This window comes from Pimephales promelas, chromosome 19 (genome assembly GCF_988280905.1).
Source record: "Pimephales promelas chromosome 19, fPimPro1.hap1.1, whole genome shotgun sequence".
Taxonomy (NCBI): Eukaryota; Metazoa; Chordata; class Actinopteri; order Cypriniformes; family Leuciscidae; genus Pimephales; species Pimephales promelas.
The window spans coordinates 15,241,725-15,313,813 of NC_142787.1; the positions used below are offsets into that span (position 1 = coordinate 15,241,725).

Below are 72,089 nucleotides of genomic sequence, written 5' to 3' on the forward strand. Positions count from 1 at the left end.
CTCGGTTGAAAACCAATAGGTCGTGATGGTATGTTTTAAGTGTAAGTTTCACGTTTGAGGGGTTTAAACCGTGACATCTACAAGTTTTCAAAAGTGGACCAACGTGTTTATTTCACGTCTTGTCATTATACCGGGTTGAAGAAATATTGTTTAGACCACTTTGTTTGATATAATCACAACAATTTAACGCAAGTATGGGAATTGAACTCATATCTTCTTGATTAAAGCCCAACGCTTTATCAACTGAACCACTGAATCGGTTGAGTTCAAGGGTGTGTATTGGACGGGGTTTTATTGCGGGTTTGGTTTTATTTGTTTGAAAAATAAATATAGAAATATAATTTGACACAAGAGGGCAGTATAGCCCTATTTATGGTTTTGAGTTTAAACTAAACCGTATCATCCACACGTTTTCCAAAGTGGACCAACGTGATTATTTCACGTCTTGTGGTGATATGGGTTGGGCACTGAAGTTACAGGAGTTTCTTCCCGTTGCTAAGCAATGCAGTAGGCTACATCAAAGTACCACGGTATTACCATCTCTAATACATCATTATACCACACCACTACCATCCCACTTTACTGTATGTGTGTAAGGGGCTGACAAAATATTATGTAAGAAAGTTAAATGTTCTGTTAAATAATTCATGAAGACAAATATACAAAATGTAAAGAGTGAAAGAGAACGTTAAGGGACTATGTTTAATAATTAATTAGGACCATGAAGTTAGATTATTAATAATAAAAAAGGAAAATCTAAAAACAGAAAGAGTCTATTTTACTTTGAAAGTTTGAAGATAATTAACTTGTGGATAACATATACAAATGCGATGAAAAAATAAATTTATACAAAGGAAAATAACTATTCATGCATTAATAAAACATTCTCTCTCCTGTTCTACGATATATATATATATATATATATATATATATATATATATATATATATATATACAAGAACATCATTATTAGCAGATTACTTTTTACTTGTGCAATTATGCAATGCAGTACAATATTGAAATCATTTTAAAGTGAGAAAAATTTTATTTTATTTTTTATTACTGATCATATTCAAAAGTACATACACTTACTACATGTTTACTTTACAACTCAACAGATATTAACAACAACAACAACAACAACAACAACAACACACACACACACACACACACACACACACACACACACACACACACACACACATATATATATATATATATATATATTGTGCTACATATTATTTACAATAAATTAAATTTGAAAAAAATAAATAAATAAAAATGCCTCGAGTCTATTTTTTCCTATTTCCCTCCCTTTTATATGCCACACACAATCAATTTTACATTATAATAATAATAATAATAAAATCATAGACATACGTTGTACACAATGTAAAGGAAAGGTGGAGAGAAGAGTGATATATGTGTGTGTTTGCCTCTTTACAGTCTGGTGTTTGCCTGTTTGGTCTTCGTCATGTGACGGTCATGTGACGGTCATGTGACTCCAGCTCACTTCCGACTCTGCGTGGAAGAGAGGAAAAGTTGTACGTCAGGAGTCAAAAAGTTTTTTTTCTTGCGATTCATTCAGTGAAAAATAGCAGCGCGATATTGTTTAAACACAGCTGCCTTTATCGGAGGATACGTAAGTTTGTGCTGCTGTAGTGAGCGCTGTAAGTCGGAGTAAATGCTCGGGATGTCCGCCAACAGTGTGTCGTATAACGATCAGGGCTCGGTGGAGTCCGGCGTGGACGCGGCGCAGGAGAACAGCAACATCAGCAGCGGCAGTGGAGGGGCCGCGTTCAGCCTCTTCAGCGCTGACTGCAAGAAGTAAGAGTTCACACAACACACACACACAGACACACACACAGACACACACACATCCAGATGTGCACGAAGCAGTCTACGTCATGGTCGTTCACACTAACGTTACTGAAACTGATGTTTTTATGCTGCGTAAATTACTAGTAAGTAAACATACTAGTAAACGTTGATTTAACTCTTTACTTACTGTGGTTTTCAGTTTCCTCAGATAAACATTATTATTTGATAAGATCAACTGCCTCTGGAATATTTGCATGGAGCTAGTCTCTCAGAGTTATCACCACTGTTTGACAGATCTGTAATTTGCCTTCTCGGTTCACTGTAGGCTGTTGTGTGGTCAGTCACAAACGATTTTACATCTGAAAATATATAATAGTCTCAATAAAAATAGCATAAATAGTCAGCATAACCTAGTCTTGTGTTTTGTCTTGCAAATGTATACAGTTGGTTGTTGCAGTCCTCCTCCAGCAGGGGGCAGTATAACTGTAATATTAGAGTACTATTGGTCCTCTGGTGAGGATAGGCTATCACATCAAGTTAGTGAAACTAGGCCTGGGTCATAACATTATTGTTTTTACTTTTTACTAAGGTGTTTCATAAGGTGCCATGAATCTCACTGGATTGATTTACATACTGTATTGTTTTTGCTATTTGTCCAGATTATCTCAGTGTTTGTCTTCTCCAGCCTCTTTGTGAAGGCCATAGACAGGGCTGATGACGTACACCCTTATGTTTTCTTCCCATGGGATCTTAACTCCATTTAGCTCTGTTCCAAGTAATTATGGCACCGAATGACAAATTTCCCTCCTTAGACAGGAAGTCTGATACTGTTTCCTGCATTAATGAGCCTGTATGATGGGAGTCGGATGTATGAGAATTGGGTAATTTATTATGCCGCAAATAGACTTCACTGCTGGTTAGTTTTTATTTATTCACTCTAACTTCATTGTATGGATTTCTTTCTGTTCTTAAGAAGGTCATTGTTTGTGTGTGGTATTGTTTGCTTTCTAAAATCTGCTTCTTGAATTCAAGAGCATGGTTTTCTGCCATAGCTGATGTTTAAGATGATTTGTGTGTGTGTGTGTTATTGGTATGTTGAGGGTAATAACGGAAGGATTCTTAATGTTATTTAGGCCTAACTGAATTGGCTCTCTCACATGACTGCAAGCAGGAGACTGAAGTCATGAGGACAGAGAGAGAAGCCTTGAGAATGAGACACAGGGACAACACACTGAGAACACGCACTTAAAGGCACAGTACACCAAAAATTTTATAAATAGTGTCAATTTACTCACCTTTTTATGTTGTGGCAATTAACAAACCTCTATGACCGACTTCTCTGTTACAAAACATTAGATAGGCCTATATTAGATTTAAATTGTGATAGTGGTGCACTATATATTAGCCACCGATATGGTCAATTTTTTACACATCGGTATCCGATGTCAAAATAAAGTGCCTAAGTTATGACGTCACTTTGTTGGCCCAAACATGGAAGTGAGTTAGCACTTTTTAGCACTTCATGTTCCCTCGCCCTAAAGTCAATGGGTTTTTTGAATGGGTTTTGCTGAATCGCCTGAAATAAGGTCTGTGGTGAAAAAAGCCTCTAAAAATTTTCACGTTTTGATCTGTGACATAAAACACACCAGTTATAACCTGCTTGTGTTTTTTTTAACTTTATATAGGCTTCAAAATGTATAAATTTTGTATTAACTTGTAAGATTATCTTAATAATCTTGACAAACAAATATTATCTTGATAGACAAAACGTGTAAGGGTCACGACTCACAACTCTTTGTTAAACACAGATCTTAATTTTTTTGCGATTTTCCAAAAGTCTATGGGGAAAATGCATTGCTTTTTTATCGAGCGAACCCATGCGCCACTAGCTTCCGAGTTGTCCTACAAAGTGACGTCATCACTTCGGCACTCTATAGGGCCAATGTGAACCCTGAACAGGCCGATAATCATTCCTGTGTATTTGCAATAAACAACAAATAAATTGTAATGGAACAAAGAAAAATAAAAATAGCAACCAGAATAGGCCAATTTGTTTTTTAGAATCATCAGCCATGAAAAATCATGATCGGTGGTGCTTCGGAGAGGTTTTCCATGCTAAGCTTATCACATAACTGCCCCGGTGCCGCCCTTCCACTCATGTCACTTTTTTAAAATCCCCATACAGCGCGAAACATGAGTCCCGCAAACACGGCGCCAAGGAGCTTGTATGTAATCGGAGGACAAATGGCTCCTTTTTAGTTTCAAAATGGTTTGGGTGCAAGGTGATCGCCTTGGAAATAAAGGCGTTAGTCTAGCGTTAGAAACTCATTTGAAACATTGCCGTGGCTCATTTAACGTTAGTGCTAACAATAATAAAGAAAGATGATGATCATCATCTCCTTATCTGTTACGACTGAAATGTAGATGTAATGTATATTTACAAATTTAACTCACACACACTATTTTCTTTGCACGCTTCATCCTGTCATCTGCCCTGGCTCTAACCTCTAGTGTTTTAGCCTGAAGCCTTTACTTTTCGCAAATCTTGTGAGCGCGCGAACCCAAACGCTGTGACCTTGCGCCAATTGTTTTTTTTTTTTTTGCCGACAACTTTGATCGGTTAACGTTGATGCGGTCAACCATCGGTCCAACGGTCATCGTTTAACATTCCTAATACTGTTTAATCCAACAGATTCAATGCAGTGTTTTCAACCAGTTGAATAAGGTCTTCAAGGCCTAAAACACATTTGCCTGGCCATATGCATAAAGTATTCTTCCCGTTCCTGCCTCCAGTTCACTATTTGGGTTTGACTTTTGTTTCAGACTTGTTATATTTTGTTGCCTTGGTTAGCAGAGGAAGTTTGTTTCACGTTATCAGAATAAGCAGACCTGCCGTGAATGAAGAACACAGGCAAAGAACACGGTTCTGCAGAGGTGATGAAAGTCTTGGGTTGAAGATAAGAGCCTCTATGCTTCCTCTGAAGGGAGGCGACCGCTGCCGCAAAGAAATACCACAGCTGGACTTCCTTTGCGTTTTACCTACTTCTCAGTTTGGCTACTATTCACAACTGGCACTCAAAGGGACCCAACTTGCAAGCTCTGGATCTAGTTGAGCATCTTTGGTTGAGCATTCCTGATAGTTTCAGACATCAGGAGCACCTTCCAGCCTTGTTGTTTTGAGCTCGCTGGACTTTTTTCCCCTTCCCCTCTTCCTAGTTTGGCTAGCCACGTCTGGCACTCAAAAGGATGCAACTTGCAAGCTTTGAATCGGCTGAGATTGAGCTTCTCTCAACCTAACTGAGACCTGAGGCTTTATCATGCTCTAATGGAAAACCAAAAGCAAGAAGCATCTTTGCAAGAAGCAACTGAATATATATCAGGAGAACTGGGATTGGAATTCAGGCTTCAGTCTATGATAAGAGTGAATCATTGTAACCTTGCTGGTCTCTCAGCGCTCATGGATTTAATTAATGTGTGATGGTCACACTGGATGGTTGTGCGACTGCTGCACGTGACCATTAACCAGATGATTGAGTCAGACTGGAGGATAGTGCTATCTTGTCCCTCTCTGGTCCTCTTGACGGCATTGGTGGAGAGAAAGGACCCAGTAAACATCGTCTTTCATCCCCTGTCAAACTTTCTCTTGGCTTTTGTTTCTGAGATCTGGTCTTCTGGGTCTATTTGAAGAAATGGTTGATCTTGTAATCCTGTTTGGATGGTTTCTTCATGGATTTACAAGGATGAGAGAGGTCTGAGAAACCTCTGGTGATGGACCGATGAATGGCTTTTTTTATCATTTTGACCTTCTCTACCGCTGTGGTTTGTGGTTTGTTATTCTGTACATGTGTAAGATGAACGGAGGATTGGGCAGCTTGCGCTTGGAGGCCGCTGGAGCGTTGCGGACTGCTCTCGTCTCTGCCGAAAACCTTCAACTCTCACTAAAAGCAGACCTCAACTCGGAGGAACAGGCTCTGACTAACAACCACAGCAGTGGTAATGGGGAGAAACCAAGCAGAGGGTATGAGAAATGCTCAAGAAAACATGTTTTCTGGAAATAAAAGTCAGGATTTTCATGCCCAGCAAGATTATATTACTTTGAAACAAGGAATTTGTTTCTGAGGTGGAAAAAATAGTCACAGATCTAGTGGTTTTCAGTGCTTTCCTCCTTCGCTTCTTTATCTGTTTATTAGATTGTCAACTCATTCGTTCGTTCGTTCATTCATTCATTCATTCATTCAAACACTCACATGACGGTATGAACCTCTTTATAGCCTAATCCAGTTCTTTTTGCTTTTAAGTCATTTTATGATATGATTGCAAATGTCTTTAATTGTCTAAAGAATTTTCCTCTCACATGGTATCTATGTAAATGACAGAGTTGTGCAGACAGAGGAATGACTAGCATTCGTACAGGCTGATTTAATATGTCTGACTGTCATCCGTCTGCTTGAGAAGATGATGGTTAATGTCATGGCATGCAGGTTAATCATTTTCAAATCATATGGCCCTGTGCTAGTATATATTATTGTATAGTTAGTATATACTGTATTTAATGTGTGTATGTATGTATATATATATATATATATATATATATATATATATGTATGTATACTGTATATACTAACTATATGTACACTCACCTAAAGTATTATTAGGAACACCTGTTCAATTTCAAATTAATGCAATTATCTAATCAACCAATCACATGGCAGTTGAATGCATTTAGGGGTGTGGTCCTGGTCAAAACAACCTCCTGAACTCCAAACTGAATGTCAGAATGGGAAAGAAAGGTGATTTAAGTAATTTTGAGCGTAGCATGGTTGTTGGTCCAGACCGGCTGGTCTGAGTATTTCACAATCTGCTCAGTTACTGGGATTTTCACATGCAACCATTTCTAGGGTTTACCAAGAATGGAGTGAAAAAGGAAAAAAAAACATCCAGTATGCGACAGTCCTGTGGGCGAAAATGACTTTTGGTCATTTTGCTAGAGGTCAGAGGAGAATGGCCCGACTGATTCAAGCTGATAGAAGAGCAACATTGACTGAAATAACCACTCGTTACAACCGATGTATGCAGCAAAGCATTTGTGAAGCCACAACACGCACAACCTTGAGGCGGATTGGCTACACCAGCAGAAGACCCCACCGGGTACCACTCATCTCCACTACAAATAGGAAAAAGAGGCTGCAAGAGCTCACCAAAATTGGACAGTTAAAGACTGGAAAAATGTTGCCTGATCTGATGAGTCTCGATTTCTGTTGAGACATTCAGATGGTAGAGTCAGAATTTGGCGTAAACAGAATGAGAACATGGATCCATCATGCCTTGTTACCACTGTGCAGGCTGGTGGTGGTGGTGTAATGGTGTGGGGGATGTTTTCTTGGCACACTTTAGGCCCCTTAGTGCCAATTGTGCATCGTTTAAATGCCACGGCCTACCTGAGTATTGTTTCTGACCATGTCCATCCCTTTATGGCCACCATGTACCCATCCTCTGATGGCTACTTCCAGCAGGATAATGCACCATGTCACAAAGCTCGAATTAAGGGTGCTCAGATTGATCGGTCGCGGATCATAATCGGCAGATAATTGCTTTGGGATGTGTGAACTGAAAATGAATGGGGTTCAATGCTGGAACTATCAGTGGTTGGAACTAATAGGCGGGTCCATGACGCGTTACTTCCGCATTCCTGAGTTACAATGGCGGTCTATGGGACTGTCATAACTCTCTGAATACATGGCTCTGACTAGCTCTAAACAAGTCAATCTAACCATGTGACCAGCAGTGGTGGCTTTCTTAATCTAAAAAATTATTTGAAATAATTTATCATTATTTTTACTTATTGTAAAAAATTTTTTTTTTATCAAAATGTTGTGCTTAAGTAGTACGCTTTTGGTAGAGAAATGAATCTAATAATCTCTATCCCCACTCTCTCTTTCTCTGTCTCTCTCTTCCTCTCTAAATGCCCACAAAATCTAACTAAGCATCCCAGAAAAAAAGCAAAGTTATAGATATACAGTATACAGATATGGAAGTTGTTAGTTTTTTGTATTTTTTGTTGCTGTGCACTTTACTACCTGTGGTCCTTAGAAAAACTGATGGCTGACTGATTTAAAAAAATTACTGTATTTTGGCTACATCCGTTTTTGGTGCAGCTTTTAGTTTAATTTAATGTAGTCTAAAAGACTCAGATGTTCTGTCTTTTATATTAATTTTTACAGGAAAGTTGTATTTGTCAAGCCCTAAGCTGATCCCAATAACCAAACACAAGCTGCTAAGTTAATATGCTGGACATGTTGCTTGACAATAAATATACAGGTGTCAATTCATGATACATTTGGTCTTCTCTTAAATGTAATACTTAATGTACATTGTTGTTAAATATAGTTTAATAAATAATGCTACATGATAAATAGAAGGCTTCAAATAGACCCTGTAATCGGTTATCGGTATCGGGTGAGACAGTAATCAGAGATCGGCCCCAAAAATCCTGATCGGAGCACCCCTAGCTCGAATATTTTCAAATTGGTTTCTTGAACATGACAATGAGTTCACTGTACTAAAATGAGCTTTGTGCCTTGGATGTGTGCATCCCACAAATCTCCATCAACTGCAAGATGCTATTCCTATCAATATGGACCAACATCTCTAAAGAATGCTTTCAGCACCTTGTTGAATCAATGCCACGTAGAGTTAAGGCAGTTCTGAAGGCGAAAGGGGGTCAAACACAGTATTAGTATGGTGTTCCTAATAATCCTTTAGGTGAGTGTATATATAATTGAGGATTTTGTTTTGTATTTAGAAATAGTTTTTCAGTAGTTCTACTGTTTTGAAACAAAAACAATGCCATTGTAAATTATTTATAATAGATATTATAGTGGTAATACAGATTTTTTTTACTAAATAAAAAGAACTGAATGTTAATTAAGAATAAATTCATTCAGTTGAAATGAATTGACAGCTCTACTCTCATTCCATCAGTACAACTATATCATTGTAATGTCGAATGTCAGTGACTCAAATGGTTCATCATAGGTGTTTACATGTGAGTTACTGTAACACTGAATCATCTGTTTCTCTGCAGAAATGATGATCTGAAGGAGATGCTGGAAAACAACAAAGAGTCTCTGAAACTGGAGGCTATGAAGAGGATAGTCGGGGTACGTCCTTGTGGGAGACCGAGGGCTTGTATTAAGATCATATAAAAAATGACCAGTGTGAAGCTTCATTCTTCATTTTCATCTCTCTTATCAGTTGATTGCCAAGGGTAAGAATGCATCTGAACTTTTTCCAGCTGTGGTGAAGAACGTCGCAAGTAAAAACATTGAGGTAAGAAAAGATATAAAACGCTTGCATACATATCCTCACACAACAGGCATGTGTTGAATCATTTTTCCTTGTGTGCTCTGGTTTGATTTGAGAGTGAAAATCGTTCAACAGTTGTGAGGACCTCTGTGGTCAGGGGGCTATTTTTGATCAGGCATCTGACAGGGAAGCCCTTGTTGATGAAGAATGGATGTTTAGATGGAAAGAAGACTGTTTGGACAGGAGATGAGATGTGGTTGGGAAAAACGTCCAGGCTGAAGAGGACGGATTGTGTTTTGAGGGGCCGGTGTGTAATTGGTGGTCTAGGGGCCCAGTCACGTTCTCTCTGTCTCCCTCTCGTCTGACGCTCCACACTGGGCAGCTGTGTGCCGAATGCTGCCGCCCTCTGGAGCTCAGAGACACGGGGTCTCTGCCATTGATCCACACACACACACACACGACCCTTCAATAAGCTCCACCCCGCTTTAGTTAAATTTGCTAACTGAGACAAGCTGAACAAAATATACTATAGGAGTAAAAATTTAATTAATTCCAGTAAAATGTTCATTATTGATATATTTTTGGGGGGTTTAATTATGTAATGGCATAACATATTTCTCTAAAGAAATTGTTCAATTACACCATAATGTTTTAAACTTTTTGATGCCATAACCGCAAAAAAAAAAAATGAGGATACACTTACATGGGGCTCCCCTTCCTAAACATGATACTGGCAATATTTTCTTAAAGTATAAAGGTCTATAAAGGTGAACGATGATAATAATACTATAAATATGTTTAAAATATAATTGGGAAAATATTGCTATATATTGCTTGCTGTGAGGTTGAGGTCTCTTTATGTATTATCTGTTAATTAGAATGATTACTTAATACTATCTTTATTTAATTTTGAATTTGAATGATACGTCTTTATTTTTTTTTTTAGTTTTTACTTACTTTATTATTATTTGTATTTATTGTTTTATTGTATTGCTAATTTTATTTAGCTTTATCACTGTTACTTTATTACTTTTAATTAAATTTATTATTTTTTTAATTTACTTTATTACTTATTTTAATTGCCTTTTTCTTTTTTCTCTGAGCATCTCCGGTGGATCCCCTGGCACATTCCTCCATTTGAAAACCCCCGCTTTAATTCACAGTTTTCTTAGTATTTATTAAAGATTTGGTAAACACATTAGAATAGCTTTTTTTCTTTGCGCTCCTTGTGTCCCTATTTCAAACGACCTATGAACAACAATCTTGCGTGAAAAAACAAGCCCTCTGTTCCTCATGTAATTCTGTTTCATAAATGCCAGCGGTTCATTTAGCCACTGTCTAATTAACATGCGCACGGATGCTCCAATCCCTGATCAGCAGGCCGCTGTATGTAAATGTGATTAACCAGAGGGGCAGATGGGTAATGTCTCTCTTTATGAAGTGAGTGATGTTTTTCCATTTGGCTGGTAATCGCTGTGGTGATGATGATGGAATGCGTTGCCGTGACTCCCTGATCGCTAATGACCTCTCGTCACCTCGAGAGCTGGACGCAATTAAACGGAGGGCCGACCTTTGACCCTTCACCTTTGAGCACAAGCAGATCAGACTGTTTCATGATAGACTCCTAGTTGAGATGAAAAATGAGTTTGGGATTGGATGATGCTTGATTATCTGACTGCTTCTTAAAGTTTTGTGTTTCTTTCCTGAAGTGTTTTAGTAGGAATCTATAAAACAAACAAAAGCAAGCGAACCCACAAAAACTGGGTTGTTTTTATATTTTGTATTTGATTTGTTTTTAATATTTTGTGCATGTATGCTTTAGCTGAAGAAGCTGGTGTACGTGTACCTCGTCCGGTATGCAGAGGAACAGCAGGATCTCGCCCTCCTGTCAATCAGCACCTTCCAGCGGGCCCTCAAGGTAAGCCCCGCCCCTTTCATCTTCAGTGGTTTAGCATTTGAAAATGCATTATATGTTAGTATAGTCATTTTACAGTTCTTTTAAATCAAATTGGAAAACTTTATAATAAGGTTTTATTAGTTACACTAGCCTTTTCATGAACTAACATTAACATAGATCAATACATACAGCAACAAACTGATGAACTGCTCATGGTTAGTTCCTATTAGTTAATACATTAATGTTAACAAATTAAAAGTATTGTAAGATCATCTTTTTTATTTTGGTGAAATATTTCAATAGCAATATTTAGTGTTTTAGTCATTTTTATATTTTTTTAGTAATAAACATGACAATAGTTATGATTATTATTATTATTATTATTATTTTATAGCCATATTGATGTACAATAACAAAATGTTTGATTGTTTTACCCCTATGTGGTGTAGCTGTAGTCTCCTCCCATTATGTTCCGCCCATTTTTGCATAGAATGGAAATTTTGCCTGTATTTTAGATCAGCACTTATTTAATACATTTTCATCATTTGTGTGTGTGTGTGTGTGTGTGTGTGTGTAGGATCCAAATCAGCTTATCAGAGCGAGCGCTCTCAGGGTCCTGTCTAGTATCAGAGTTCCCATCATCGTCCCCATCATGATGCTGGCCATCAAAGAATCATCCACCGATCTTTCACCTTACGTCCGGAAAACCGCCGCTCACGCCATTCAGAAACTCTACAGGTAATCTACAGATGTCCTCACTGAATGCTAATGAATGAGGGTGTTTTACAGAGGTCTCTGCTTTTTTGTTTCCAGTCTGGACCCTGATCAGAAGGATCATCTCATCGAAGTGATTGAGAAACTCCTGAAAGACAAAAGCACGGTAAAATATCTCGACACACACACAAACACAACCAGTTTTTCTATTCTTGAGCTATGACTATAATCTTCATAGTTAATAATAGCTCATTAATTTTACATATAATTGAGATTTAATAGAATTAAATGGTCAGTTTATTTTATGAATAGTTTTTCTTCTTCAGCATATATTGCACTAGGTTAAACGTTATTTATTATTTATTTAAAATTAATTCATTACTTATTGAATAATGACTAAAAATGGCTAACTTAAAAATTCAAAATATTTCTATTTTTGTTCCTCCTTTGAGGAGTTTTATTAAGCCTTTACTTAACATGCTACCCTCCCGAAAAAGAGAGGAATAAATATGTAGTAGTGTGGGATGACTATATGGGGTTATGATTTAATTCTCACAGTGATGAACATCATTAATCACAGTGTATATTGTAATTGTGTTGAATAATGAAGCAGATCTGTTTTAGCTGAAGTCTATCCATTCTCATTTAAGTCGGCGTGAAACGGAAGTTGCGATTGTTCTCTATTGTGACGTATGTTTGAGTTAAGCGGCACAATGTATATCGTAAGTGGTGTTAAACGAATGGGATGAATTGAATGAAACTAATAAAACCCAATGCATTGATTTTTACATTAACTTTCATATACAGCTCTTAACCAGCAGATGGTGCAACAACACCACATTCTTCCTTTCTCACCTCCCTATCTCTATTCTTCTCTCTATCTGAAACGCTACAATATCCCCACTAGGGCCTTAGACAAAGTCTCAGCGACGCATTATCATAAAGCACGTCCAGGTCTGAATTACGTCTGCTCGTGATGTGGGGTTTCAGCTCACGTTGTCATGTTTTTTTATCCTCTTAGGCTTTTAGTGCAGAGCTGTATTTCACCTGTAGAGCTTCCCCGAATATGCACTGGTAAAAGTTTATTGTGACTTACAGTAATGGACATCTCTATGAGCTTCCACTGTGTTAGTGTGTACAGGAAGCTCACTGCGATTTGTGTTCCTGCTCAAGAAATATGAGTACGCATGTGTGTCTTCAGTGTGACCGGCAAGCATGGCATCAATCACAGCGACGGCGTTCCAGCATCTCTCTCTATCTCTCCTCGCTCGCTGATGACCCAGCATTCCCTGTTTCCTCTCCCGTCAGTACGCCCCGGCCTTAATTAGAATTCATGACAAAATGGATCCAGGGAAACGTCCTGTACCCTTCATAATTTTACAGGAAATTTATTGTTATTAGAGGAACCATTTGCTTAGTGTGATTTTTCCATTAAGGTCTTGTCAAGCAGCAGAGATAGCAGAGGTTCGTTGATGAGGTGTGTGTAAGTAAGGGCTTTGTTGATGGTGTGTGTGTGTAAGAGCTTTGTTGATGGTGGATGGAGTTTACCTTGGAGATCTTGTTGGGTAATATGGGAACAGAAAGATGGGGAGAAGATGGCTAAAGATGAACAGTAAATAGAAACATAGACCAAAAACAACTGTTCAGTAGAAGAATTTAAAGTGTAAATTTTACCCATCAGTTTTAAAGAGTTAGTTCACCCAAAAATGAAAATTCTGTCAGTATTTATTTACTCACCCTCATGTTGTTCCAACCCCGTAAGACCTTCGTTCATCTTCAGAACACGAATTAAGATATTTTTGATGAAATATGAGAGCTGGATCTCTCCTCCATACTAGTCCATAGGCTTCTTGAGCAATTGAAACTTGCCGGCCTCAAAGTTATTAAAGACATCGTTAAAATAGTCCAAGTGACTTCAGTGGCTCAATCTTAACTTTATCAAACGACGAGAACACTATTTGTGCGCAAAAAAACAACAAAAATAACGACTTTATTTCAACTATTCATTTACTTCTCTCTCGCCTGGAGTCAGGTTACTAGTGTAATAGCGTAAGCTTCTGTTATTGTACGTCACACGCATCACACACATGACCAGCGTCGGCCAATAGTGAGCTACGTGTGACGTAGCTTTACGCAATCACACTACGTTAACTGACTAGAGGCTCATAGAGAAGGAAGTGAATAGTTGAAATAAAGTCGTTATTTTTGTTTGTTTTTTGCGCACAAAAAGTATTCTCGTCGCTCGACAAAGTTAAGATTGAGCCACTGTAGTCTCTTGGCTTATTTTAACGATGTCTTTAATAACTTTTCGAGGCCGGCAAGTTTCAATCCCTCAAGAAGCCTATGGACTAGTATGCAGGAGAGATCCAGCTCTCAGAATTCATCAAAAATATCTTAATCTGTGTTCCAAAGATGAACGAAGGTCTTACGGGGTTGGAACAATATAAGGGTGAGTAAATACTGACAGAATTTTAATTTTTGGGTGAACTAACCCTTTAAGTACAAAATATTTTTTTTTCCAATTTAGCTGACTTGAAGTATATCAGTTTAGTATACCAAAAGTGCAATTGCAGGGTCTTTATATTAAGTACATACTGTGTGTAAATGTAATTTGTAGTATAGAAATTACAAATACATTTGAGTATATTTATTTATTTACTCTTAACTAGGGTTATAAATAATGGATGTTGCAAAACAGTAATTCATGGCTGCTGTGAAATATTTACAGTTACCGATATGATAATCATTTTTGTTTTCCAGTTCATTTTTTGTAAAGGGTTTAAGGGATCCGTTACCTGTAATTTCTTTCTCTCAGAGCTAGAATTGATGTTGCATTATGATGAATGAAGCACCTGACCTGCTCAAACTCTCCCTCTCTCTCTCTCTTGCTCTCTCTGTATCTCTATCTTTGTGTTGTTTTCACACACTCTCTCTCATATACTGTAGTTCATTAGTCTAAAGTGAGAGTGGTGTGTTATATTAGCTTGGTGGGAAGCAGAACAGGTTGTCATCTTCCAAGCATCTGTTTGTTTTGAGACCACACTGAGGTTTGTAATTACGACGCATATATAACCTAATCAGCTTAATTTGCAATTATAAACCTCCAGCACAACTTTAGGGTTGCTGCAGGAGAAACGGGTGAGTGATAATTGCACAGAAGCTGTGGAGGTGTGTGTTGGTTTTTTTTTTTTTTTATAAATTATTTTTCAATTAACTCTTTCATCGCTGTGTGCTTTTTTCTGAGTTGTAGCTAATTTGTAGATAGTACCTCCCAAATATCTGTATTTTTCATTCTATGGCAATTTTCATAAAAGTTGAACATTAATATTAATGGTATGGAATTATTTGATTGACACCACTTGAATGTGTAACAACCATTCCAAATCAAGAATTCTAAACTTAAATTTACCATTTCTAACAGTTTTAAACCCTGCTTTTTTTCATGTGTTTTTTGTAGCTGGTTGCCGGCAGCGTGGTGATGGCTTTTGAGGAGGTATGTCCAGACCGGATCGATTTGATCCATAAGAACTATCGGAAGCTGTGCAACATGCTGGTGGATGTGGAGGAGTGGGGTCAGGTCGTCATCATACACATGCTGACACGCTACGCCAGGACGCAGTTTGTAAGCCCGTGGAGAGAGGTGAGCTTGTGTGCTTTCATTTAATCAATAAGCACAAATTGTATTTAATTTATATATTTTTAAAGTTCAGCTATCAAGAAAAGCGGTTTCAGTTGGACACGAAATTGCTGATCTGAATTTCATTTTCTTTTATCTTTTTCAATGCTAGCATTGAGGGTTTCAGGTATGAAGGAGTGTTGGAGAGAGGACTATATATGCTATTATTCTAAATTATGCTATGTCGCCTCTTTATTCAGTTTTGGCTTATAGTTGGTTCGATTCATTAGATATTTGTATTAATTTGTTTACTAATCTGTGTGTGATTGTAGGATGCAGTGTTTGATGAGAACAGCGAGAAAACCTTTTACGATTCTGAGGAAGAGAGGAGAGTGGAAGAGCCCAAAACGTACGTCATGGATCCGGACCACAGACTCCTGCTTAGAAACACTAAGCCACTGTTGCAGAGCAGAAACACTGCAGTGAGTACACACACACACACACACACACACACACACATTGGGTTTCCATGTATACTATGGCGACTTTTTATGGTTATGGTTGGGGAATTTTTATACTGTACAAACTGTATATTCTATCCCCTAAATGTATTGATTAAACCCTAAACCGTATGATTTATACGCTGTTTTCCTCATGGGGACCAAAACATTTCCATTTTGTCCCCACAATGTAGGGTAGTCCCTGAACCACACACACACACACACACACACACACAACCTCTTACATAAAATGATGACGACATTTAATTTGTTAGACAAGATGTTGCTTTGCACTTTTAAATGTTACATTATAATATGAATCATTGTATTTTTTTAATATAGTGTATTATTATTATAGATAATACTATTTAGGCTATATCTACTTTTTCACATCTCAAGATGAAAGTATGAAAGTTGTCTAAATTGATCTTTTGAAGCTTTTTTATAGGTGAATAAACATCTAGTCAAATATTACTGATGCAATTCTTGTAGTTTGCTCCATTTTTAGCTGATAGTAACTTCTTTTTTGCTTTATTAATTCATAATTTATCTGTAATATTACTCAAATACTCTCTCATTTCTCATCTTTCTCCCTCTCTTGTGCTCTTTCAACTTTGAGCAATAGTGAAGGGCTTCACACCTGTGTGTGTGTGTGTGTGTGTGTGTGTTTGTGTTTGGACCAAGGCTGTGTCAGACACCGCTCAATCACGTTACACACACTCAGCCTTAGAAATGTGCTCAGAAAATGTTATTCCTTCCTACATCACACACACACACACACACACAGAGTGACTCAAGTGCTCCATCAACCTGGAAGCTCAAGGTCTTGTGTGTGTATGTGTGTTTTCTGACGTTTGTGTGTGTGATATGTTTTGATTAAAACTTGTCCTGCTTTGTTCTACACTCAGTGTGCACTCTGTCTTTATCAGCTCTCTCTCTTTCTCTCTGCTGGTTTAGTGGTTGATGTGTTGAAGTCTGCTGTCCTGTTCGTATATTGGGGTCAAAGTAATTTGGGGAAGACAAAATCATTACATACATTGAAGTCTTCCTAATCTATCACCATCTATCTCTTTTTCTATCTCTCTCAAACCCTCCTCTTCCACTTTCTCTGACTTCACATTTCTCTGGGACTCTCCCCACCACGTCTCCCATTAATTTGTCTCTCTTTCTTACCTGTCTATCTCTTACTCTCACTCCCTTTTTAAAAAAACGTACCATGGAAAAAGCGTGCTAATATCGTGTTTTTGGATGCTACAATGCTTGGTCCTTCATTAATATAATCATCTCTTTTTTCAGGTTGTGATGGCAGTATCTCAGCTCTACTGGCATTTGGCCCCTAAACATGAAATTAGCATCGTCACCAAGTCCCTGGTGAGACTCTTGAGGAGCCACAGGTAACACACACTGAGAGAAACGGGGTGGAAATATCTTTATTATCAAATCTGTCAATCTAATTCCTGTTTTTGGTTTCCCTCTCGGCTCTTCTAGGGAAGTTCAGTATGTTGTGTTGCAGAACATTGCCACGATGTCCATTCAGAGAAAGGTACAGACTCAGAGAAGCATTCATCCAACAATGCTAATGATTTACAAGCAATTAGGCATAAATGTGTTGGTCTATGTTAAGTGCTTAATCTGAGGGAAACAGTAAACACTGAGGTAAAATGAGAGGTAGGCCTCAATTCTGAAGGAAATCATGAGGTAAAATATAAATTAAATCATAAGGTAAGATCTGAGGTAAAATGAGAGGTAGGGCTCAATTCTGAGGGGAATCTTGAGGTAAATTATCTTAAGTAAAATAAGAGGCCTCAATTCTGAAGGAAATCTAGAGGAAAATTATAAAGTAAAACATATAACGGAAGATCTGAGGTAAAATCAGAGGTAGGCCTTAATTCTGAGGGAAATCATGAGGTAAATTATCTTAAGTAAAATAAAGGCCTCAATTCTGAAGGAAATCTAGAGATAAAATATGAGTTAAATAATAAAAAAAATTTTTTTTTTTAAATAATAATATAATACACTGCTCTAAAAAATAAAGGGAACACTAAAATAACACATCATAGATCTGAATGAATGAAATAATCTTATTCCAAATACTTTTTTCTTTAGTTAAATGTGCTGACAACAAAAATCACACAAAAATTATCAATGAAAATCAAATTTATCAACCCATAGAGGTCTGGATTTGGAGTTTGATTGACTTGGAGTTACATTGTGTTGTTTAAGTGTTCCCTTTATTTTTTTGAGCAGTGTATAATATAATCTTTTTTGTAATTTTTTTTAAAATCTTTATTTGTTTGTTTTATACTACTCTGAGCAATGTTTGAACTTTGTACTTTCAGCACTTCTTGTGTTATCTTGTTATTGCCTCTTCACAATGACTTGTTTGATATAGTCCTCAGATGTAAGTCGCTTTGGATAAATGCATCTGCTAAATGACTAAATGTAAAATGTAAATGTAATGTAATTGTAAATCATGAGGTAAATGATCTTATGTAAAATCAGAGGCCTCAATTCTGAAGGAAATCTAGAGATAAAATATGAATTAAATCTTAAGATATGATATGAGTTAAAATGAGAAGTAGGCCTCGATTCTGAAGGAAATCTAGAGGTAAATCGTAAGGTAAGATCTGAGGTATAATGAAAACAAAAATCTGATGTTACAGTAGGTGTAAATTCGGAGGTGTAAACTAAGATGTATGCAGGTAAACAGTGAAGGTGAAATGCCAAACACTAATATAGAATCTGAGGTAAATGCTGAGGTAAAAAGCCTTAAGGGAATCACCGAGGTTACTAAAAAAAAAAGCAAGGTACACACTATAATCTGATTTGAAGAGGTAAAACCTAAGGATTTTTTTTTTTTTCAGGGGATGTTTGAACCCTTCATGAAGAGCTTCTATGTGAGGTCTACAGATGCCACTCACATCAAAACACTCAAGGTAAAACAGACTTGCCTTCATTTCATGATTGTTTTGTGTTACATCGCAGTGTCGTGCCGATGTTTTGTGGGTTGTCTGATGTTTATCTCATCTTTTCAAATTCTTCAGCTGGAGATTTTAACTAGCATGGCTAATGAAGCAAATATCTCCACCATACTGAGAGAATTCCAGGTAAAGTTTCATAGATTAAATTGATTTGTTTTCTCTTATTTTCTCTGTGTTTGCGAATTAAGCTTTACTCTTACCTGAAGGAGGGCTGTGTTTCAAAACCTATTCAGCTGCCTACCTAGACAGCATTTTAGGCATCATAAAGCTGGTTGGCCGGTTTTGGTCTTCTAGTCTAGTTATAGCTGGTTTAGCAGACTGGTTTTAATGGGGTCTTGGCCACTTTAGATGGTCAGGCTGGGAGACCAGCTTGACAAGCTTAAACCAGCTAAGGCCAACCAATTATCAGCTTAGGCTTGTTTTAGCTGTTTTTCTGCAGGGTGAGGTTGAGATCTGTTCTAAGTAGACTTTTGAGGGGAAACAATGAAGTTCAGTTTTAAAATGGCAGTTTTAAGCAAATGTTTGTGTGTTCCAGACATACGTGAAGAGTCAGGATAAGGCGTTTGCTGCGGCCACCATCCAGGCCATCGGCCGGTGTGCCACTGACATCTCTGAGGTGACCGACACCTGCCTCAACGGCCTGGTCCTGCTGCTGTCCAACAGAGATGGTAATTGTACACTAACCTCATGAGCCTTTTGCTTTAAAATGTATTGTTCAATTATGAGCAGCAGTGCTTATCATTGCCTGATGGCACTACGATGAAGTTCATTATGTCTTGTAAAGACAAAATTGACAAAGCCATTATCACCACAGATGAAGATAGTTTCAATGACTTCTAAAAAACTCCTCCCCCCCAAAAAAACATTTTTTTTTTTAACTTTAAACAATAGGATATAAACAATAACACATACTGGTGTTGATATTATTTCAGTAGTTTAGTTCATCTACAAACTACAAGCAAAAACGTAACTAACTACATTGACATTATAGTGCGAGTGATATTTAAAATCAGATATTTAATGTATATACATATACTTTCTGTGTTGATTTCTCAATAAATCTGGTCTGATCTTTATTTAAAACACAATTATAGATAAACAACTAATAACACCCAAATTGTACTTTTTACATTGATTACTCAAGAGTATTCAATTCAATAAACATTCACAGTGTAGGGTGAAGAAACTAAGTAAAACCTTGGATTTAGTCATTTCTTTAGTGGCAAAACCTCTGATATAATTGTATAATCAGAGGAATGTTTACCTGACACAATGAGGATCCTACTATACTATAGGATATACTATAGCACAACTGATGAAACTTGAAAAACACTATATTTGAGTGTAGAATATGCAGTATTCACCTACATACAGTATATGGATCATGGGGACTCAATGAGTCTGTGAATCAAACAGCTTGATTTATCTTAATCTGATTGAATTGATTCACTAAAATAACTCCCAGACTTGACATATGAGAGCGAGAGGACATTATAGGAGCGTGTGAATGATTATTTCCTCACTTCGCTCAAATGTAAAGCTGCACGCACAGTAAATTATATTAACTGCATGCACAGTAAGTTACAATTAGATTTCTCCTTTTCCGTAGTTACTCCACAAACACTGGTTACGACAGTTAGTTATTGTTACTACAGGAAACAAAAAAAAAATCATACTATATTGGTGTATTTTACGTGTTTCTTGTCTTTGTAGAGACTGTTGTCGCGGAGAGTGTGGTGGTCATCAAGAAACTTCTGCAAACTCAACCATCACAGCACAGTGACATCATCAAACATATGGCCAAACTCTTCGACAACATCACTGTGAGAGACTTGCACAATAATACACAACAGTAGTGCTGTTGTCTGTGCAACTATAGTCTGATTAGGTTTTATTTACATCATATAATATTACAATTTGATGTTCTGTGTATTTGGTGTCACACTTTTTTCTTTAGGTCCCAATGGCGAGGGCCAGCATCCTGTGGCTGATGGGTGAATACTGTGAACACGTGCCTAAAATCGCCCCTGACGTCCTGCGAAAGATGGCCAAGACCTTTACTAGTGAGGAGGACATTGTCAAACTGCAGATCGTCAACTTGTCTGCCAAACTCTACTTGACCAATTCCAAACAGGTGAAATCAAATCACACTGTGTGTGTGTGTGTGTGTGTGTGTGTGTGTGTGTGTGTGTGTTTTGGCTGTGCTTTATCTCACTTTCTTTCTCTCTTACAGACAAAATTGCTGACTCAATACATATTGAACTTGGGCAAGTACGATCAGAACTATGACATCAGAGACCGAACACGGTTCATTCGTCAGTTGATTGTTCCAAACGAGAAGAGCGGAGCCCTGAGCAAATACGCTCGTCGGATCCTGATGGCGCCCAAACCGGCTCCTGTTTTGCAGTCTGCCTTTAAAGGTTGGTAACATATAGATCACGCATCTGTAATATCTCTCTAAAAATGAATGACTGGTATTACCAGGGTTTTGGGTATCATGTGAATTTTAAAGATTCCAATTCTGATTATCGACTGTGATTCCTAATTTCAATTCCACTTCAAGACTTACTTTTGTAAGTCTTATTGCACAACATTTTATTTTAGCTGAATACCATGAACAAAAATCAACAGGCTAATAACTCTTACACAAGGAACGTTTGCCTATGGTTTTAAAATACCATAGCAATAACAACTAGCCTAACTAATATACTTTTCAAACATTATTAAAGACAAGTAAACACTCAGTACTTAAAAAAGACCAAATAAATGAATTAAACAGTGTTTTAAAAATTTCAGGTACAGAAACAGTAATCAAATGTAAAATAACTCTGCACTTTATTAATAAAATATATCTTTCCATCTATTTAATAATTATCATCTTATATGTTTTGTATTATTGTGTGATATTTATAAAATATAACAATTTGTTTTCGTTTATTTATTAATTCTTCACCTGAAACTGCAGGTACAAAATCGAAATAATGTACATGTAGATTTTCATCCCTGGAAAAGTCATAAAGAGTCATTTATATTTCTACAGTGAATATATTTTTTTTTACAATTTAGTAGTAAAATATTTTATTAGCTAGAAATTGCCTTTTCTCTAATCTCTATAAACATTATTTAAAAAAAAAAAAGACATTTCAAATAATGTAGATTTTTAGGTCTGGAAAATTCTTAAAAAGTTGTTTTAAATTTCTATAGTGAATATTTTGGTTGTTAATAACTATAGTAAAATATTTGATCAGCTAGTTGATCAGCTAATGGCTTTTTGTCATTGCAATCTCTGTTAAAATGAATTTTAAAAATGAATGACCTTTATTACAATTCATGGGAAACCATAAGATCCCTGAAATCATTCTGTGGAAGATATGAACCTACAACCTTTCATCTCCACCCCATATCTATAACCTCTAGGGCCATATCTTTCGTGTTTAAAGCATTTCGTGTTTGAAGCAGTTAAAAAAAAAATCTGACTGAGTCTGTTTACCGTCATGCTCTGATTCTAGATTACACCACCGCATCTATACGAACTTAAGAGTTCTGCTGACATTGATTTCACCCACTTTCTCTTATTACATCACATGATTCCATTGCAGCAGGGCTTCAGAGTTGAAACACACAACACCATCATGGGAATTCTTCCCCGCAGGCCATGACAGCAGTGCTAATGCTAATCCCTAAATGTCAATACAGCATGCAGAAATACTCTGATCTTATCAAACGGCACGCAGTTATTTTTTTCCCGCCCCAGGGCTGGACTTTTTTTTTCTCTGGATTTGCGGCTTGAATCGGGATGCTACGCCATCTGTTCCTCCCGTGCAGAATTGAATTGTTGGATTTTGCATCGTTTGATAACAGACAGTGGAATGTGGGAGCCCCGTCCGCCCCTCACACACCCTCACGTTGGTTTACAACTCCTCCTGTACGTTCACGCACTTCACCTGCAATTAACCAGGAGTAATTACGCTCACGAGCAGGAAAAGGGTGTTACTCATTTGCTCCTGTAGATACATGGATGGATGCATTGATGGATGCATGGATGGATTTGGGTTTTGCGCAAAGGATGCGCTCGGTGTGATTGATGCCGGCTGTCGCTGGGGGTAATTTTTGTTGTGCCGAGTATCGTTCACAGTGCTTGGTAAAGCGTGTCCCGCTCTTAATAGGAGGTAATAAAGTTTGTAAGGGATGATTATGCTTCTCTGTGATGAAACTCAATGCGACATGCCTTTGTGTGTGTTTTTTTTAAGTCACGTGAACTGAAGACGCAATTTGTGACACATAACCTGATCTCTGGGATGAAGGTGAACCATCATGCTTTAGCCGAAAAAAACGTATCAATAGTCCGAACCAGTGCACTGATCATTTACTTAACTACTGCTCCCGATTTTGGCTGCTTTTGTTTTACTACAATGATTTCATGATTGTCCCCATGGTTACTACAGATTAAAATAAATTAGTACACTGAAACATACAGCCATTAGTCTTTATTTCATTAATGCGGCATAAATTTACCCTATAACACTTGCGAGACATTTAACTGCTGCTGTCATTTTTAATATTCTTGGTTTAGATCTACTGTGTGCTCATGTTTATATTCTGCAGAGCCAGAGTGATTATGCGTTCATATACCTTGGTTATTATGGGACGTACCCAGTGTGTTGTGAGAAGGGCACACGGGCAGATCTGAATGCCGTGGCATTTCTGCCAGTTTAATACCAATTACTCAGCAGGTCTCTTGAAGGTCTGTGGGGACACTTATTGCTTTTTTGTTTATTATGACGAAGTAAAGTAAACCCAGAGTTGGGGGCATAAACTAGAAGCCATTTTATTAGTCTTGCGCAGCAAAACTTTTGACTATCATAAGGTATCTTTTCAGCTTATTCAACTCAGTTTGAGTTGTTTTCAATCTTTTTATGCCATATATATGTTGATATGATTTCAAAACTATAAAGGAAGTTGTATATTTTCTTTTTTAGATTAGATTTTTATTGGCCACTTATTGTGCTTTGTTGTTTGTGTAGTACAAGTACATTAATTAATATGATTATTATTCTTCTAAATTGAATTGAATATTTATTAATATTTTTTATTGTAACCTTTTATACAGTGAAAATAATATAAAAAATATTAGTCAAATATTATCTGGAACATATTTAAGTTGGCAATGTATATTCTCTGATAATGAATTATAATAACTTATAAGCAGAATTAAATGGCAGTTGTCAATTTCAGTAAATCTTTGGTGTATTTATTAATTCAAATTATGTATATCTTTACTTTTTTTTTTTTTTTTACTTTATTCATTTTCAGTTAACTTGAATGAAAAGTTTTACCATTGAGTTTTGTATAAGCAGATGTTGCTTTGATATGAAAAACTTAGACATTGCACCGTATTTGATGACATCAACATGTATTTGTCTGTTTTTCAGACCGAGATCGTTTTCAGCTTGGCACGCTCTCTCATTCGCTCAATTCTCATGCTACTGGGTACCTGGAGCTTTCTAATTGGCCATCTGTCGCTCCTGACCAATCAGTCAGAAATGTGGAGGTAGTAGAGCCGGTGAGAATCCCTTTTCTATTATTGCTTTGTTTTTGTTTTATTAAACACATAATCTTCACAAAATGTTAGCAACAGCCCCTTTAACACACAGGGTGGGGTGGGGGGTAAAAGTCTTTACCAATAAATACATAAATGTACTATTCACACATGATCTCTTAACGGGAATTTACCAGTAAAGTCATTCTAGTAATTTTTCTGTAATTTCTGTAACTGGGATTACTGTGTGAAAAGGGCTGATCAAAGTACAGTGTATTTACAGTGCCATGATCCCATCACTTCTCAAATGAATATGACCTCATTTCCTGTTCCTTTGTGTCTGGGGCAGGTGAAAGAGGCCCTGGCACCAGCGCTTGGTAAATCCAAACATCGCAAATCAGATGAGAAGTTCTACTCTGGTTCTGAGGAGGAAGAGGAGGAAGAGGGAAGCAGCAGTGAGGACAGTAGTAGCAGCAGTGGAGGTAAAACATGAGTTCGGCTTGGCTTGTGTAAGATGACGTTTTTTTCAAATCGATCCTCGTCTCAACCTGTTTGTGTGTGATTGTAGAATCAGAAAGCGAATCGAAGAGTGAGGAGAACAGCGATGATTCAAACAAGAGCAGCTCCAGCCAATCAGAGAAGAGCTCCAGTGAATCAGACACTGATAAGAAGAAAACGCAGAAAAACAAAAAGCTACAACAGCAGAAACCAGCCAGCAAAGACAGGTATCAATGTCATATGTTTAAATGTTTGGGGTCAGTAAGGTAAGAAAGAAATGTATACCTTTACTCAGCAAGGATGCATTACATTCATCAAAAGTGACTGTACATTTTATATTGTTGGAATTTCTTTCAAAAAAATACTGTTTTTTCTATAAACTAAAGAATCCTAAAAAAAAACAAACATGTATCATGGTTTCCACAAAAATATTAAGCAAAAAATTTTTTTTCAATATCCATAATAACAGAAATGTTTCTTGAGCAGCAATTCATCATATTAGAACGATTTCTAAAGGACGTGTGACACTGGAGACTGGAGTAACGATGCTGAAATTTCACCTTTACTTTTTAAAATATATTAAAATTGAAAACTTATTTTAATTTGTAATAATACATCATAATATCACGGTTTTTACTGTATTATTGATCAAATAAATGCAGCCTTGAGCATAATCAAAGCATTAAAAATGTAAACTCGAAACAATCAAATAATCTCAGACCCCGTTTACACCTGGTATTAAAATGCGATCTGTATCCAGATAAGTTATCCGGATAATAAGTACTGATTCCATTTACACCTGGCCACATAAATGTGTTTTTGCAAAACGGATATAAATCCGATCTTCACCTCCTGCGTTATATGCAGATTTATTGGATTGCACGCCACCAAAAGCAACAGATCTGAGCGGCATTTTATTGATCATCAGCTAATTTCCAAATCAGAGACATCAATAAGAGAGAGTGGCAACAGGCCTGGTAAGATAATTTTGTTTCTTTACTTGAAGATGTGTTAACTGCGTCTGTGACTTACTTTCACTTTTATTTGCGATGTTTGCACGTTGAATAGACGCTCAGCTGCTCATCTGCGGTGATGCATGTCGCCTGTCGCATCTGACTAGGCTATAACATGACATATAGCCTATATAACACGCTCTCACTCGTTTATTTTTTAGCATTTTTGGGAGGAGTAAAATATACATATGTGGTTTCAACAACCAGATTGCGTTTACATCCGGACACAATGCGAGCCAGACTACCTCCAGATGTGGTCAGGCAGATCCGATCACGATCCGATCACAACGCATTTACACCTTGCATTAACATGCGTTTTTTTATTATCCAGATAACTTATCTGGATACAGATCGCATTTTAATACCAGGTGTAAACGGGGTCTCAGAGACCACAAACTTTTGAACGTTACACAGAAGATATTTTGACGATCGTGGGTAACAAAAAAGTTGACTTCCATAGTATTCAACAGAGGGACAAATGAGTGACAACAGAGGACAGAACTAAACATTCAAACGTAGCCTGGTTACACTTTAGATCTGTGATATTAGTCGGAGTTTATTTTAGATTTCGGCTATTTTAGATATCCATTCAGCTGATTTTCTGAGATTTAGAAGAATATCAGTAACCACCAGACAGTTTCTGGTCTCATTGACTTCCATATACTATGGAAGTCAATGAGACCAGAAACTGTCTGGTTATTGATATTCTTCTAAATCTCAGAAAATCAGCTGAATGGATTCGAAAACGGTAAAACTCAACTGTTTAACTCTGGGGGAGTTGTAAAATGAGCCTATTTCCACAAAAAAAGTGGAGTATCCCTTTAAAGGGGAAGCAGTCTAATAAACATGCTGACGATTGCACCATTACTGTGAATCAAACAACAAAAGGCAAAAAGGAAATCACTCACAGTTCTTGAATAAATAGTTTTAACAAGCATTAATCTATCTATGATAAAGTATGCATTGTTATTTTACATTTGAATACTTTATTATATTTCTTTTTAGACTAATCCTGAACAGTAATGTTGGTAGACCTTCCTAAAATTGAAGCACTGTGTAGGCCTATACAATGTGTATATTTGTTTAATTGTTTATCTTTGTTTAGTATAAATGTATATAGACAAAAAGGACCGATGAGAATACTGTTGAAGTACCGGATCGATAAGCATTATCGGGAATAGTAGTACATCACTACATACAGGTTTGGGAGAACTATCCCTTTAAGGTTAATGGTTTGCTCAAGATTAAATTGCTGCATTTAATACTTACATCACGTGCTACTGCTAATTTTGAAGTGTTTTTCTGCTTAAATATATAGACAGATGGTATGCAAGATTGACTTGGGTCTTCTGACTTCTGGTGTGTTTTGCTCAAGTGTGTGCACATTTGGACACACAATATACAACTTGGGTTATGTATATATATATACATATATATATATATATATATATATGCAGGATGTAAATAAAGTGTGTGTTCAGTGTGTGTTTGGCTGATTGTTTATGCTGCTGCATAAAACGTGACTAATAAAATGTGGCACCAATAATCTCACCCTCCATCTGTTCACACACACACACACACACACACTTTCTCTCTCTTTAACACATGCCAGGACTCAAAAATAAGTAATTCAGTTTTTTTTACAACATTTTTACTGGCCACCCCTCAAAGAAACTGTACATTATATTTTATGTGCTAGAAATATGTATATTTTTCATTCCATTTTAAGTTTAATTTTCAATTAAAAAATCACTAACAGCTATATGCTTAAGTCACAAAAACAATGACTTGCACTGCAAACATCTATGTTTTTTTCATTTTCAAACCATTACTGATGCTTCCAAAAGTAACAACAGTCACATTTGCAATTTGTTAAGAGTAGAAACACATTTAAAATCAGCAGAATTTGCAACAATGTTTAGTCTAACACTTAACCAAATGTTTACATTTTCAAGGCATAAAAAATCACGACCAACGACTTGCTCGATTCTGTATACAAGAACACACGCGCACACAAACAGTTTGTACTTTTGATTGTTGTGATGTAATGTTCCTGTAGTTGACCCTGCTGCCTTCATTAGAGACTGTAATTAAACCGCTAATGCACAAACACACACACACACACGTGTGTGATACACTCTTTGCCTGTTTTGTTTGCTGTTCTGCCATCATTGTGCATAATTTAAGGCTCTCTCCCACATTCTCAACCACCGTGAAATGCTCTCATTAATACACACACACACACACACACTGCTTTAATGGTGCTGTTGAACTGTGCACACTTCAGTTAGGGTGTGTGTGTGTCCACGCCACTTCTTGTTCTGAGCAAATGAAATCCAAAGGCCAAATTAATCTATCTAATCATTTCACAATTAAACAGACATTGTTCCCTCTGCTAATTTCTCTCTCTCTCTCTCTCTCTCTCTCTCTCTCTCTCTCTCTCTCTCTCTCTCTCTCTCTCTCTCTCTCTCTCTCTCTCTCTCTTTCTCTCTATGACCCATTAATAAGTATTTATGCATTTATAAATGTTGTAGTGATTTGTGCAAAAGAAAGGTTATAGATGTTCTAAAGAAGTGAAGTGTGTCTCTTTTTAAAAGCTTTCCTCTTATGATTTTTTACATTTTCAACATTCTTTAGTGTGTAATGTTTCTGTTTGAGCATTAAAAAATTGTCTGCAAAGTTACAAAGTCAGTCCAATGGGAGTTATTCTCTATATCAGTGATTATGGTAAGAGGCGTGGCATTTTCCAAACAAATTTGAAGCGGTTGACCAATCACAACACACTGGTCCAGCCGACCAATCAGCGCACATTGTGCTTTTCAGAAGGAGGGGCTTCATAGAGAGAGGAACTAAACAGAGTGTACAGACTGGAAACAGAGGCGCTGCACCAGTGTAAAATTTGAAAAATATGCACTCAATAAATATGCATATGTGAAAAATTATGCATTTAAAGGGATACTCCACTTTTTTTTGGAAATAGGCTCATTTTACAACTCCCCCAGAGTTAAACAGTTGAGTTTTACCGTTTTCTAATCCATTCAGTCGATTTTCTGATATTTAGAAGAATATCAGTAACCAGACCGTTTCTGGTCTCATTGACTTCCAGTCAATGAGACCAGAAACTGTCTCGTTATTGATTGGAAAAGAAGTGGAGTATTCCTTTTAAAAAAAAACTATTCTTGTCGATCCCAAAAACAAAATCAAGACTTTGTAAAAGGGCGTAATTGGTCCCCTGTACTATCTAGGTTGATTTTGCAGTTATTCATTTGGCTAATGAACTCTAACAAATAGTTCAATTTTGTGTGTGTGTGTGTGATCCTGACAGGAAGCTGAAGAATGGGAAAGCTGCAAATGACAAATCCAGATCCGGAAGTGAATCAGATTCTGAGAGTTCCTCGTCTGAAAGCTCGTCTGAAACCGGATCGGAATCTGAACTGGATTCAAATTCAGACTCGGGAACAGATCAGAAGAGAAAAACACAGTCTAAAACTGTCCAGTCCAAACCGGTTACAAAGGTAAGAAGTACAAGAGAGTACAAACAAACAATTATGAATATGAAGTTTTTCTGCATATTACATGTATGTGTGTAACATCTGCCACCCATGTGTTAATTGAAAGTTTGTTTGTATGTTCAGCAGGCTGAGAAGAAGGAAGTCTCTCTCCTCGATCTGGACGACTGTAAGTTTGTTCTAATGACTTGAGTTAAATTGAGGCATTGTGTTGTTTCGTAATAGAATGGCTATTTTCCAAACCCTGCTGTCTACATAAAGGTTCCAGAAGTCAAAGTCTAATTCATTTCCCCTAAATTTTTAATTATAAATTACAGACCTTTTGTGAGCTTTGAGGTTGTTCATCGATTTTATATGGTTTTGTTGAAGACTTCAGCCTGAATTATTTGATGTTTAACATCAGAATTCCTGGGGGAAAAATTACATTAGTCATGATTCTGCAAGGACATTTCCGCCAATCAGAGAATTGCAGTGTGAAAATTACGAAATCTCATTACAACTATTGCATTAAAAAAAATCTCGAAAAAAAGACAATCCCATAATTAAGACAGTATTGGCTATGACGCAATGACAAGTGCTAGACTAGACAGCTCATTCCAGCAGAGAGGAACAGAGAGAGTGAAAGTTTTGGAGAGTGAGTGTAGTTGAGTGAGCTGGCGGGAGGGAGCATACATTTGTAGTCGTGAGTTAAGATAGGGAAGAGCTGTTCCAGTTGTAGTCCTGAAATCCAGCGTTAAAACTTTGCATTTGGTTCTGACCACAACTGGGAACTGGGCCGAGGGGCTCACGCTTCCGCTACCTCTAACTGCTCTTGGGACTGCTCTGGTTGTGACGTGGGTTCTCTTTGCCTGGTCGCTTCTGGATCATCATATTTAACTTTTCATTGATGAATTATGTGTATAACCCAAAGACAGATGTTAAGGGTAACCCATAGTGATGATTTATGAAAAAAAATAAAAATGACCAAATTTGGAGAAGATACAAGGTGACGATATGGGTTTTAATGTTGTTGTTTTTGTATTTGCAGTCTCGCCCATGCCGGTGACCACACCCAAGAGCTCCATCATGTCTCCTAGTCTTCTGTCTGACCTGCAGGGGCTCTCAATCTCACCCAGCGCATCAGCCTTACAGGTGTGTGTGTGTGTTTGTCCTCTCTGGCTTTTTGTGGTTAGCTCTCTGGAGTACTTTTAGCAGTCATTTCAACTTCATGACCAATCAGAATAAAGTGTATATTTAACGGCTGAAACACACCAAGCTGACGGTTGGCTCTCGGGTCGTTTTTGAGCGTCGGTCGGCTTGGTTTTTCCGCACTATTGGCTCTAGTCGGAAGCCGTCTAGGTTTTTTGGGATTGGTAAATCCCTGAGCATTCGAATACACAAATATTTTCAGAATAACATGAACATCAACTTCCTTCATTCCAGTTGGCTCAGCAAGCTAAGCAAGCGCTGCTTTGTTTATGGTTTCTGCAGTCCTAGTTTCTGTTTCTTTTTTGAATGATGAAAAATAGACTACATGCTGATATAGACGTTTACTTGCATGCAGGAGCAGAACGCATGTGCTAACTGACAACCGCCTTTAGTCCTTTTGGTGTATTCAAGCGACGCTTTTTGGCCGATGCTTTCGTCAACGCTAGTTCTTTGACGTCGGGTATATTCATTCTGTTTTGGTTTATTTTGCATTAATGACCAACTGACTGTATATATTACTTCCTTTTTGTCATTTCCTCTCTAGTCTTTTATTTGAGTCCATCTTGGATGTTCTTTGTCCTGTTGTATTATAGATTGGTTTTTCATTGCCTTCCCTCTTTCTTCTCCACCAGTGTGTGTGTGTGTGTTGTCAGTGTATGTGATTGTTGACCTTTTGCTGTATGAAGGCTCCTTCCTCTCCCGTGAGAGTCCTGTGTCAGGGAGAGAGGGATGTCAAGAGAGCGAGAGGGAGGGAGAGATGTCACTGAGAGATGAATGAAGCATGTGTGGTCATTTCTTCTCAAATACTATCTGTGTCTTTCTCTTTTAGGATTGACACATGAACTGTAATATCCCTACGGCCCACAGACACCTCCTGACAATAACACACACACTCTATACGCGTGTTTATAGACCAGCACTGCTGTCATATTTCCACCAAAAGATTCTTAGTGGGATCTAGACCTTGATCTTATTGTTTGTAATACTTTGTGTTGTTTTACAGTTAATTCTATGCGTACATATAGTGAGATTTTGTGTTGAAAGGAGAATTGGCTTTGGCACTTTAAAAAAAAGATAATAAGCTAATGAGGAACTGGCATTTCAGTGTGACACATTATGGCTTGCTACAATACCATTCAAAAGTTTGAGGTTGGTACATTTATTTGATCAAAATACTTATACAAACTACTTCATCAAATATTATTAGTGTTTAAAAGAATTGTTTATTATTTTAATATATTTTAAAATGTAATGTATTCCTGTGACGCAAAGCTGAATTGTCTGCATCATTACTCCAGTCTGTCACATGATCCTTCAGAAATCATTCTAACATGATGATTTGGTGCTCAAGAAAATCTTCGTTATTATCAATGTTGAAAACAGTGATACATTTATTAGTGTTTCTTGTAGACTAGTAAGTTAAAAAGAACAACATTTATTGGATTGGAGATTTCCACAAACAGTGTAATTTTCAGTAAAACATTCCCTTAAAGAGCTTAAAATTGATTTGATAATATTTTTACTTTGGCTAGAAATAATAGAGAGATTGCAAGAAATGATGCAGTGGAGTGATGTAAAAACTGTTAATACTGAATTAGAATTGAGACTAATGCTGTTAACCAAACATAACTGATGAATATCTAAACACACAGAACCTCATTAGAGAAAGAACAAAAAGCTTGTGGAGAAAATGATAGCAACAAATGATAATGATATATTGTGTAAAACAAGTTTTCTATTAATTTAATTCAAACTAATTTATAGTTTTACATCCCAATTTCTGGTTTTAAATTGTATTATATCATATAATACATTTTCCAGATCCATTCCCCCATGTTCTCGAATTTCCTGTCCTTTCTTCTGATATTATTAATATACGAATTTTAAAAATGCACCCAAAAAAGCATTACTTTCAGCATACGAGCATGCTATTAATGGGTTAGTTCACCCAAAAATGAAAATTCTGTCAGTATTTACTCACCCTCATGTTGTTCCAAACCTCTATGTGTTTATTTGTTCTGCTGAACACAAAGGAAGATATTTGGAAGAATGTTTTGATCAAACAGATCTCATTCCCCATTGACTTGTAGGAAAAAATACATACTATGGTAGTCAATGGGGATTGAGATCTGTTTGATTAAAACATTCTTCCATTCTTCCTTTGTGTTCAGCAGAACAAATAAACACATAGAGATTTGAAACAACATGAGGGTGAGTAAATACTGACAGAATTTTCATTTTTGGGTGAACTAACCCTTTAAACTGCGAACGCTGACAGCGCTGCGGTTGAACTATGATTGCTGATAACGCACGATCCTTGATATCCTTGAAAGAAAACTTTTAAACTTCCATCTGTCAGAATTCCTATTCTCCTCCTGTCCATCACTGCGGGGTTGCCCCGGCGACCTGTATCACGGCGTTGGGCGGGTGCTTTGATTGACAGGCTCGTCAGGACCGGGCTGCCGCGCAGCTAGAAGCGGTTAGGCACAGGTCATTAGAATACTACCCACGAGCCTCGGCGGGCAGGCTAATCAGAGCTGAAATAAAGGGTGAGATTGAGAGAAAGAGAAAGGGCTTATTTAAAGTCAATGCTATGCATAAATACATTACAGGCCGCTATAATCTTAGTCACGGTGGATAAACCTCATCTCTCTCGCTCGCACATACATGCATTCAAACGCGGTCATTTATTATGGTGTGTCACGTCACACAGCTGGTCTTTCTTAGCCGCGTGCATGCAGATGTATGAAAATATATTCATGTGACACGGCCGCGTGTGGGTGTGTGTGACTTTGGCAGGCACGGGTGCGGATGAAATAACGGTGTGTGAAATGGAGAGACACTCCGATGCATTCTGGGATGGTTAGCGGCGGTATTTAGCCGATCCGGGGTCAGCGTGCGAACTATCTGCCTCGGCTCCTCCCGTTTCTAATAACATTTTGACGTGCGGTTCTGCTCTGAAATACTGTTTAAGCTCACGCCGGGGGAGCCGGCTGATAACTTTTCATTCATAATTAGCGCGGGGCGAATGGGGGCCGAATGCGGGGCGTTGGAGGGAAATTGAACTGTCAGTGTAGGGCGAGCGGGGGGCGAACGAGGGCGAGCACGGGCTGGGGGGCGTTTGACCCCATCACAATCCGAGGGCCGCGTCATAATTTGTTCATTTGGTGCCCATCAGCCGGCCGGCGTTGCCGCGGTGACCCTGTTCTTCTCGGAGCACGCTCAGTGCCGTCCTCATTATGACTCAGCAGCAAGGTAGAAACGCACGTGGAGACTCGTGCTGTCAATCACATGAGCTTACACATTTTAGTGTTTTTCGTGCGCACTAGGACAGTTTTGATTTGATTTTGTGTCCGTTCAGTATTTTCCTCAGTTTTTGTGAGACTTTGGTTGGGTGGAGCTCAGGGGGTCTAGGGACATGGTCCCATGAAATTGTTTTTTTTTTTTTAATTTGGATATTTAAAGCTAAATGTATCAATCTGGTTCACTTTGAAAGCAAAATTAAGAGTTCCAACCCCCTTTTAGTGACCATATTTAACGGGGTAAAAAAAGTCTTTGCATTGACATTGACTACTAGACTTTAAAGACTCAATACAGGGTTATTAGTTCACTAAAACTAAAATTAAAAAGGTAAAAACTTTCTTTACTTGAAATGAAATAAATAAAAATAGTTCAGCTTGTTGCCAAGGCATAATCTGTCATTTTCAATAGTTTAAACTATGTACTTAAATAACTGAAATAAATTAATAAAATAAATAAAAAATAAATTAATATTAAATGAATAAATTAATAAAAACTATGTAGTTAAAATGAATCTGAAATTATAAAAATAAAAACTAATTCGAAAATATGAACAAAAACTATAATAGTATCTCTATTATACAGTATTATGTTGCTATAATTTCACTGGCCTCTTTTTTTAGTTGTGATACTCTCAGTCTTTTAGGAGGCCAAACAATTGAATATAATAAAAAGAAATGATGTTATAATATAATATCTAAGATTTACTTACTGTATATTATAGTACCTCTGATCTGTAAAATAAAAAATTATGTTCCATAATAGCTAAAATAATAAATATTTTACTTTACAGTAGTTAATCCCCCAAGCTTTTAATTTGCCGTATATCTGCAGAGAAACGTTTTGTGTTCATTTGAGAGCAGGTTTACAAACATTTCCCTGTTGCGTTCCCAAATGGACGTTAAAGGGATGGTTCACCCAAAAATGAAACTTCTGTCATCATTTACTCACCCTCATGTCCTTCCAAACCTGTAAGACTTTCATTCATCTTCAGAACTCAAATGAAGAAGTTTTTTTGATGAAATCCGGGAGCTTTCTGTCACTTTGATGCTTCATAAAGAGATCGTAAAACGTATCCATATGAATTGAGTGGTTTTGTCCAAATTTTCTGAAGATACCTGATCGCTTTATATGATTAACCTTTAAGCACATGCAGAGATGTACAGTAGTTCGCAGCATTATCTGACATGCTAAAACACTGGATCATGAGCTGCTCCGTTGTAAATGAACATAGTGTCTGAAACGCACAGCGTAACAAACTATATACTTAATTAGATTGTAGCCATTGTGTGCCATATCGCAAATTTGATTTTAGTTTGATAGATTGACCGATGCTTTGCCTAACGCAATGGCGCAAAACGTACAACCTTAGATGCCTGTGTCTTTGTACGTGTTGCCATTCTGAGTTTTGCTACACGAATGAAACTCGCTCGTATTCCTTTACGTTTATTTTACAGGCTTCAATATTAATCACTGTGACTTTTAACATTTGACAGGATCAATGCTTGCACTCACACCTCGCTATTTCACCAAATGACATTTTTCTCTTGCAGACAGTCTCATAAACAAACGAATTAGATTTCAAACAGCAATAGAAAATAGATTTTTAATTCTCTCTGCTGTATGTCCTCCTGTCCTCCGTTTATCCTTCTTTTCCCTCTGCTTTCTTTCTCTCTCTCTCTCCCTCTTTATCCCGGCTGGCGGATGTGTTTTGCATCTGTCAGCAGAATTGGGCGGCAGCTGGACAGAGAGGATGCTGGGATATGTGAAGGTGACTAGAGCGAGTTGTCATCCATCACCGAGGTTTCCTTTAAGCTCATCCATAATAGAGCCCCTCAATCAAGCTCCCCTTCACACAGGAGACATGTCCGAGTATGTGTGTGTGTGTGTGTGTGTGTGCGCGAGACGGTGCGGTCAAGGTTACTCTTTTCTTTCGGTTATTTACTCTTCCACCGCCCAGCGGAGTTGACCACTTTATAGGACGTGTGTGTTATATTGGTGATCATAAGCGATGTGTTGTATATTGGCTCGTCCAGTCCTTGAGGACACTGACAGGAGCGGTTATCATGAAATGGTGGACACCACACAACCCGTGTATTTCTGTGTGGTAAATCTGACACTGTAAACATTATGGCTACTTTTATCAACACAGACCAGCTTGACAACTCCAAAAGCACGGCTGTAAATTTATGTTGTGTGAATGCGTGTGTGTTTTGGTAGGAAGCTTACAAAAGGATATGGCACGTCTAAAGGTGCTTTCACATACTTCACGTGCTCAAGTAACGCTATCATTCGTACTGTCAGGTTTTCAAAGCAATTTTATTTTGGTTTGTCTAGTTTCAGTTGCGCCATGATTGTAGGTGATGTTCTGGCCCGTACAGAAGCTCTGCAATTATTTTGGTAAATAATTGTATATTCAATAATAGGTTCTTAAATGTATATCAAAATAAATAATAAAATCATGTATTGATCTTTGATTTTGTCATATTAATATTTTAATATAATTTAAAATAATAGTCATAATACACTGTAAAAAAATATTGTTGGTTTAACTTAAAAAAATAAGTAACCTGGTTGTCTTAAAATTTTAAGTTAATTGAAATGGAAATATTGAGTTAATACAATGAAGGAGATTGATTTAATCATCAGAAACTCAAAATATTATGTTATCTGAACTACATAAATTATCTAAGTTGATCTGACAAAAGAAAAAAATGTGATTACAAATCATGAAAATATTTTTTTTTACAGTGTATCAATTTTATATAAAACAAGTTATTCATGTTATGTTTATCAACAATTATTTATCTGTTTTTAATACTAATATTTTATGTATTTTATCAAACTACAATATAACATTTTTAGCTGTCAATATGCGTAAAAAGTATTTTTTTTAAGCTCAATTTAACACATTTTGTCATATTTAAATCATCTTTCCAGAATTTTGTAGATTTCTTTCTCTTCAAAATTATAACAAATATATATATGAAGAGTTCAGATGCAAAAGCCTCTAAATGCCATTTGAAATTTTCTTCTTTAATGATGATTTTTATCGAACTTGTATATTTAAGTTCAGTAATTTCACTTAAATGGCAATGATAATTACCTATTAATTGTTATTTAAGTGAAATTACTGAACTTAAATATACAGGTTTCATAAAAATCATCATTAAAGAAGAAAATTTCAAATGGCATTTAGAGGCTTTTGCATCTGAACTCTTCATATATTATTTGGTCCTGTTGTTGGTGTGTCTTAATGTTAAAATGTTTAAAGTAGTGAAAACATTACCGGTCCCCAAACAGAGCCTTGAGGCACTTCAGGAATCAGAAGCTGAAAGAATGCAATTTTTCATTACACATTTTTAGTTTATTTCCATTGCACTATTTTTAGCTTTTATAACATCCGTCATCGCTCTACGAGAGAACTCCAGTATTGGGTTGCAGATGGAATCCATAGCTCAGAGGGATTGCTGGTGTTGAAGACCGAGCCGCAGCCAATAAATAAATTGCAGGCAGAAATGTCATCCCTGTCCAGGTGTTCAGGAGTGCTGTGTAGAGCCAGAAAACTGCCATCAGCCGCCGATCTGTTCTGCTGTCACACGAGGTAGAGAGAATCCAGAGAGTCAGGAGTAATGCATTGAGACGTCAGTGGTCTTTCCACACTCGTCATATCGATGGCAGCCGGTGTCACAGGACGCAATTCAGGCATGACGATCGGCCTTTCTTTTCTTTGGGCTATTACAGATTTTTCTTTTTAAATCAAACTATTTTAATAATGTGTGAATGTTCGTGATAAGGGATGCACTAATAGAGACTTTTTTGCTGGAACAATTGGGGATGATTATTTTTATGTTATTGCCGAGAGTGGATATAATGGTTATATGCAAGGCTTGACATTAACACCCGCCAATCCGCCAAATGCCAGTGGATTTCGCCTGTGGCGGGTAACACAGTCACTCCCACTAGCCACTTTGGCGTGTTGAAAAATTTAGTCTTGTCATCTAAAAGACATCTGACATAACAAACAAATTGCAATTTATTACTACGAAACTACAACTCACATGTGTACATGTGTGTTTGCTCATTGGTCCATTTGTGAATCCTCTTGAACGACATTAGATGCACGGAGATTAAACTCGCGGACTGGGCGTCGGATTGAGGGCTGTTTTAGGCTGCCCTTAATTATCAGCTTAATGTGATGATATAGCGATCTGATTTAATAGCAGGAGAATCCAGACCACCGGCACATCTCACACTCTCCAATGACATCCAGACTTTTGTCAAATTATCACACGCGACTGGTGCACACACACACATCAACACAGCGTTCAGTCAGGGCTGCCCTTATGTCACGTCATATCACAACTATCTTTCCAGAGTTAATTCTGTGTTTTAATAAAATTAGCCACACCATGAAAGAAAGCAGATGTGTTCGTGGGAATAATCTGGAAAATAAAGACCTCTGTAGGCCTATACTTGTTTCAGGTGTACATATCTCCAGTTATTCAGAGCTACCAGAGCTTCATGATGATCATTATTAAGTCAGAGCTCTGAGGAAATGCTGATTGCAAAACAATCAATCCAAAGTCCTCAAAACTGTCATATAGGCCTATATAAAGTTCTAATGCTCTTGCCTTAATTGTGGATTCTTTTTCTTAGAAAAAAATCATTTATTCTTTGCTCGTTGTTTCTAATGCAGATTAATTGTTCTACTCTGTATTATTGTATTTACTGCTGTAAAAAAACAAACAAACAAACAAAAAAACGATACAGCGCTTTTATTTTAGGCCTATATGCAATAAGAAGCTATTTTATGTGTTTATCATTTATTAATAGACAACATGTTTTCAAAAAAAGGAGCTTTAAAACCTTCAGAGCTAATAATAAAATATTAGTACATTTTAGCCCCATTGTCAAGTTTAGTCATATAAAATGTAATTTTCCAACAACAAAAATGTGCCTAAGTGCTGCGTGGCTAGTAATTTTGGAAAATCAAAAAAGTTCATGTCAAGCCCTGGTTATATGTTATGTCTGTAAGATTGTTATAGAGAAATTAATACTTTTATTCAGCAAAGATACATTAGTTTGATAATAAATAACAGTAAAAACATTTTAAATGTTACAAATAATTTGAATTCTAATAAATACTTTTGATCTACTTTATTTATCAAAGAATCCTAAAAAGAAATGGTCTCCACAAAAATATTATGTTTCTTGATCAGCAAATCAGCATATTAGAGTGATTTCTGAAGGATCATGTGACACTGAAGTAATGATGCTGTGGTATGATCTCCCTCTTTCTGTAAAGTCATTACTGAAATTTAAGACCATGTTAAAAGCAAATATGTTGAAGACTTCCTGGGCATCTTCATGATGGGTATTTGAGCATTACCTTGTCTATATTCTGTGTGTTTTTTCTCTTCTCTGTACTCCTCCTTTTTTGTGTTGTGTTTTTTGTGTGATTGTGAAGCACTTTTGGGAACAGATGTTCAATTAAATGTGCTATATAAATAAATGAAATGAAAATTCAGCTTTGCATCACAGGAATACATTTAATTTAAAATATATTCAAATAGAAACTTAATTTTTTTAAATTTTAATGTTTTTTATAATAATATTGTATTCTTAATCAAATAAATGGAGCCTTGGTGAGCAGAAGATATTTAAAGTGGTTTTAAAACTATTTAAAAAAACAACAGTTTTATTGTTTTACATTTTTTTATAACAGTAACTGATTCTAATTATATATTATAAAAACATTATGGTGATAACTGAATTTGGAGTGTTTTTTTTTAAAATTAACCAAGTGTTATTCTAACGTTCTTTTGACGTTTTTACTAAGGTTTCTCCTAATGTGTTCCTAATGAAAATAGCCAAATGCTTCTCTTTCATCTTTATCTGTGTCTCAGAGATTTTACATTAAGATCAAAAGTTAAAACGTGGCTTAATAAGGTTACCGGTATTTAATAAGAAATGGGCTCTCAATTTGTATGTGTGCAAGAGAATGAATGTATATACTGTACCTCCTCTTTTTTTCCTGTCGCTCTGTGTACAAAGATGTTTTAAATGTGAACATTGACATTATAAGCATGCTGAAGGTTTTTGATCAATTGCAAAAATAATGACTTTCATACAGGTTTTCACAAACACTTTTTTCATCTTCCATTGGTCAGAATTACGTCACCTTTAAATAATTAGATCAACCTGTTTAAGACCACAATAGTCTTTATTATTACTTAATTAGTACCACAAATTATAGTCAGTAAAGTCAGTGCTGCTGATCATAATGACCAAATTTCTTTTTGATACATATTGTTCTTTCCATTTCTAATATCCTGGGCATGTACGCAGGCGAGTTCTCCCGTGTTTGTGCCGGAAACCTCCCATGAGCTGCTCCACAGGATGACTGGTAAAGGTCTGTCCGCCCAGTACCGCTTCACCCGCCAGCCCTGTATCTATGGCAACAGCATGGTGTCCCTGCAGCTGACACTGAGCAACAACAGTGAGCAAGCCCTCGAGAACATCCACATCTCTGAGAAGAGTTCCAGCGGACAAAACATCCATCGCTTCAGCGCTATCGGTGAGCTTAACACGCCGTGTAGAAATCATTATGAAATTGAGCACATTAAATCATAAACAGCCACATTTGCATATCAATGCCTATTCAGCAACTACTACTACTTTTCCTCCCTCCAATCATCCATCCATCCATCCCTTTATCCTACAGGTATCCCTTTAATCATCCATCCATCCCTCCAATTATCCATCCATCCATCCCTCTTTCCCTTGAACCATTCATCCATCACTTCAATCATACATCCATCGCTCTATCCCTTTAATCATCCGTCCATCCCTTCAATCATCCATCCATCCCTCTTTCCCTCTAATCATCCATCCATCCATCCCTCTATCCCTCCAATCATCCATCAATTCTTCCCTCTATCCCTCCAATCATCCATCCATCCCTCTATCCCTCCAATCATCCATCCACCCATCTATCCCTCCAGTCATCCATCTATCCCTCTATCCCTCAAACCATCCATCCATCCCTCTATCCCTCCAATCATCCATCCATCCCTCTATCCCTCCAATCACCCATCCATCCATCCCTCTGTCCCTCCAATCATCCATCTATCCCCCTATCCCTCCAATCATCATCCACTCCTCTATCCCTCCAGTCATGCATCCATCCCTCTATCCCTCCAATCATCCATCCATTCTTCCCTCTATCCCTCCAATCATCCATCTATCCCTCTATCCCTCCAATCATCCACCCATCTATCCCTCCAGTCATCCATCCATCCCTCTATCCCTCAAACCATCCATCCATCCATCCATCCATCCCTCTATCCCTCAAACCATCCATCCATCCATCCATCCATCCATCCCTCTATCCCTCCAGTCATCCATCTATCCCTCCAATCATCCATCCATCCCTCCAATCACCCATCCATCCCTCTATCCCTCTATCCCTCCAATCATCCACCCATCCCTCTATCCCTCCAATCATCCTCCCATCGCTCTATCCCTTCAATCATCCATCCCTCCTTCTATCCCTCAAATCACCCATCCATCCATCCCTCTATCCCTCCAATCATCCATCCCTCTATCCCTCCAATCATCCATCCATCCCTTTATCCCTCCAATCATCCACCCATCCCTCTATCCCTCCAATCATCCTCCCATCGCTCTATCCCTTCAATCATCCATCCCTCCTTCTATCCCTTCAATCATCCATCCCTCCTTCTATCCCTCCAATCATCCACCCATCCCTCTATCCCCCAATCATCCATGCATCCCTCTATCCCCCAATCATCCATCCATCCCTCTATCCCTCCAATCATCCATCCATCCCTCTATCCCTCCAATCATCCATCCATCCTTCCACCGAAGTTGTTTTTACGTAGCGTATTCTTATTGTTGCGTACATTGATTATTAATATTGACATTTATTTATTTAAAAACATTTTTTTTTTACTTTTTTACATTTTACTATGTGTATAATTTTTACTTTAAATTATACACATTTAATTGCCTACCTACTACATTTTAAACATTGTGTATTTATTTTTTTAATTATAGTTGATGATAGTTATACGTTTTAATTACAGATATTATTATTATTATTATTATTAATATTTATTTGAATATTAGTTGTTTTTACATTTGGCTGTTCCCCTTCTCTTTCCCTTGTGGAGGATTTTGTCTTCTTTTCACCCCTTAGTTAAATCTTTTTCCCCCCTGAGATTGTCATGTAAACTTTAAATCAGTTCAGCTAATCACAAACCATCTAAATTTGATAGAATTCAGGAAAGCCTTCCAGTTGTATCTTATGTGTTTGGTAAATGTTAACAGATTTCTTCAGCACACACACATTCACATGTTCCCTTCTCCCTCCTTCAGCCTGTATTAATCCAGCTGAAATGATTTCAGCCTGTGTATCGATTAGCAGACTCCTATCATCAGAACCAAACACACTCACATTCCCAATGTTCTCACTCTTTCTTTCTCTTTCACAAAACAGTTCTTAGTCATTCATAGGACAGGTTCGGGTTTTATAACATAAATTGAATCATGCTTGTGTTGGTAAAGCATCACAAAGATGAATTTAATGGCTGTGAATGGAGGAGAAGAGATGAAGATTCTTTCTATACTGTTTCACAAATTCAACTCTATTCTGGGAAGAGGAGCAGATCCATCCTTCTTTCTTTCTTTCTTTCTTTCTTTCTTTCTTTCTTTCTTTCTTTCTTTCTTTCTTTCTTTCTTTCTTTCTTTCTTTCTTTCTTTCCATCTTTCCTTCCTTCCTTCCTACTATCCTTCCTTCTTTGTTTCTTTCCATCCTTCCTTCCCTCCTTCCTTCCTTCCTTCCTTTCTTCCTTCCTTCCTACCTTTCTACAGTCCTTCCTTCCTTCCTTCCTTCCTTCCTACCTTTCTACCATCCTTCCTTCCTTCCTTCCTTCCCTCTTTCCTTCCTTCCTTTCTTCCTTCCTTCCTACCTTTCTACCATCCTTCCTTCCCTCTTTCCTTCTTTCCTTCCTTTCTTCCTTCCTTCCTACCTTTCTACCATCCTTCCTTCCCTCCCTCCTTCCTTCCTTCCCTCTTTCCTTCTTTCCTTCCTTTCTTCCTTCCTTCCTACCTTTCTACCATCCTTCCTTCCCTCCCTCCTTCCTTCCTTCCCTCTTTCCTTCCTTCCTTTCTTCCTTCCTTCCTACCTTTCTACCATCCTTCCTTCCCTCCCTCCTTCCTTCCTTCCCTCTTTCCTTTCTTCCTTCCTTCCTTCCTTCCTTCCTACCTTTCTACAGTCCTTCCTTCCTTCCCTCTTTCCTTCATTCCTTTCTTCCTTTCTTCCTACCTTCCTTCCTACCTTTCTACAGTCCTTCCTTCCTTCCTTCCCTCTTTCCTTCCTTCCTTTCTTCCTTTCTTCCTACCTTCCTTCCTACCTTTCTACAGTCCTTCCTTCCTTCCTACCATCCTTCCTTCCTTCCTACCATCCTTCCTTCCTTACTTACTTACTTGACATGTAAACATTGCTTTGATTTTTAATCTTTCTCTGTAGAATTCGATTGATCTTATGCTTTTGATTCTTCGAACCTCATGCTGACAGATGTTTCTCTCCCTCTTCAGAGCGTTTGGAGCCGCAGGCGTCAGTAACAGTGTCCATGGGTGTGGACTTCAATGACTCCACACAGGCTGCAAACTTCCAGCTATGGTAAGAGTTCACTGCATACTGCATATATGCCTCATACTCTATACAGAAAATCATATATATCGTTAAGAGGAACCAGATTCATTACATTTCTTACAGTTTATATCTCTACCTTGAGTCAATATGCTTTAGTGGAAGTAAAACCCTTAGATCAGGTCGCCCTGACACGCCTGAGCATGAGGCATGATGGTGTTTGCTTTCCTCCAAAAAACAGCATTCAGCAAAAACATTAATAGACACTCACAATGCGTGCACAATATGATGGCGCTAGCATGTCATTATACAGATTAAATTACTGCTGTTCATCATCCTTACACAGTGCAAAATAAGACAAAATTAATTGTTCCCCTTTTCAATACGTTTTTAAAAAATAAATTATTACCGAATTGTGTGAATGGTAATAATATGCATTACATTTTTTTAATAATCTAATTTGGAGTGATTACACTTCCCCACAAAGCTTGTAATTGTTTTTTCTTTTTTCGATTACGCCGGAGGCTTTTGTGATCGATACAGTGAAATAGCCAGGCGTGAATAACATCACCATAAACAGCCGAGCCGGAGAGAGAGAGCGAGCAAGAGACCGGTAGATTATGTGTGCTAATGGAGCCAATGTGAGTTCAATGACATGGAGACGAGTGGGCACAGGTCAGGCCCGCACGCATGTCTGTGGCCCTAGACAAAAGCCGAGCTCATGGAGTCGGTTTAAGGAGGGATTCGGGCGCTCTCTCTCACCGATACGTCAAGAGATTATGCCGTATTATAAAGAAATACCTGGATTTACTTTGCACGTTGATCCCTAGCCCGCTTATTTGGACTCTAAATCTTTTTCTAGCCTGTTTCCCCTCATCACCTGATCTCCGTAGTGACCCTGTTCTCCCACTCCTGGATTCACTCTTTATTGGCTTCCTATTTCCCAGCCTTCTGCTCTTCATGATGGGACTTTAATGTCAGATTTCAGTCTTTATCGGAGTACCTGACAGTCTTCTTTCCTACAATTGGCCACAGACAGTGGGGATGCTAATCAGTACGAATATATCCAAATAGAAATGCCTTTCATTCTCCTCTCTCACTCCTTCTTTCTATCCGTCTTTCGGCTCTCTCCATCTGTGGATCAGTGATGATTGATCCAGTGGGATGGTAATAACAGTTCTGTTTCTCAGCTAATTGACTACTTACAAAGTAAATTGGCAAATCTGACAATCAATAAGTTTATTCTTTTACTCTTTTGGGATGAAAGGGGGGGCCGAAAACAAAATAGATTGGGTTTTAGTCTTTCCTCATGGATGTAAAATGTTACTTTAAAAACTGTAAATAACTATTATAACTTACCTAAAATGTTTTACTGCTTTAAGATGTAATCAAAATGAACCATATTTACTTCATTTGTACATATTTCTGGAAATTATTTTCTCGTTACTGAGCTTAAGACGACATCAATTTGCCAGAAATACCATAAATATAATTGTAGGTGGTGAATTTCTTCTATATTGTACCAAATACCATATATGTATGTTTTTAAAAGAAATTTTTAGTGCTCACCAAGCCTGCATTTATTTGATAAAAAAATAAAATAAAATGAATGTGTAAACAAATGCAATCCATTCGTTTAATTTAATCCATTCAAAATATTTAACACAATTAACGCAGCATCCATTTTTTCCTTCATCCTTTAGCTATAGTGCTACATTAAATGATCACGCTATCGTTCATTCAATTTCATTTGTGCGATTAAGGCATGTAAGCGTGATAAGTCTTAAAAAAAGAACTTCAGAGTTGTGAGGACATCGGATGTGTCTCGTGCGTCAGATCTTAACCTGGTTAAACAAAGTTTAAATAAAAATAAAAATCTTAAAGTGACAGCAGCCAAATAAACCTGCTGCTGTAATGTCTGTCATTGAGGATAACCAAAGAACAAAGGCTTTAATAAGTTTTAATAGATTTATCTATTTTTATGTGAAGATTGGGAATTGTTTGATAACTTTATTGAATTTCTGTATATTCTAACTGTTAAATCAAATATTTAAAATAACTGTATGTTAATTTGGCAATTAAATGTGAAATTATTACAACATAAAAATGTACTAAACTTCAATGTTAGGTGCGATTAAATGTGAAAATGAGAAAAATGTTCAATTAATTATTTAATTTTTAAATCGACTGACAGCACTAAATGTATATTACAGTTTAAAATAACTTTTCTCTGGAAAACAATCCTGCAATTTTGTTTCAGGATTTTCTTTTCAATAGTCAGCATTTATTTGAAAAATAATTTCTTTGTAACACTGTAAAAGTTGATACTGTCACTTTTGATCAATTTGATCCATCCTTGTGGAATATTCATTTCCAAAACTCTTTTACTGAGCACACACTTTTGAACAGTAATGTGTGTATAGAAGGGAAACATGGGAAAAGATGGACAGTTGTGTAGTGACCTGATGGTTCTGTTCTCTCCTCCTTCAGTACTAAAGAAGATGAATTCAGCGTGTCCATCCAGCCTGCAGTAGGAGAGCTGCTACTGCCCATCACAATGAGTGAAGCAGACTTCACCAAAGAGCAGGGTAATACAAACACCTCTTAGCACTTACAAAACACAACACTGCTGCTGTACAAACCTTCAAATAACACTTAAACACCTCAAAAATACAGGACTGTCTCTTAAAAACTTCTACAGACCACTCTCAAACACCTCAAGAACATACTACTGAGGGCTGGCTGATATTCAATATATAAACGCCATTTTAAGCCTATGCTTAGGGTGATATTTCTATTTTCATAGCATGTAGAATCATAATATTTCCACCAAACAACCATAATACCCAACTTGAATTAAAATTTCAAAACCAAAATCTAGATATGTTTGAATCAGAGTTTTGAACCAATTCACTTAACCGATCATTTGATTCATGGATTCCGTTGCATTGACCTTACACTTACAAATGATGATAACAGACTTTATTAAAACATTGTTTCTTAACATGGAAAACTTAATGGGCAAAAAAAAAAAAAGGAAAAGTCATGTTACTTTAATTAAATAATTTTAAATATATCATAAAAAATATATATATCGCCCAGCCTAATCAGTATGTCTTAAAAAAAAACTCAAATGCATGTGATCCGTTCCCATATTCACACACATATGCACTCCAGAGCTGCTTGGCCCAAACATGTTGGCAAAGCCAGAGATCCTCACACACCACTTTGAATGTGTGCAGTGTTTAGTTGATGAACTGGCTGAGTGCTGGTGACAGGCGTGCACCGCTGAAAAACTCAAATAAAGCAGCTCTTTACATATAAATCTGGTTATTTAAACACACACACACACATTCTCTCATGTAATACTGTCCCCGCTCTTCGAACTGTCCCTCTGAATATAACCGCTGATGCAGAAAGCTCAGACAGGCAAATCTGACACACATACACTTAACACGTACACCGCGAGGCCAGAACAAGTTGTCCACGGAGATCTAGGCCTGACACGTGACCTGTTCTCCGCAGGAACTATTATAGAAACTATTTTGCGGTTAACTACTTGATGTGAATTTTTTTTTTAATCTGTTCTTGTTTCTGAGCCAATTTTTCAATTTTAAAATGCTTTTTTCCTGCCTGCTTACAATGGCTGCCTCCAGAATCGCATACTCTAGTATACTTCTTTTGAAAAATTAATCATTTTGTTAACCGTTCTATATAGCATGAATGTGTATTGTATGAATCGTACTACATCCATCATGTTGTCATTGTTAGTTTTGTTGCTGCCTTTCACAACTCCTCTAAGCATAGTAAAGTGTCCATCAGAAGCATATCTTTCCCTTACTCTTTTATAAATTCTTTTTATATTCAGTGTTTTTCTCTTACTATATAGTAGGGACGTATGGCAATTTAGGATGCGAGTAAATGTCTCAGCCAATCACAGACTGATCTCATGAAATGGCGTTTGTATTTTTGGCATGCTTTCAATGCGCATTATCGCTTTTCAGCGTGTTTATGAACGCCGTTGACTTAACGTTACATTACTGTATATAAATATATTACCTACCCCAACCCCGCCCCTTAACCGGGTCACTGGTGTTAATACCATTTATGAGTCTTCCCCTACCATCCTAGGAAAAAAAATATCGCTCCCCAGATGTAGATCTACATTTTGTTTCGTTTCGCTCGGACATTTAACGGCGTGTACATGCACTCATACATGCATACACGCGGATATCTCAAAATGCGTATACAGAACACGCCACTTGATTCGAAAGTGACGCGTATGTTTACGCAAAAGTCATGATGTCATGTTGCAGATCATGTTTTGTTTGTCTGACCAATGATAGACTAGCTACTGGGAGACCTGTTTGAAAACAGTCATTACTTTTAGATTTTTTAGTTATGGTAGTGGTGCAGAAATTAACTTTAAACCTCTCTTGATCAAATTTCTTCCTCCATCCTCAGGGCAACAAACCGTTCCAGCTAATAAAACCAAACACAGGCATGGGAAAACCAAATAAATGGAAGCCAAGAGTAGAAAAGCTTAGTTTAGCATGCATCTGGTTTGTTCGGATGCCTTTCGGGAACACACACACACACAAACCTGGCCCGTGCGAATACCTCTCTCCGCTTTACGGCCCAACATTAGGCCGACATAATGAAGCAGACGCTCTCCGAAAGAAGCGGCGGGTTTGATTTTTCATTTACGCTCAATGGATTCCTGCCTTGTCTTTTTAGAGAGCCGCCTATACCTTCACTCAGGACGACACGCGTGCGCGCACATTTTAATGAGAGAAGAGAGTGCTTCCCGCCTCACTATTTACAGACGAGGAACAGGAAGTAAGATGCTTTTTATAGCCAATCATTTATTCTTAATTGGTTGCTGTGGCAAAGGCTTTTAGCATAAGCCGCGCTATATTCATTTACTCCACATTTTCTCTACAATAGAGCCTAATGGACAGATTTAAGACTTTAAATGAGCACTCTCAAAAACCTTGCCCCCTGTACGAGCGAGTGCACGTATGTGTGTGTGTGTTTGCACGTATCACTGTGCGCTCTCTCACATTCACACGGTTTGAAAGCCACCCTGAAGTGGCTCGTAGTTTGTGCCTTTCAGAAAGAAAAGCACCCTGCCTTTCTGTGTTTTTTTTAAGTGAAACACAACATTTTCATTTAGTCCAGTTTGGTTGCATTAAGCTGTATTGTCCGCACACGTTTCCTCGGAGAAGCAACGGCGTGCTGCTTTTATGTGCTTGTTACCGCTCGACGAGGCTTATTCACGCCATCTCCGGCTAATGTCCTGCAGGGTCGCCGTGTTTCTCCGCTCGTGTTAGTCTTAATCAAGTCTAGTGGTCCAACGCGGCCCACAAATATCGCATGCTCTTACCGAAGGCCTGGATTATTTTAACCCCGCACCTTTCATTCTGTGCTAGTTATGTTAAATATGAAATAATGCACATGTATGCATACTAGATGTTTCTTTCCATAAATCCCAAGTGTGAGTTTCCTAAAAGCTTTATGCTGAAGATTTTTCTGGAAGTGTTCCCTTGATTTAGGTTTTCATATTTTAAAAGGCATAGTCATTATGGAATTAATGTGATTTTAATACGTTTGTTCATCAAGGATGCATTAAATTGATCAAAAAGTGACCGTAAACACATAATGTTATAAAATATTTCTATTTCAAATTAATGCTCTTCTTTTGAACTTTCTCTTCGTCAAAGAATCCTGAAAAAAACATGATCACAAAAATAAGTAACAGAACTGTACAAAAATAAAAGCAGCAAATCAGCATATTAGCATGATTTCTGAAGGATCATGTGACATTGAAGACTGGAGTACTTTTATTTGGAAGAATTGTATTATTGTACAGCACTTTGGTCAATAATAGTGATGTATAAATAAACTGAACTGAAATGAACTAGTAATAGCTGTAAATAAATGTATATATAAAAAACTATAGTTTTGATTGGTGAGCAAAAGGGACTTTTATAGACCATTTTGCAAGATGTAGACACCACTGGTCCAGAAACACTTCCTGTTTCAGTTTGTAACTGTTTTCTTTGTTTCACATGTAAAGAAAACATCTTAAAGATGTTTGTTTAACTTTTTGATTCAGTTTTATATGTTCTGTTGGTTGTATTTTATCCCAGTTTTTATGTAGTGTTAAAAAACTGAAACAGGAAGTGCTTCTGGACCAGTGTTGTTTACATCTTGTGAAATGGTCTATCGTTAACATAAAAAATACTTCTGACCCTAAACTTTTAAGTGTGTGTGGAAAATCACAACTGCTGTTTTTCATGATAGAAGGTCATACAGGTTTGGAGTAAACTTGAGAATTTACTTTCTTTTTCTTTTTTTTTTTGTAAACTATTCCATTCAAGGCTTAATTTTTCATCTCTTAACTTCATAAACAAGCACTTCCTGTTATAATCAACAAATACATATGGCTCTTGCAGTTTAGAGTCTAACTTGGGCTCACAGAACAATTTACAGAACAAAATAATAATAAAAAGTATACCAATTCCTGACTTTTTCAACTGTTGACTGAATATCTGTAGAGCCTAGATTACTCAGTCTAAAACTAATGATTATTTGTGTGCACAGGTAAACTGGTGGGCATGAACGAGTCATCGGCAACAATTACAACAACGCCAGAGAACATCTCCAGCCAATCAGTAAACAGAAATGTGGTGTCTGCCGCCAACCTAGGTGTGATCCCATCCAATCAAGAGAACATACACAGGTAAAGATAATGTCCTCTTTCTTAGAAACAATGCCTCATATTCATTTCCATCTTTAGGTTTACTGTCATAGTTATTTTTTTAAACAGTATTTTTATACGAGCTTAATAGATTTCTCTGCTCTCCAGGACTTGAATTTGTGCGTTTATGTCTAATCTAGCTATACTTTCAGGACATTTTTTGCAGAAAAAATGTCTGTAGAAGTTGCATAAAACTTACAAAACCTACTTTTGGGAATGTCATAAAAAGGAAAAGTGGTTTGTGTCAGTTACACATCAGCAGTGGTGGAGGAAGTACTGAATCTCAGTACTTAAGTAAAAGTACAAATACCCAGATAAATATTTACTTTAGTAAAAGTAGAAGTAACACAATGACAACCATACTTAAGTAAAAAGTAAAAAGTACTTTATTTTAAATGTACTTTAAGTATTAAAAGTAAAAGTACTTGCATAACAATTTCTCATTCTCTTAATGTCTATTTTCTAATGATTAATAAAACATTTAATTGTAACTCATTCAACCTAATACTCCTATAATGATGTTCAATAATGATGGAAAACATGTCACCATTTCTGAAACAAGCTTGCAATTAGGCAATATCATGCTTATCCTTACTATATGTTAATAACTATGTTTGGCAGTAAACGAGATTAATTTATGGTGTAATTCTGAACCTCTTGGCTTGCCATAATCCTAACCAAACCAAACATATATTACACACGGTGTGTTTCCTATGCACGTAAAAACAAATTTTCGCGTATGAGTTGCACGATAAACACACTGCGCGTGAGACGCATTTAGTGTGACCAGGTTGATATACTGTAGCCTATCTATGGCAACCAAACGTCACTGGTGAGACAAACGTGCAATGAACGGACGGTCAGATTACGTTTTGGCAGGGGAAAAACTGATCAGAAAATGTAACGAAAATGTAACAGAAGTTTTAGAAATGTAGTGGAGTAGAAAGTAGAATAATTGCTGCAAAATGTAACGAAGTAAAAGTAAAAAGTATGCACTATTTATTGTACTTAAGTAAAGTAAAGATACGTGAAAAATTTACTTAAGTAAAGTAACAAAGTATTTGTACTTCGTTACATTCCACCACTGCACATCAGTCAGTTATCTTTTTTCCTCTTAAAATGCAGTTTGCAAAGTTTTTAAGGGTTATAGTTAGGCATAGAGATGCATGTGTTTCGTGAACGTTTACAGAGATTCACAGTTTTCAGAGTAATTACCATAGGACGTCTTTCTGACTTTGTAAAGGACTCTGTAGCAGCCAAAACTTTCATGTATGCACACACACACACACACACACACACACACACACATGCAGCCATCTTGCTGACACACGGACAAACTTATTTGTCTCTGTCTCTTATATGCACGCAAACAAAATGACGTTTGGTTTGTACTTTGGGTCGGTCTGATGTAGGGTAATTTAATTATAAAATATGAGCAAATATGAAAGCACCTTGAGAAGCATTAAAATCTTCCTCACAAGGACACACAGCACACAGGCTGAGTGGAAATCAATGCCTGCAGGTCTGTGGAAAAGGCCTATATTTCATTTAGAATACGCAATCGGGCAAATGAGAGCGTGTCATCAATCACACGGCTGTTTCTTAACAGACTTACTGAAAGAAAACTCCTTTATCCTTCTACAAACCTTTAGAAATCCTAACAAACATGTGAAAGAGATGTTCTATGTAAATTTTTATTAAGAACATTTCAAGTTTAACTGGCACCATTTTTTTTTTTTTTCGATTTTTAACGTTGTACTGCAGTTTAGATGTTAATTACATACTTGTTTATATACTTTTACCAAGTGATGAGAAATATATGGTCTCTTTTTCCTACTGGCACCTTTTTAATAGTATACTTTTCTTGTAGATGTCATTATTAACATGTATGCACAAAGTTCTGCACTTTCTGTGGTTAATGGTGCCCTATTGGTGTGCTAGAGCTAATTGACCCAGTTGTTCTGTGGATTGGGGGTGTTTGTGGGTTGCAGTTCTTCAGTTTGGCAGCAGGGGGCAGCACTGCTTCTGTCTAAAGCTGCAGCGGGAGAATGCAGGGGAATCTTGGAGAGCAGCTTCTATATGAGCTTGAAAAACTGAACTCTGTTCCTGTCCTTCTCTAGATTACCGAAAGAAAACATGCTGTCCTCTCTGCTACTAAACAGAGACGGAATGAATCGCTGCTATTCTCACTTTTGTTTTTTAGCGAGCCAAACCAAAGCGATAACAAGCAGCCATATCAGTGGGCTTATTATAGATAAGGTGATTTTTTTTTTTTTTTTTTTTTTTTTTTTTTGCTGTGTGTGTTTAGTGATAAGAGGCGTTCACAGTACACTTTTCGTTCCATTGATTTGAATCAAACGTTCTTCACTTCTGTCTTCCGCAAGTCTTCACAATTAGCTTTAGTCTTGTGATGTCTGTCTCCTGGTCCTCTGCTCTCCTACAGCAGGACCAGAGTGTTTCATGTCCGTTTACGTCATATTTCTTGCATTCTCTTTAGTGTATGTGTACTTCTATCCTCTGTGTGTTAGTTAGCAGCTGTGTGAGTGGAATTTGTTTCAGAGAAGAGGAGAGAAGCTTGTCCTTCATTCTGGAGAGGGACAGCTGGTCATCTGGTCACTCACATTAACCTCTATTAGTACAGAGGACTCTTAAAACAGACACACACTCTCACACACAAACACACTTGGCACGGACATTTGGCAATTGATGACTAAAACCCTCTCTGCAGACTTGAGGACATGGAGGAACAAGATACCAGAATAAGGCTTTACCATATGGTGCACCCGGTGCAAAACATTTGCTTTCAGTCTTTAAGAACATGACTAGTATTTTGTTTAAGGAAATGATTTCTGGCCTTTGCAGAAGCGTAAATAGGATATATATATATATATTTAAAATATGTTTCAGTACATTCAATAGTTTTGTACTAATACTGTGTTTGACCCCCTTTCGCCTTCAGAACTGTCTTAATTCTATGTGGCATTGAATCAACAAGGTGCTGAAAGCATTCTTGGCCCATATTGATAGGAATAGCATCTTGCAGTTGATGGAGATTTGTGGGATGCACAAAACGATCCACGGCACGAAGTTCCCATTCCACAAAATCCCAAAGATGCTCTATTAGGTTGAGATCTGGTGACTGTGGGGGCCATTTTAGTACAGTGAACTCATTGTCATGTTCAATAAACCAATTTGAAATGATTTGAGCTTTGTGACATGGATGGTGCATTATCCTGCTGGAAGTAGCCATCAGAGGATGGGTACATGGTGGCCATAAAGGGATGGACATGGTCAGAAACAACTCAGGTAGGTCGTGGCATTAAAACGATGCCCAAATGGCACTAAGGGGCCTAAAGTGTGCCAAGAAAACATCCCCCACACCATTACACCACCACCACCAGCCTGTACAGTGGTAACAAGGCATGATGGATCCATGATCTCATTCTGTTTACGCCAAATTCTGACTCTACCATCTGAATGTCTCAACAGAAATCGAGACTCATCAGACCAGGCAATATTTTTCAAGTCTTGCAAATTGTATCCTCTTTGTAGTGAAAATGAGTGGTACACGGTGGGGTCTTCTGCTGTTGTAGCCCATCCGCCTCAAGGTTGTGTGTGTTGTGGCTTCACAAATGCTTTGCTGAATACCTCGGTTGTAACGAGTGGTTATTTCAGTCAAAGTTGCTCTTCTATCTGCTTGAATCAGTCGGCCCATTCTCCTCTGACCTCTAGCATCAACCAGGCATTTTCACCCACAGGACTGCCGCATACTGGATGTTTTTCCCTTTTCACACCATTATTTGTAAATCCTAGAAATGGTTGTGTGTGAAATTCCCAGTAACTGAGCAGATTGTGAAAAACTCAGACCGGCCCGTCTGGCACCAACATGCTATCGTTTTTTATACTTTAATGTGTACATTTTATTGTATAATTATATATTTCTATATTAAATATTTTATATAAAATTTTAAACAATAAATTATTACATTATTATTTTATTATTTATTTAAATACATATTTTACTTTTTTTTTAATGCAGACAATGCAGCATGTATACCATGGTATTTAAGTACTGTAAATGTGTCACTATTTTGCAGTAAAGATTATGGCAATGTATTTATTTATTTTTCATTATAGGAAGGATGATTGGCTAAATGTGCTTGTAATTAATATAATTGCACAATAAAAAACAACAACTTTTTTTCCAATAAGTAAGATATAATTTTTTTTTTTTTTGGCTTTAAATAATATAAATAAAGGTTCATGACAAATTTTGTGTGGTTTACCCATTTACATCAACACCTTTGTTAATCTGTGAAGCAGACCCTTTATAAATATGATTTAAAATGATATAAAATATGATTTACTAAATTGGCTGAGCAATGTTTCTTTCACTGTTATGTTCATCTGTGAAAGTGAATGAGAACTGTTCCGTGTGAACTGGAATCTCACCAGTCTAGTCTTTAAGGTTGAATAAAGAGACGACAGTCATTTAGTCTCTATCTCTGATTAGGAGCAAGTGTTAAAGTGTGTGTGTGTTAAAGTGTGTGTGTGGATCGATAGCGGCCCGGCTGGCCAGCACTGGGCTTCTGCTTTGCTTTTCTTCCCACAGCCTCAATTAATCCAGTTCAGAGGCCCAGTGGAGATAGACTAGAATACCAATGACCCATTTAGTGCCTGAACCACCCCGTATACAACACACACACACACACACACACACACACACACTGGGTAGAGCTGTTGTGGGTGTGTGAATGTTTATTTTACGTGAGAATGAAAGACAGATAGACAAGGGAGAGTTAAACAGAATAACTGTCCAGTATCAGGACCCTGCAGAGATGTAATTGTACTGTGCACTCTCTGTGTGTGTCTATATTTGTGTAAGTTTAAATGCCACTGAAACCATGTAAATCAAGTGGCTTTGGGTTATCATTCACTCTCTCACACACACAATGTACCTCTGGGCTGTGTTAAGTTCGTGTGTAAATAAGATTTTTATAAACTGACTCCATTAGTTGTGCCGCAGGGACTGAGAGATCAAAGTGTCATCAGCATACTGACATCACAGAGATACAAAATACTAGACCTGTCTTATCCATCTATCTGTCTGTCTGACGTTCTATCTGTCGTTAGTTCATTCGGTCTGTCTGTCTATATGTGTGTCCTGATTGTCAGATGTGATCCCTTCTCCAGTTGGTTAGCAGTTTGTTCTGACGGCCCTTGTGTCTCATGCTGTCATGACTAAATGGTGGCCATTGTGTGTGTGTGTGTGTGTGTGTGTGTGTGAGACCGAGTTTGGGAGTCAAAGAGGGGCCTCATGGTGGGACAGGGGGCATGTGTGCTTCTCAGTGCTAAAAGGGGTCCCGGCGTGTGGGTGTGTGCTAAACGGTCCATTGTAGTATAATAGGGTGTGTAAATGGGAGGCAGATGGCAGTGTATCAGGCACGTGGGTCCTCCTTAGTGAGAGAGAGAAGGATAGACAGACACGAAGGAGGTACAAGGGCGTAGAGGTCGGACAGGGTCGTGTCTCCACTGTCAGTACGTTCACTAGTGTTTCCAGTCTGTGACGTTACCAAGGTTACTGGGCACCAAGAATTCTCCCACAGCGCTATGGGACGGTTTATTAGTACAGTTCACCACTGTTACTACTATAGCTCACTACAGCATACACTACCGTTTATAGGTAAATGACAACACATCCATTCCCATTTTAGCATTTTCTATTTCATTTTAAAATCGATAGCGGCTTTCGCTGGATGTTTGATCAAATAGCGTTCCAGCGTTGCAAAAATACACTGCTGTATCCACATCACACTGAATTATTCCACGTTTCTTTCCATTATACCTGATTTGCATATATCAGTGACTATATCTACTGGCAGAAGGATGCCAAGTAAAGCTTACTTACTCAATTAGCAATATATATGTGTAATGACGGAGCTAAATGAATCTCCCACAAAAATCGTCCGACATAATTGGATCGTTTGGTACTGGTGTGAATGGCCTTTAATACTGCAGCATGTATATCACTTTTTCTATGCTTTGCTCCTTCAGTTCTGAAGTCTTCTTGTCCTCTGCACTATTTAGTGCACACCCCCACTTTTTGCTCGCTGTCTGTGAGAGTCTACCCGGTTCGAGTCTGTGATTGACAGGAGTGTGTCCCTTGGCCCCTAATAGCTTCTTAATCAGACCAAATAATAGACTGCCATGCCTGTTCAACACCCACCCACCCACACATGGACACACACACATACACACACACACACACACACACACACACATCCTCTCCCATGCTCACATATGGTATGGTACAAATTTATGTGCTTGAAATGCATTTATTAACTTACTTTCTTTAATAATAAGTAATTGCTATTAACGGTTGGATACCTGATATCCGTAATTTCAGAATTTCAGATGTACAGAAAGTTATTACTGTAATGTAGTGGAATGATTACTTGTATAAATGTATGAATTGTGCATGATAACATTAAGGGTATTTGTTGAAGTAAATTGTGTCTATGCTGTTTAAATTATGAAAATCCAATGTTCTTTTATTTCCTTCATTTTTGTGTGTCTGTTTCCAGGTTTGCTGGTAAGACGGTGAGTTCTGGTTCTCTGGTCCTGGTGTCAGTCGCCCTGAAGGATCCTGATGCTCTGATCACCGTTAACACAGAGAAAACCGTGATCGCATCTATGCTTCTGAGACAGTTTAAAACGGCCCTGACAAACATCACCCCCTAGAAGTGCTCACACTCACAAGCTCAGTGCCATCATTCAAATAGAGCTCACTTTGGGTTATAATGACACTTGGGATGGTTTTATTGTCTTGAGAAGATATCCTGTCAGGCTATGAGTGTGTAAATCACAAAACAGAAAGACTTTATAATCTGTCCACATTCTCTATGCCCCAAATATGCTTGCATTAGTCTCTGCTTTCATGAAGAGTGCATCAATGTTCTCTGCTAATATGTATTCGCAAATTCTTTTCAAGCTCAATACTGACTATTTGGAGTATTTTTTTTTTATTGGGAAGATTTAATTTTGAGAAAATCCCAGATAACATGATGTCAGCAGTTTGTACCTTTTTTTCTGTGTGATCAAAACATGCAAAATGTTCAGACATGTGACGTGCCTTCCTTTAAATGATAATTCCAGGAGCCCGACAGGCTCCCAGACCAGTTACAGTACATTTACTCATAATTACAGTGATTAAAAAATGTATGGAAACTGAGAAGTTTTGGTTAATTTGTGTGATGTTAGCTGTGACGTTATTGTCAAATGATCACAAGACATGATGTCTGGTTTAAATGAAGTTGATAAAGTGGATCTAGTCTTTCTTAACTGTATATTTGTGTTTCTTGCACCTTTCTCTCTAAAGTACATTTCTTAAGAAAGGGACACTTCTGGCCACGCTCTTGGCTTTGAGACTAATGAGATGATGTCAGAAAGAACTGTCACTTCCTCTGATTGGATGAGCCAATCAGGAGTTTTATGTACTGTAATATTACAGGTTCTGTTCTCTTAAGCGTTTACCATGAATTACAGGTAACAGGTATGTATTGTAGTTTTCTATAGTGAGAATTTGTGTGTAACGCTTCTTTTTACAGTCCTGTTACCCATGCACATACTATGTACTTATTATAGTAATTACAATTACTGGGTAATAACTATAGGTACTAACCCTGAACCTACCCCTAACCCATGTACATGCCTTATATTAGCCAGTACTTTATAGGTAACTACACGTAGGTACTGTACTGTGAAAGGAAGCGTTATTTGTGTCATGAGAGTGAAGATACGTTTCAAATACCGTGTAAGGATTTAGTTTATGTTGTATCGATTGCAGGCCGTCCCAGACACTACAAAATACATCATTCAAGGAGTTTGCAAGCAGGATCTGTCTCTGGCAATGGGAACTGTGCTTTTTTTCTACAAGATAACAAACATGGTGTAGGTGAGGGAGTTAAGAACAACAAAAGGTAAGAGATGATTAAAAAAGTGGCAATGTTGAATTGCTGTGTGAAAGGTGATGTTATGACTCCAGGAAATATTTGGACACTTAGTGTCACATGATCCTTCAGAAATCTCTCTAATATGCTAATTTGCTGCTCAAGGAACATTTCTTATTATTATCAATGTTGAAAACAGTGCTGCTTTTTGTGGAAACCGTTCAAAAGTTTGGTGTGAGCCAAAGTGTAATTCTTGCACATTACTTAATGTCATAAAACACTTCCTGATTCTAGAGGCCTTTTTCAGCCCTGTCGATGATGTGCGTATGCGTGCGTGAGCATGTATATCGAGAGATTTTCAGTACATTTGTCCATTAACTGAGAGAATTTGTAGTTAATGGCCAGTATGAGGCTTTTTTTCCCCTCTGTCAACAACAAGCCACATCTTTATTGAGCATTATGGCACTTGTTGTCTATCACTGCAGTAACACACAGCCCAGATATGATGTGCAGCTGACGTTTTTATGTGCCTCTGAGAGATGGAACGGACGCGTGCGAGAGAGAATTCAGCAGCATCTCCTTCCATCACTGGAGGCTGTTAAGATGTCAGTGTGCCGTTAAGATGCACTCCGAAAACGCCCTGGGAAAAACACTCATCATGTGCACACCTTGCGTGCTTAGCTGGTTTATCTCTGCATGGCTTTTATCTCTGGTGATAGTATAATCATTATAAATCATACTGTCGATATAATAATATTGTACTTTTAATATTGTTTATATGTCTATATGTGGTGTTTTTTTTTTAACATGCTTTAAGACGAATCATATGCAAATTCATGAGTCAACACCATTGCGGAGTATTTTCTCTTTAAAACTGCGTAGACAGTCTCAAAAACACAATCAATCTGCATATTCATAAAACCGCGAATACTAAGTGAAGCAAGGGTGTAGTTGCATTTAAGCTATTTTAAGGCAATATTTTATTTTTTCAAGGAAAGAACTTCTAATATGTCATTTTGATGATCAAAGATGAGTTTTAAGAGATTATATTGAAATATTAAATTCCATACTCTTTCAGTAATTTCTATATTGTTCAAAGCATTGTGTTACCATTTAGTATGTTAGTATTTATTAAATTACCTAGTTAAGTTTTAACTACTAAAAATATTAAAGTTGAGTACTTGAGATTACTTTGAAATTATTTTTAAAGGTGCATTGCGCAACATTTGTTAAAAATACCAGTTTTCCATAACCCATACATGCTTAAATAATTGCCTGATGGGCTGAATGAGTCCTTCTCTGATCACTGAGATTGCCTCTATAATCCTGTACAGTAAAATAAATAAGACACTGGGCAGAACGAGACTTCCTTATAGATTTCCACGACGCATGCGCGAGAATTGCGATCTAAGCTGGTGTAAGCAGATCGCAAATCTCGCGCATGCGTCGTGGAAATCTAAGGAATTCTCGTTCTGGCCTACAAGGAAGAAAAGAAATAGTCGAATAAACTCGTTATTTTTGTTTGTTTTTTCGCACAAAAAGTATTCGCGTCGCTTGATAAACATATAGTTGAGCCACGGTAGTCACTTGGGATATTTAAACATTTTCTTCATTGACTTTCTGGGCCGTCAAGAGGCAGTCCCTTAGGAGCCAATGTGGTAGTTATACAGCTCTCAAATTTAATCAAAAATATCTTCATTTGTGTTCCGAAGACGAACGAAGGTCTTACGGGGTTGGTACAGCATGGGGGTGAGTAATTAATGACTTAATTTTCATTTTTGGGTGAACTAACCCTTTAAGAGCAATTAACAAGTACAAAATAAAAATCTGACAGTTCTGTTCTTAAACCTTGACTTTAAAGGGGTCATGAACTGGCTTTTTAAATTTTATTATATTGTTGTCTGAGGTCAATTTATGACGTTTGCTTGGTTTTTGCATTCAAAAGTATCAAAATGAATAATAGACTATTTTCTACCCTAGTTTTGACCCTACCTGAAAAACGTTCAGTTTTTATTGGCGTTTAGCACTGAAGACTTGGAAGTAAACGCCCACTGCTGTGAGTGGGTAACAGTTTTGCATATTATAATGAGTTTCAACTCACCTCGTCGGTGCACAGGGGAAATAGTTTTGAAAACTTCCAATGTTGTAAAATGGCAACCGGAAGGATTCGCCCATACGTTCGATCCAGAGTCCGAACAGACGGACAATGTTTTACCTCATCAGCTGGAACGTCATTAAAAATAAAGTTTATCCATGCAATCCTATTGGAATCCAGAGGAAGCATATGCAGCGACTGTCTTCTTCCACAACCAGGTTTGTCATCACGAGCATCTTTCTAGGCATTTATCCTCTTTGACGTCATAGTTCCCCGCTTTGAAAAACGAATCGTTTGCTGAGGCTGGTGTCAATAAAAGCTTTTATTGGACTAACAAGGATGTTTTCAGTTCTGAGACTTATAGGATATTCTTATAATATGATGACCTCTTAGATGTCAAAAGCTCAAGGAAAATATGATTTCTCAGTTTATCACCCCTTTAAACTGAAATTCCCTGTGAAATTTATGTATAAATAATGCATGCAAAAACTTGCAAAAGACAAAGTCAATTTTACTTGTTTTAGTTTGTGTTTGTGCTGACCAATCAGCAGCCAGACTGAAACTGTTATATAATAATAATCAAACTATGGCTGTTTTAAAGATCTAGTAGTGAACTGCTATACATCTGTTTTGGGGCATCATACATTTGAATGTGGATATGATACTCCAAGATTTTTAGCTGCAACGTTTGTGTTATGAGTGTGACTATACTGTAAACCACAGTCCCAGTCCAGCTCATGCACTGTTAAATTAATAAAATCAAGAGAAGTTTCAGCAACATGCAACACCACTCAACCAATAAAAGCTGTTCAAATAAAACAAAGCGTATCTGAAATGGGAGCCGTTTCACTTAACAGAGGTCACACTAACTGTTGAGAAGCAGGCCTTCAAGATTGTGCTGTGTAATTTACTTCAAAATACAGTTTATCACAGCGTTCAGACAAAAGGCATGGCACACCTTTAATGAAAGGTTTAATATACTTGCATTGAGGATTTGTTTTTCCTCTGTTAAAGTAGGTTTGAGGTTAGAAATGGATTTAAAAATCCGGGGATTTAAAGGCATTCAGCTGGTGCTTCAGTAATTATTTTTAAACTCTACTGCGACGTGATTTGACTTAAATTAGGGCAATGTAAACACTGCGCTTTCAATTAAACCTGGAGATGTTGCAGGTTGCTCGGGTGGCGTGGTTGTACGTGTGTTACCATGGTAACTGACAGTGTGAAGATTCTGCGTGGGCTTTGTGATGCGGGGCTGTTTTTGAATGTGTAACGGGTACAAACTCCAATGAATCGGTCGGTTGTTATTCTGAGGAATTTCATTTTTTTTTTTTTAAATTCCACTTTTAGCTCTATGTAGAAGACCGGCAAAATCGAGTCCAAGAAACTACCAAGTCCAGGATATCGAGACCAAGACAGAAGACACTACCGTTAACATGTCGAGACCACAAGGTCGAGACCGGAGCAAGCTTAACTTGTAAGATATTGTTTTGCATTGCTTGTCTATCTCTGCCGATTTCAAAGTCTCCAAAATAATCCATTCTGCAACTTTTTAAATACTTAAATATATTTTTCTTAAAAAAACGAAAATATAAACTTGAGTGCAGGATCCGAGTTGGTGGTTTTGTCACTATGGTTACACGCGCACGCGCGCGCAGTCATCGTCTGTCAGTTATGCAGTTACCCAAAATCTCCTGAATGAAGTTAAAACCCATCAGTGTTTTACTAAATATTAATACATCAAAAACTGTGTATGATATGTGTTTTATAAATCAAGTGATCAAAGTGCTCGTTGCCGCTGCGATTATGATGTGGCGCGGATACGGTGTTTTTTTAGTGTGGCTCGCGCACACAGCTTTTTGTCTTCACTTGGACGCGCGCTTCAATACGTTGCGGATATCGTCGTGGATATATTGTAGTATTATATTGCTAAGACCGAGAGGACCCAGACCAAAGACCGTCAAGACCGTGGAGACCGGTCTCGAGACTTAATTACGTTACTAGCTTTATGATCGTAATATCATGCTAAATTCACCCTTTAGAAACAGTAGCCTACCGCGTGGCTTCGAGTTCGAAAAGAAATAATGTCATTATCTATTATTCGTGTTGTTATTATAGCCTAATGTTACAAAAGATTTCTATTTCAAATAAAGGTTTAACTTTCTATACATTGAAAAAAATCCTGTTTTTTATCACGGTTTCAACCAAAATATTGCGCAGAACAACTGTTTTCAACATTTATGATAATAAGAAGCGTTTCTTGAGCAGAAAATCATCATATTAGAATGATTTCTGAAACATCATGTGACACTGGAGTGGCCGATGACGCAACAAAATGTAAAGAAATTCAGGCTATATTTCCCTTACAAAAATGTACCATAGTAAACAGTTTCCCCAAAAATACCATAGGCTATTGATTCTAAAATAAAGATGTTGGAAAACAAAGATTTTGAAAGCTTATTGGACTGTTTAAAATAGCTCATGTTAAATATATTATGCTTTTACAGCAACAATAATTATTGTAACTATATTGTGCAAGAAAGCATTTAGCCTATTTGTAAGGGCTGTCGGACAGATCTCATATTCATGTGAATGAAGAGAACAACATGTGTCAACATACGCAAACAGACACGGATTCACACAGTCAATCACACACACGAGGCACACTAATGACTACTCTCACACTTGTGCTTCTCTTTCAAAGTACTGCCATGAAAAAGGACTAATTGTTTACTTAAAGAAATTGTGCAAAATAAATATACATTGCTGACACACTTGAACAAACTCTCTCATCCTCTCCACCACTGGCACTCCTTTGCTTTTCTCTCTCTTTGTCTCTTTCTCTGTTGTTCTGACAGCTTGATTTCGTGGTCTCTCTGTGGGCAGCTCAGGGCAACATGATGGGCTTCTTAATCTGAGCTTTTCATGGTGTCTGTCAGGGCCAGAGGAGGAGGAAGAGTGTATGTGTGAGAGAGAATGAGAGTAGCTTTTGGAAACGGCTGTCTGACCCGACCGTGGGGAGCAGCTCCTATTAGACAGAATCTTATCAAGCGTATCTCCGATCTGCTGACAGCGTCACAAACACACACACACACGTGCTGACATGTTCTGGTAAAACTGGCATTTTCTCTTCCTTTTTTTCTTTTTTTGTCCCCCACATCTCTGCATTCTTGCTCTTGTTTCTAATCTACATTTTTTTTATGCTTCATTCTTATCAAGCTTTTCTAAGAGCATCATGCATATCGATGAGGTTAGCCACAGACTGATGTCATATGCTAAATATTTATTATAAAGTGAGAACCCTGAATATATATTCTCTTATGGACATATTCATAAAGCATTATCCATCTTGTTTTTAACATAAGAGTTGGTTCCGGCCATTTTTACATTGAATGTGTCTGGCTTCCTGTGTCATCTTGAAAAACAGCTGCTTGATATTAACAATTGACAAACTGGTATTTCTTATCATATTATTTTAATGTATTGTTTCTGTAGTAATTAAGCACACTGGTTGGTAGTGAAAATAGTTTTATGTTTACTGTTATTCTTCTAGCCTATTTATTTCACACAGTGGCTAATGAATCAGAAGTCCTGCACATTCACAGAAAATAACTGATTTCTGTGTTGCAATAACTAATTCGCTACAATATAATCATAGTCAACTTTATTTATATTGCGCATCAAGATTGTTTCAAAGCAGCTTTATAGTGAGGGAAATGAAGCATGTCGGCTGTTGTTCAGCTGAAGTCCATCAGCTTTTCCGTCATAAAGATCATCAATTATTAAATTAGTTCATTTCATCTATGAAGCAGTTCTAGGAAAAAATGATGTCATCATGATCCACGTCAGTTCAGTTCTACAGCGCAAGTACAGTCAGATCAACAATATTGTCGTAAAATGTGTTTTTTTTTGGTTCTGTGTTTTACTTTAATATAACAAAACAAAGCAAATATGATGCAAGGTGATTTCGATCTAGACACATTTCGCTTTAATGACAGTGCAGCATGAACTTTCGATAAAATATCTACTTTTGTGATGCACCACCAACACGATCTCACAGCACTTCATATGAATTTTACGAGGTGGCTAATTCGTACGAATTAATTCAACCTCACTTTTGCTAAATCCTACATATTTTACGAGTTGCCGAATTCGTATGAATGACCTACCCCTGACCCCGCCCCTAAACCTATCCATCACTGGGGTGGGGTTTAGACAAATGGTACGTGCGAATTCATACGAACTGACTTACTTACCAATTTACTTGTCAACTAATAATTTATTTCCTTACTTGTTTTTCCAGAAGTCCCGAAGAAAAAGAAGAAATTGTTTTGAGGACTCACAAATGATCTGGGTAAAATGTGAATCACTTTGTCTACTGCTTTGTGTACTTTTGCTTATATAAAGTGTATGTATGTGCTGTCAGTTGATTACATTTTTTTTGACTAATCGCACCTTTTTTTGTAACTATTTGCGGTTAAAACCTAACATTTAAAGTTTTTAATATATTTTTATATTGTAATAATTTCATATTTAATCTCCAAATTAATGTAGAAACAACATAAAGATAGCCTATATTATAAATATTTGTTTAATGGAATCTTTTTATGAAAGAAGGCCCGTATCACCTATATCAATTTTGCTACAACAAAAATTTATTTTGTTTCTCAATTTTAGCCATTAATTATAGGCGTTATGATTAGAGTATCATTTTTTAATATTTATTAGGCTTTACATAATATAACATATTTTTAAGTGAACAATCTTCTCATAATAAATGTCACATTGACTTGGCCTTTACTTATCAGTTATTATTAGGCTGCTGTCACTTTAAGAGCTGACATACATGTGGATCTGACACCATCCTATTTTCTCCCAAGTCTTTAAGTACATTTAAGACTTCATTAAACTGTGCTTGCGAAGATACTCGACAGAATTGTGTGTTTTTGTCTGTTCAAGCACTGTCTGAAGCAGCTTTCTATGCACACAAGTTGTGTCACACAGACGCGAGATTCACAGACGCACACCAGTACTGTGTTCTCTTTTGTGTCTTGTTGCACTTGAATGGTTTAAAAGCTTTTACATGAATAAGAGCGTGATGATAAAATGTTACGCAAGCCAAAGGATGATGGGGAAAAAAAACAGATTGCGCTAAATATTAATAACTGAAAAAATTAATCACTTGCGTTAAAGGGATAGTTCACTTTGAAATAAATTTTGAAATAAATGTTTTAGCTTAACTCAAGGGTGTCCATGATGTAGGTGTCTTTGTTTCCACAGTAGTTTCAATTTTGATTTTTTTAGGTCAAACCATTCGTGTCTATCAGTCAAATAATGCAGGTCTATGGTCACCACCTCAAATAACATGCACAAAAAACGAACAGTATTTATATTGTTTTTACCTCTTGTAACCACACGGCCACAAAGCGCCCGCACCCTCAGAAGACTTGGACGTGGCTGTGGTTACAAGAGGTAAAAAAATATATAAATACTGTTCTCACACAAACCGCTCGTTTCGTGTCTTAGGCCATCAATGTGTACTTACACTCTAAAAAATGCTGGGTTGTTTTAACCCAACTTTGGGTCAAATATGGACTAACCCAGCCGTTGGGTTAAATTTTTACATTACATTTTTAACCCAACATTTCGGGTTTGTCCATATTTGACCCAAAATTGGGTTAAAACAACCCAGCATTTTTTAGAGTGTACATTTCGAGTCATTAAATCATGTTTAATTTGGAATTCTCTGTGCATACTCTTTGAGGTGGTGACCATAGACCTGCATTATATGACTGACAGACAAGAACGGTTTGACCTAATATAAAAATTTAAACTACTGCGGAAACAAAGACACCTACATCTTGGATGCCCTTGAGGTAAGCTAAAACATAAAAAAATATATAGTATATATATATATATATACAGTATATATATACAGTATATATATATATATATATATATATTTATATATAATTTTAAGTTAATTGTTTAGATCAGTATGTACATATAGAATGTATTACAATGACTGAAATGAGAACATTTTAAGAAAACTTTCTTTAAAATAAATTTTTTTGTGTTCTACAGGAGAAAGTCATACAGGTTTGAAACGACATGAGGGTGAGTAAATTGACAGAACTTTAATTGTTGTGGGGGGTGAACTATCCCTTTAAGAGGAATACCACAGAACACTACTATTTAAAGTTAAAAAAATTATATTCTTGAATTATGGCATTCAGTAGTTTACAACACAAAATGGGTCCCACAGCATATTCAGCTGGACTGGAGTAACTGGAGTTCAGTATAAGTGGTGAAAATGTGCCTGTTATACCACCAGAGGCCTGGGGGGATTTCAGCGGGTGAAATACACTAAGTGCTCCGTGACAGCAGATATTGTAACAAAAGAAAACAAGAAACTATAAAAACACAAAGGAAAAGCAGCTCTCTTGATTAATTGTGTGGTTAAAAGTGCCACAAGCGTTTACAAATGCATCTGTTGTGCTCTAACAAAGACGGTTAACAGCGGGTGAAGTGCTGGGAGGGACGACGACATGTGACCTATTGTTCACTCGTTTATGCTTGATGTTCAGGACCGTTTGTCAGGGTAAAATATTGACCGCTTGGAGGAAAGAATCACATTCCGTTTGGCTTCAGGGTTCACATGCAATATATTTGGTGCAATATATCAAGAACTTGAATTTTGGGGGATTGTAAGGATCCAAATTGAACACTCTAAACAATGCTGGGTTGTTTTAACCCAAATGTTGGGTTAAACATGTATTTCAGCTTTCACTTTCAACTGTAAATGTTTTAATTGCATTTTTAACCCAACATTTGGGTTTGTCCATATCTGACCCGAATTTGGGTTGAAACAACCCAGCATTTTTTCGAGTGATGTGTTCACCTGATTGTTTCATGTCTGACAGTCACGGTTTCAAATTGCACACAAGTGAAGCTGTTTTGACACATTCAGTGCTAGATGAATATCCATCATCTGTCGAAGTATATTGACATCTGTATTTAAAAATGATCTAATATTATGACTAAAGGATTATTAATTAGGGGTTTCCTGAATCCTTTTACATATAGACACAAAAACAACAAAAATCGCTTCACTTAAAGAATTCATTATACATTTAATTTAGTTCATAAATCAATAACCTCCCGCATGGAGATATTTTTGACATTTTTAAACAGTGCTGCAGTATTTCTGAGACATTATTATTTGCCATGTCAATGCCTTGTTCTGTTATAAGAAACGTAAATGTTCTTTAACGTTAAAACTGAAAAACGAAAAAGTCGCACTTTTGGAGAAGAACTGTATTGTAAATGTAACTGTAGAACCTTCTATGGCTGTTTTCTTTACTGATCATTCTTTGAAAGGTTTTGCAAAAACACTTGCATTATTGCGTATGCAAACAAGCAGTAATATAAATGAATTACATGTAAATCATATCCATCAAAGCAGCAATGACTCGCAGTTACTATATTATAATTAAGTCATAATGTAAAGTGTCACCGCAACTCTGCTGATGCATGAATTCGTTTACTTTTTCCAGTTGTTTTGCCACATAAACTGAAACCAGTCCTGAAGATTGAAAGGAAAAAAAATATTCATATTTTCATTCATCAAAAATGCATTAAATTAATCAAGTGGCAGGAAAGACATATATAATGTTACGAAACATCTCTTTTTCAAATGTTATTCATTAAAGAAAATATATCATCTTTTCAACAAAAAAAAAATAAGAAATTTTTCTTACAGCAAATCATCATATTAGAATGATTTCTGAAGGATCATGTGAATAAATGGAATAAATGACATTTTCACATAGAAAACCATCATTCTAAATAGTAATAACATTTCATAATAATTCTTGTGATTAAACACATGCAACCGTGCTGAGCATAAGAGACTTCTTTCAAAAACATTTAATAATCTAATGTACTCCAACCTTACTGTGTATATATATTGTGTTACATAGAGTAGGGAACTTAAAAGTGAGAACAAATCAGTCTACGACTAGATATTACTGTGTAAAGTAGTTTAAAGTGAGCTTTCTTGAGCCTAATGGAAAACATTTACACACCTGCGGCTTTATAACATCTACATCTTTAACGGACAGTCTTGTTTTCATTGATCTCCTATTATGCATCTAAGTTTCTCATCTCATTTAACATCCAATTTACGTAGTTACGACACATTTAGACAGCTCGACAATATAAATTGCAGCAGTAACCTATACATTCCTCCCTGTGATTACTCTTGTGTGTGTGTTTGTGTATGTGCAGGTTAGGAGTTTCGCAGAGCAAAGTGAATGGAGAGTAATGGATGGTTTGCCGTGAGTGAGTGTCTCTGGCTCACCAAATACAATTTTTCTCTTCAAACAATCACTCGGTGTCTCTGAGGAGCCCCTGGCGCAGTAATTGATATGATTAGCCGTAAGTGGCTGCTTCACAGCTATGTTATGTCTGTTTTATTGTAATTAGATTTTTTTGGTCGTCTTTGAGGAGCTGAACTTAAATGACTGCATGTTCTCCCTCTGAAGTATTCAATCAGATGCTCATTAGACGAGAAAGACCGATTCATCTTTTCTGATTTTCAGCTAGTTTTTCTCCTCTGTCTCCATCTTTCTCTCTTTCTCATCTTTTTTGTCGGTCATAAAGATGATTCGTTCGTGAGATGAAACAGAAAATTGTCATTTCTGCCTATGGTCATTATAAGAGGAGAAATAACGTAAGAATTTCTTTGCTGTTTGTACAGGCACACACACGTCGTATTGTGTTTTCATGTTTTGTGAGGACTTTCGATAGACATGATTACTTTTAGAATTTGTATATTCATTCCCCTTACACTAACCCTAACCCATCACAGAAAATTTTCTGCATTTTTACATTTTTAAAAAACATAACTTTCGGTTGCCTCTTTCCCACAGAGATTCCAGAAAATTCACTGATAATATTGTCCCAGGATCGTTTGGGATCAGGATAAAGACACGTGACATCAATGTGATGTTCTCTTCCCTATCGAGAAATCACACTTGCGTATTTTTTTAATTTCTGATTCGATCAAATCATGTAGCATTTCACTAAGCTGGTGAACATTCTCCGTTTCTGTGTCATCACTACGGCACGGCCCTTTACAACATCGATCCTGCCTTTTGTTCACACAGGGCGCGTTCCGGGAAAGTGGGACAATGTTACTATAGGTCCCCATCCCGGAATCGATGCTGGACTCGACATGTTTGCGTTCACACAGAAGGCACTCTGGCAATTTGATGGCAATTTTCTGGGATCAACGCTCTGTATGAAAGGGGCTTATGATTTATAAGCTGTTTTTCTTGGGAACCAAAAAATGTCCCCACAAGGTCAAGGATTTGGGATATTGCCATTTTTGTGGTAACATAGGGTTTAGCAGGGACACATAGGGTTTAGATAACACACATACACACAGACATACACACACACTGTCTTCTGTCATGTAAGTTTGCTAATTCACAGCTGAAGTATGTCATTTTTCCAACACAGTCTCATGAAGATGCGTATCTATAGACCCCTTTTGCGCCGACGTCACAGTAACGTCACGGCGCTAGCTGGAGGCAAAACAAAGTGAAAACTGGAGGCGGCCAATGCAAACCAGCACAGATTCGGCTACATAATAAGGAGCTTAAATTACTTTTATTATTTTTAAAAGTCATCTTATTGTATTGTTTGGTGCAAGTATCAATGAAAAATGTATATGAATATGCTGTATCTGGATTTTTTATTTCTAGAAAATATTCACATGATTAAAATCGCACCGTAATGACACTCTTTACATGGTCTCGGCGCTGGCTCGGCAGAACTGCGGATCATACACACAAGTCTTGTACAGGACCATATAGGCATCTAAAGATTTATATGCCCTCAGTTTCTCTTTACGATCGGTTTCTCTATAAGGTAGGTGTAGAAGTCAGGCCACTCACCCAAGGTAACGTAACGTTAATCCCGTCAGATCGTCCATGCATTGAGTGAGCGTGTAGGCGGCTACGGGTCGGCCAATCTGGTTCTGTCCGTTAAAAATAACTTTTGGAAATAACAATCGCGGTCCTGGACAGTGAGTGACCTTGCACATTAAGATAAAATCGGATTTTCTCCAGTCACTGTTAAAAAACAAGCTAATAAAACTTGCTAACTTGCAGTGAAGCGGCCAGAGGGATCGTTCTGCCTCCACCTAAGCTCCGCCCACATAAAAACGTCACCATGTTTATCAACTGAAAAGGGGTCTATAGCACGAATGTCATTTCTCGTGGCATTTATATGCCAAAAATGTTTTTTTTGCGTGCTTATGCTACGCACTAAAAAACCCTGGGGTAGGTTTAGGGGGGTGGGGAGTTCGTGCGTAATATACGCCAAAAAGTGTGTATCATATGCACGCGAAAAAAGCGTACCATACACGCAAAAACTGTTTTTGGCACGAGAAATGACATTCGTGCTATAGATACGAACTTTCATGAGATCGGGCTCCATTTTTCAACTGTTTTCAAAACCAGTGACTGTTTTCCAACAGGGTTCCTGAAAATCCCAGCTGTCTGCTATTTGTTTTCACGCTGATCTTTACAGTAAAGAGTTTCCTTTGGTTATCGGTTTGCACGTCCAGTATTTTTTTTTTTTTTTTTTTACTACAGACTGAATTATGTCATGTAACTACCTCCAATTTTCCATTTTTTAACTTCTTATAGTTAATGTGGTTGTGGGAATTAGTACCAGCAATAGTTATGCTGTATCTGACCATTCCTTGATGGAAAGTTAAAGATTTCAAACTCAGTTTTAGTATTTAAGCCAGTTTGTGAGATTTGATCAGGGTTAGAGGTCAGTTAAAGTTTATGTGGTGCCGTGGCCGTCATTTAAGATCTGTTTAATGGAAAAACGACCCTTTTGTGTCATTGTACACTGTAGAGTGATTGCCATTGTATTAAAGGGTTCGTTCACCCAAAAATGAAAATTCTGTCAGTATTTACTCACCCTTATTTTGTTCCAACCCCGTAAGACCTTCGTTCATCTTCGGAACAGCTGGATCTCTCCTCCATACTAGTCCATAGGCTTCTTGAGGGATTGAAACTTGCCGGCCTCGAAAAGTTATTAAAGACATAGTTAAAATAGTCCAAGTGACTACAGTGGCTCAATCTTAACTTAATCAAACGACGAGAACACTATTTGTGCGCAAAAACAAACAAAAATAACGACTTTATTTCAACTATTTTTGACTTGGTGAAACACAAAAGAAGTCATCTTGAAGAATACTTTCATTTGTATTTCAAAATATCTTTACGCGAGTTTCACAGAAAATAAATCATACAGGTTTGGAATGAGCGGGAATAAATGATTACAGGATTTACATTTTTTTTTAATGGACTATCCCTTTAAGTGTGCTTTACTGTAGCAAACATCCTCATAGCAACACCCTGGCAACCATTCACAACACCCTAGCAAACAGGTAAACACCACTAAATGTTAATATGTAGTTTAGTCAAAGGAAAAATAGTAAATAAACACAGGCGATAACTCCAACCGATTCACAGTCGGACTGCAATTATGTGTGTCATCACATCTGATTTAATATACAATAAAAAAGCTTTTATGGCACATTATGAATGTTTAATGAAATCTAATAATTTTTAGATTACAAAAAATCATGATCATCATTCATAGGCTTGTCTACCGACAGGCTGATTCAACTCTGAGCTGCT

The 72,089-nt window shown here is 37.3% G+C and overlaps 1 protein-coding gene across 2 annotated transcripts; it reads left to right on the top strand.

Moving 5' to 3' along the window:
* Positions 1-1,492: 1,492 nt before the first annotated feature.
* ap3b1a (adaptor related protein complex 3 subunit beta 1a) lies at positions 1,493-57,668 on the top strand. 2 transcript variants are annotated; one of them, XM_039681816.2, is made up of 27 exons: positions 1,493-1,826; positions 8,905-8,980; positions 9,075-9,149; positions 10,948-11,043; positions 11,600-11,760; positions 11,836-11,902; positions 15,194-15,376; positions 15,685-15,834; positions 17,149-17,246; positions 17,341-17,395; positions 18,717-18,788; positions 18,897-18,959; positions 19,369-19,501; positions 20,547-20,656; positions 20,791-20,967; positions 21,067-21,253; positions 24,266-24,396; positions 24,722-24,854; positions 24,941-25,097; positions 29,209-29,398; positions 29,519-29,561; positions 30,420-30,523; positions 40,232-40,460; positions 43,505-43,589; positions 46,050-46,147; positions 50,166-50,304; positions 56,907-57,668. In XM_039681816.2, exons 1-27 carry the CDS (start codon positions 1,684-1,686, stop codon positions 57,061-57,063), a joined length of 3,312 nt encoding a protein of 1,103 aa, XP_039537750.2. In that variant the 5' UTR covers positions 1,493-1,683; the 3' UTR covers positions 57,064-57,668. The 2 variants fall into 2 exon arrangements, with proteins under 2 accessions (XP_039537750.2, XP_039537751.2); XM_039681817.2 differs by having other exon boundaries at positions 29,522-29,561.
* The last annotated feature ends 14,421 nt before the right edge of the window (positions 57,669-72,089 follow it).

What these genes read in the sequence shown, in the direction of transcription:
- ap3b1a (XM_039681816.2), top strand. Translation starts at nt 1,684, where the DNA reads ATGCTCGGGATGTCCGCCAACAGTGTGTCGTATAACGATCAGGGCTCG. An exon ending in ACTTGACCAATTCCAAACAG is followed by an intron (nt 20,968 to 21,066) that starts GTGAAATCAAAT and finishes TCTCTCTTACAG; the next exon opens with ACAAAATTGCTGACTCAATA. An exon ending in GCTGCAAACTTCCAGCTATG is followed by an intron (nt 43,590 to 46,049) that starts GTAAGAGTTCAC and finishes CTCCTCCTTCAG; the next exon opens with TACTAAAGAAGATGAATTCA.